A 72,089-nucleotide genomic window follows, 5' to 3' on the forward strand; every position below is an offset into this window, starting at 1 on the left:
TAGGCAATGGCTCGTAGCTCGTGACTAAATGAATGCTCAGGAAAAACCAAGGTTTGAGGTAAAATGAACTGCAAAAATGTTAGAAAAAAACATTTAAAATTCAAAAAAGAGGGTTTTAAACCTTAGTTTAAAAAATTGGGAAATGCATGTAAATTGATTCAAAGATACCTCAAAAATTTTGAATGGAAGGTTTTTTAAAAAGCCTGCAGGCTGCTACCAAATATATTATTTTGTGAAAAAAGAGGACAGAAAAATTAAAATTTAAAGCTCCGTAGAGTGATTCAGAGAACAATTGGTGGGTAAAGTTCGGATAAGTCGTCGCCACGGGTGAAATTTTTCACCGCGTGTCACAAAAGTAACATTCAGATGACCTGCGGCCGGATGGATGGATATGCCCTCCTGCAGCAGCAACATCAAATAATAATCCTGAGAGGAGACAATGGCTGCCGCCCTTCTCCCATCCGTGGCCTTCTCGCATGCAAACCTTGTGCTTCTGCCCGTCCGGTCTTCATCGGTTCTGTGTGGCTCTAGAAGAAGACCGCATCGCACAAGGCCTCGGAGAGTTCAGGCCCTTCGTCAAGCCGGATGCCGGATTGTTGCTGAGAAATCTGACATTTACCGAGGTGAGAGAGAGAGAGAGAGAGAGAGAGAGAGAGTGTGTGTGTGTGTGTGTGTGTGTGTAATGGCCTATCGCTTTATCTGACCGTTCATATAGCTGGCATGTCCTATCGCTTTATCAGTCCATTCATATAGCCGGCATCCAATTATCTGTCCATTCATAAAGCTGGCATCCAATGTTGTAAGTAGTGCTTGTGTTTAACAGAGCCTCATTACTGAGTTCTGATTTTTTGCTTCTTGCCTTTTTGGCAGCCATCGGAACTGCGGTGAAGACTGCAAGGGATGTGCTCGAGGCTGGAACAAAGCTTGTGCCTGTTAGTTTTCCTCTTTGACCTTTTCAATGAAGGAATCACACTTTTAGCTAAAGTTATAAGTACTTGCAGTATAGTGCCATATGGATATAATAAGTTCTTCCATGATTGAAGAAAGGATGGAATGTTTTCTTTATATTTTACCTCCGAGCACATCACAGGCCGTTAATACATGTGCATATGCCATGAGCAACAAATGTGTTTGGCTGCCAGTGGCCGTTATGTCATCCAGTGAAACTGCAGTTTTCAGCAGAGTCGGAAGGATAACTCATTGACTTCTATATCTTGTTAAGAACATCTAAAGCAAGGATAGTATGATTTCTAATCAGTCAAGCACAGTGAATGGTCTATGTATAATATTAATTGCCACATGTGGTTATAGCCCTAGGGACAGTATCTGCATGTTGGGTTGCAAGGTGTCAGGACTGTATCAAATTGTTGAAGTGCACAAGATAGAGATGAGAGGTAGGTCAATGATGCAAGTAAGAAGCTTTATGTTCATTTGGAGGATCTTTGGGTGGAGGTTATTCCAGGTGCAAATCCCCCCTCCAAGGTGCTCACTTGTATGATCATGAGGGACTTGAGTTTCTCAAAACCCATTTTAGAACATGTGAAATGAACCCTTGTGCAACTAAACCACCATTGCTAGATATGAGATACTTTCTCAAGTCTGTTTGGGGTGTTGTTTAAGTTGCTTAAGCCATGGTGTTACCTTTTGGGCTCTCAATCTCCATTATTCTTTCAAGAATGGCAGCATGGGCCTTATTATTGATTTGATGGATAATTGGGAACACCCATGACGAGCATGTGAAATAGTGGCAGAGTTACAAATGAAACAAATAGTAGTGTCGATTGCCCGTACTTTAAATCACAACATGCATATTCACGTGTGCGCATTAAGGATGTTTGTGGTGCTAGACTTCTTCCTATGCATGCTACCACACTATAGCAAACTTTTTTTGAAATGGGCAAATGTCAAGTTGCACTTGTCAAATGAGCCATCCTTTTTGCAGCAAACTTACATTTGCTAGACTAATCTTTATCAAATTGAGAAGAAAAATGAACATAGAATAGATAGTGGTAATCATTGTACAAGCCTTTTGTTTCCTTCAAATTAATAAAATCCAACAAGCTCAAGGGGCATTTTTTGAGTGTTGGGTCCAATGGTGTTGGTAATGACTTTTCTTTGTGCACTTTTGCTATTCTATTTCTAACATTTTCTAACTTGATCAACATTGATTACTTTGAGTTAAATAGTTCTTCAAGCATGACTTTTGGGTATTTGCCAGTAATTTGTTTTGATGTTGAGTCATAGGTTTGTCATATCGTATAAGATTTATACATGATTGTTTCAATAGGATGTAGGCAAGCTACCAGCACAAGCAACAAACAACATAGATACATGGCTAGGAAGGCAAGGGAGGGCATGCGCCACAAGTGTGTAAGGAGCAACAATAGGTGGCATGGGTGAGTAGTGTGTTATCTATTCAGCCAATAACTCAGTGACCTAAGAATTGATTGTAAGCATCTAAGTAGTAAGGGGCTTACATGGATAATTATTGGACATATGTTTGTTAATTGGGCAATCTAGCTAGATGGTTAGGAGGACAATGATTAATTTAATCATTTTTGAACACACACTTAGGCTCAAGTGGACAAAAGAATCTTGCCAATGTGACCAAGTGGATGTTGCCGATTGAGAAGGGCGATATCATGGTAGCTAAAGATGATTTGAATGAACCAAGTGCATGACGTGCTCAATTGGAAATGGTGAGATGGAAATTCCGAAGAGAGTTGTGAAGTTGAGATTTGACTATGGTTTAAAATGGTGAAATTGAAACTGAAAATTCATTTTCACTTTTAGATATTTGTATTAGAAATAACCTTGAAGGGAAATGCATCGTGCAAGCTACAAACTTTTGAAGCAATCTAGTATTGGGTAGATGCAAAAACATCCAATATAGTTTGGTCCCATTGCCAATTTGCCCCTCTTCCCAACAACACAATCAAAAATTAAAACTTGAAAAACTTGGTAAAGAATGAAAATAAAAAAAGGATTAAAAATTATGCAAAAATACATTCATTAAAAACGTTGCTTTGAGTTGTTCTTGTTGTTGTTGCTGTTGTTTTTTTAATTTGAAACTTGTGGTCTCATGCAACTTTTTTTCATTATGCACACACACTGGAACATCCACAAGGGGGCCACCTCCCACCCAAATATTAGCCATGCAACAACGTAGGCATCTCTTATGGACACCAAGGAAAATCCAAGAGCTAAGCAAATGGTGGAGCTTGATGGCTAGGATCCTCCTCCACATGCCACCACCAAGGAGGAGGGTTTACTTGCAATGCAACTAAGATCAATTGCAAATCTATTAGGGGAGAATCTAATACATTAGGTGCTCCTAGGACAGCTAGGGCAAGTAGGGCAAGGAATACCGTTGGGAAAGCCATCAACAACTTGAAAGGTGAAAAGGATCGAAGCTTGCTTCGAAGAGCTATGGCGGGAGAGTAAGAGCAAGAAAGAGAGAGAAACCAAATGGGAACTCCAATAGTCACAATGTGTGACCAGGCCTTCCTTTATTCAAACTGTCAGTACAAGAATAAAGAATAAAGAATAAAGTGACGGTGATGGGTGCCCACCACCTGCAGTGTGTAGTGGTGGGTACTATCAGTGTAGTAATACACGGGCGACTAGATAGAGGCGCCTTTATTCCCAACAATCTCCCACTTAAAGGCAAATCTGCCCCAGTGAGGAGTGAAAAAGAAAAAGAAAAGACAGTACAATGTATACATGTACAACAGGATGAGGAAAAACGTCATCTCATCCAACGCCCATCAATCTCTTGAGGAATGCAAAGCGCTTAGTAGTGAGGCTTTTTGTGAGCAGATTGACAGGATTTTTATCAGTGGAAATCTTAACAAGGTCAACAGAATTGTCCTCCACGACTCCACATATGAAGTGATACCTCACCTCAATGTGTTTTGTCTTCGCATGGAAAACCGGATTCTTGGCTAGCTGAATAGCACTCATAGAATCCGAATGCAGTGTAGGTATAGAATCAATCCCAAGGTCATGAACCAAACAACTCAACCATATGGCCTCCTTGCAAGCCTCAGTGGCTGCAACATACTCGGCCTTAGTGGTAGAGAGAGCTGTACACTTTTGAACCTTGGACATCCAAGAGATAGCACCGCCAGCATAGGTGAATACATAGCTAGAAGTGGATTTTCGACTATCTGTATGTCCTACATAATCAGAGTCTATATAGCCCACAACTCCTATATCTTGGCTACCATAGCAAATACTTATATCTGCTGCCCCCTTCAGGTATCTCATGATACCCTTCACGGCATCCCAATGTTTCTTGCGAGGTATAGCCATATAGCGTGCCACAACACCAATTGCAGAGGCAATATCTGGACGAGTGGCTATCATGGCATACATCAAACTGCCCATGGCTGATGCATAAGGGATCTTGGCCATCTCGGCCCTTTGCTCATGTGTCTGCGGACAATCGGCCTATGAAACCTTCACATAAGAAGGTAATGGATAGCCAATAGGCTTGACGTCTTGCATGCGGAAATGCTCAAGGACTTTATGAATGTACTCTCTTTGTGAGAGGCAGAGTAGTCCCTGATGCCTATCGTGCTTAATGTGCATACCAAGAATGTGTGAGATAAATCCCCATGCAAGAATGCAATCTTGATATCCATTTGATACATGTCCAAGTCAAGCTGTGCGACTAAGGCCAAAACCAAGCGAAGTGTGGTCATCTTGACCACAGGAAGAAAGACTTCATCAAAGTCAACTCCATGCTCCTGTTTAAAACCCTTAGCAACAAGTCTTGCCTTATAAGCTGGCTTTGGGGTCTCCAGGGGTACTTTTCAGCTTGTACACCCATTTGCATGGCAAAGCCTTCTTGTCGTTAGACAATGCAACCAAATCCTAAGTCATATTCTTATATAGGGAGTCCATCTCAGATTGCATATCCCTTTCTTAGGAGTGACTATCACCCCTGCACATAGTCTCATCATAGGTAAGAGGCTCTCCTGCATCTGTAACTAAGACATAATGCATTGAGAGTTCAAATCGATCAGGTGGATGCCTAGCTCTAGTAGACTGTCTCATTGCAAGCTTTGTTGCATGTTTAGTATCATGTCCAACACCTTGGCCATGTGTACCAATTGTTATTGCAAGCTGTCCAATTGGCTGTGCAGAAGTATGTGGCTTCTCTTGGAATATAGCCTTGCGTATCTCTACCACCTTCTCAAGTTGCCTATGCATCTTATCTTCATGGAAAACTACATCATGGCTGTGGATGACTTTCCATGCTTGCGGATCCCAGAGGCGGTAACCCATCTCGCCTGCATCTTCATAGCCAAGGAAAATGCATTTGACACTCTTAGGATCCAACTTAGTCCGCTTGTCCTTGGACACATGGTAGAATGCCTCACATCCAAAGACACATAGATACACATAAGACGGAGGTTTCCCAGTCCATACCTCCTCTGCAACTTCGAAATCCAAACCACTAGAAGGTGATCTATTGATGACATGCACAACTGTATTGATTGCCTCAGCCCAAAAGCTCTGTGGTAGGCTTGCATGGCTAAGCATATTGCGTACATGTTTCTGGATGGTTCTATTTATCTGCTCAGCCAAACCATTCTGGGATGGGGTGTAGGGAGCGGTCAATTGACGCTTAATACCCCTCTCGTCACATAGCTGCTCAAAGGCACGTGACACATATTCTCCCCCATTGTCAGTCCTAAGGTATTTGCCTTTGTAGGGCTTGGTAGGCCACTGGGCACTCGACGTGCAACCTTTGTCCGATACCCTATCCTCTCTGGGGTGATCACTTTGACTCTCTTAGTAAAATAACCATCACCTTTGTAGTCTTAGTAGGCCATTGGGCAGTCGACATGTACCCTTTGTCCGATGCTCTGGTTGCTTAGGGGTGGGATGCCTTGGGTTAAAAGATAAAGAAAAAGGGCTTGACTAACCTTCATTCTTGTGGTGTCGTTGTTGGGCTTGAGAGGGGGTGTTGAGCTAAAAATGCATTAGCTTTACTTAAACAGCCCCAAAACGCACGTAATTAATGAATCAAACTTGTTCTTTAAATAGAAATGCGTTCTTAGAGAGTATCTGTGTCCCATAAGCACAAACCCAATTCTGCTTTCTGTGTCTCTCTTTGTCTCTTTGTGTTTCTCTTGTGGTTGTACACTCTATGTTTCCTTAGTGGATAACCTAGCAGTTTTCTTCACAGGGGCAAATTGGTTTGGAGGTGTACTAGTCAATTTTAACAATAAGAGGTACTTGGATTAGTGGAAGAGATTAGAGAATCTCAGTTGTACTCTTTCCACTTGTAATATAAGATAAAAAAATACTGCAAAGGGTGTTTTTGGGCCAATAGGGTGTCCAATGTCCAAGATTAAAGTTGTAAAGTATGCATTTTTAATTTTCGTGAATTTTAGATTATTTACCACCCTATCTGAGGAGGACGGCTTATTTTAGCCTAGGAAGATAAGCTTCTCTGTCTTGGGGTCGAATATGCTCCCTTTTTTCCTCTTATGCACTTGGATATATGCATCACATCCAAAGATGCACAAGTGAAAAATGGAAGGCTTATTTTCAAAGAAAGCCGCATAGGGGTTATATCCTTCAATGTTGAAGTAGAGGACTTACTGTTGTGGATATGAACTGCTATAGCCACTACCTCACCCCAAAGGGAATGAGGTAAACACCTATGCTTTTGATCGGGCCATTTTGAGCATGGTTTGATTGGTACACTCCACCACACCATTTTTAGATGGTGTGTTTGGATGGGAGTACTCCACTCGAATACCATGATTCTTGCAAAATCCAAACAACTTAGAACAATGCTCGCCGCCATGGTCTGCTCGTACAATTGGAACCTTGAAAGATACTTGCGTTTCAGCAATCACCTTCCATATAGTGATCTCTATTCGTTACAACATTTAACTTTTTGTAATTGATGCATACACGGATTTTTCCATTCTTCTTGAGTATCACAACGATTAGTGACACCCAATTGGTATGCTCGATTTTATAGATGAATTCCACTTTTTGTAACTTATCGATTTTTTCTTTGATACGATGAATGTATTAAGGATTCGTAGGATAGGGTTGTTGCTTAATAGATGTGGCATCATTCTTAAGAGGGGTTGTGTGGGTGGAAACTTGAGGTGGTATGCCCTTAAGGGCAATAGTTTCAGGTATAAACATCTTGATATTCTTTCAGTAAGTTAGTTAATTGTTCCTCATCGTCTACATTAAGGTTCTCAGCAATGTACATAGTCCTAGGAAGATCAAAGATAAAATCCATGACTATGCTGTCCCACGGTCTATCAAGAATAGTCAAGGGCTGTAACAACACAGTGCCTTGTATCACTCAAACTTGACCTTTTGATATACAATTCATGTGCATATAAAGTGATTCATAACATTCCTCAAAGCTAGCCAATAAAAGGTGCTTTCACTATAGCATCAATGCCATGATGCCCATGCCTTGCATACGGAGGTGCATGATATGTGGTTACCTAGGTCAGTTGACCAGAATGCTCATAGTGCCAAAAAGGAAATGCATTGACGTACCTTCCATCTAACTTGCCTAAAATACATAAAATGATAGACAATGACTACTAGTGCTAAAGTGATGGTGTTTACCCCTCCCCCTCAACCCGCCCCCTCTTTATCTCTCACTCTCTCTGTCTGTTTGTCTCCCTCCCTCTCTTCCTTCCCCTTCTATCTCTAAACATAGGTGCGGTAAGTGAGAATTTTATGTTATTATATAGAAACATTTACCTATAGTTGGTGTCTCAAAAATGTACTGCATGAGACATAATGTAAAGGAATGCTCATCTACATAATATAAATGGAATTGTACAACAAACACACAGAGAAACCACATCATTTCGTACAAATTTTGTTCTTCAGTTTCATTTTTGGTTTCAGTTTTCAGGCCCAAAAAGGTTTTCTAGGACCTTTTGAGAGAGTTCGAGCTCCATTTGAGAGACTTCTATGGGCGAGACTCATGACTGCTCATGCATATATATTCGACATCTCCCATTCATTCTTGACTAGTACTCACCACGCTCTTTTACTTCTTTTGAGACTTTCTTCTCTCCTCTCCTCTTCCATCATCTTCTTTAGGCGCCTTGTCACTTGCAGCACTAGGTTTAGTTTGGTGCCCATCTTGCTGGTGTTGGCTTTTCCACCTTGGCGACAACTCATCTAAGCTTGGCGTGAGCATCCCTAGCTTAGTGATAGCTTCCTCCACCTAAGCGTCAGTCTCCACTCACCTGGCATCATTTACATAGCCCCTTGATTTGCCTTTGTAGCTTGTGGACAGTCCTAATCACTTGGCGTCACATCCTCTGTTGATGTCATCATCTCTAGAGGCTGGTGGACCTTGCATTTATTAGTTTTTGCCCATTCCTTCATCAAGCAACAGTGCACTTGCTCTAGGCGTCATCTAGCATTTTGCGTTTGGTTTTCTGAGAGGTCATCCTCATCAGCCTACATCACCCCCAAGTGCTTGCATCTTGCATTTGGCATCTGGTTGTCTCCTTCAACATTTGATGATCTCCACCTTTGGTTGGAGTCAGCATCAAAGGCCGCTGGATCTCACATTTGACAACATGGGTCCATCACTAATCATCATCCTTGTGTTGCGGATTTAGAGGCTTCTCTTCGATGGTAGTCTCCGTTGCATATTTGCAACCGATATCCACATCGTGCACTTGAAAGTGGCATCCCTGAAGAGGTTTGGTCTGGCAAACTTGCTTCATATGACCACTTAAGAGTCTTTGGCTACGAATGCTATGTACATGTACCTGTTGATAGTAGAACTAAACTTAACATGAAATCTCATAGAGGCATCTTCACGGGTTATGGAGATGAAGGTGAAATGGGCTATTAAGTTTGGGTTCCAAGCATAAAAAGGTGCTACACAGCCGGGATGTGGTATTCAATGAGTCAAAGCTGTTGAAAAACGTAACATCTAATGATTAAAGACAAAAAGAAAGTTAAATATCAGCATGATTAGTCACTTGAGCAGCCATCAGCCATTGAAAATTCAGCTCCTTTTGATGCTGATTATGACAATCAGCGTATCATTATTGAGCAATATGAAAATGGGCAGCAAGGGGATGCTGAACATCAACTTGAGCACCAAAATCAGCAGGCTGAAAATGAAATACAGCAACCTGAAATTGTATTACAGCAACCTGAACATGTAGTTCAGCAGCTAAACAATGAGGTCATTGACATTCCCTTAGATATGGATCCATTACCTGATAACACAGATCATTGGGTAAGAAGGTCTACATGTGTCAGAAGACCTATAGAAAGATTTGATCCTTCATCGGACTGCATTTTACTCATAGATGAAGGTGAGCCTCTTATGTATAAAGAGGCCTTATCATGTGAGTTAAAGAAAAAGTGGGAGCTAGCCATGCAAGAAGAAATGATGTCATTGTATCAAAATGATACTTGGGATTTGGTTACATTGCCCAAGGATAGAAAAACCATTTCTAACAAATGGGTCTATAAAATCAAATGTGTGGATGGCAAACCCAAATACAAAGCCAAACTTGTGGCTAAGGGTTATACACAAAAGGAGAGCATTGATTTTCAAGAAGTGTTTTCTTCTGTTGTCAAAATGACCACTCTTCAAATGTTATTTGCCATTGTAGCATCTATGGATCTTGAACTTGATCAGACGGATGTTAGAACTACATTTCTGCATGGTGATTTGGAAGAAGAGTTATACATGAAACAACTCGAAGGCCTTGTTATACATGGAAAGAAGCATTTGGTATGTAAGCTTAAGAGAAGTTTGTATGGTTTGAAACAGGCTCCTAGACAATGGTATAAAAAGTTTGATGCCTTCATACTCTCACATGGTTTTAAAAGGAGTAGTGCAAATCATTGCTTATATATTAAGAAGACTGATGATAGGAGCCTTATTATACTTGTGCTTTATGTGGATGATATGCTTATTGTTGGTAAGCATAAAAGCCAGATTAATGCATTGAAAAGGCACCTGAATTCAGCCTTTTCTATGAAGGATTTGGGTGCAGCTAAACATATTTTGGGCATGCGTGTAACATGAGATAGAGAGTAACAACTCTTATTTCTCTCACAAGAAAGTGCATAAGCAAAGTACTTGATCGTTTTTCTATGGCTGATGCTAAGCTTCTTGGTGTACCTTTTCCACCCTATCTTAAGCTTAGCAAAGTAGACTGCCCAAAAGATGATAAGGCAGCCAGTACTATGAAGGGTGTTTCTTATGCTTCAGCTTGTGGTTCACTCATGTATGCTATGGTTGCCACTAGACTTGACATCACTTATGCAGTGGGAGTTGTAAGCAGGTTCATGTCAAATCTTGGCAAAGCACATTGGGAAGCAGTGAAATGTATCTTACGGTACCTTAAGGGCACACAAAGAAAATGTATTTGCTATGGCAAGAGTACGTTGATCTGCAAGGGTATTGTGATGTAGATGTAGCAGGTGACTTGGATACTCGCAAGTCTACTAGCGGGTATATCTTTACCTTGACGGGTGGCGCGGTTTCTTGATGCTCTAGATTGCAAAAAATAGTAGCACTCTCTACCACTGAGGTTGAATATATTTCAGCCATTGAAGCTTCAAAAGTAGTTTGGCTTGGTCATTTGGTCAAGGATTTTGGGCTGCCCACCAAAACACCTGTACTTAGATGTGATAGCCAAAGTGTTGTATGTGTCAGAGTGCAGCGGTGCGGAAGCGTAGGACTGAGAGAGAGAGAACGCAGAGAGAGAAGGGAGAGAAAGAGACAGTGTACACTGAAGATCTGCTGTATAAAGAATGCTGAATACAAAGATATACACGGGCGTAGTGTGCTGGACTGCGTGTCTCCACCTCGACGATGCGACCTGCTGTCCACCTCGAAGTCTGCTGCAGTCTGCACTGTCTGCTGTCTGAAATCTGCGAACAGAGACAGAGATCTGCACGGCACCGGTCTGTAATCTGCGACAGAGAATAGTGGCCAGACTGCTGAAAACGTCAGCAATAAATAGGCGAAAATCTGCCTAGGATGGGGCGCCAAAATAAGGCGCAGCCTGATAAAAATCAGCTGCAGGCAGTCGGACTGCCACGTGGCAGTCCGACTGCACAGTCCGACTGTGCAGCTGGACTGTGCAGCTGCTGCCTGCTGCCTGCCTGCCTGAAACAGGCTATGATCTCTGACACCCCCTCACAGAGCCTGGACAGGGCAGAAGCCTGAGGGATCTGGAATGTTGCCGAAGTAGAGCCTGAGGAAGCGCCTTCGTAAACAAATCCGCAAGATTATCCTCCGTCTTGCAATACTCCACAGTGATGGTCTCATCCAAAAGCTTTTCTCGGATGAAGTGGTACTGGATCTCAATGTGCTTCGTCCGGGCATGAAAAACAGGATTCCTCGCCAAGGCAATGCAACTCTCATTGTCACATCGCAGCAATGTAGGACGAGTCTGGGGGCACCCAAGCTCCTCCAACAGTCTCCGAAGCCACACAACCTCGCATGTGGTGGAAGACGCGGCCCGATACTCCGCCTCAGTAGACGAAAGGGCTACCGTGGGCTGCTTCTTGCTACTCCAAGAAATAACACCTGCACCCAAAGTAAAGCAGTAACCTGTTGTAGACCGCCTGTGGTCCACGTCACCGGCCCAATCCGAGTCGCTCCAACCTGCAAGTACAAGATCTGACCCATCTATCCCTGCGGGGTAATGAATCCCCAAATCAGACGTCCCCCTCAGATACCGAAGTATCCTCTGAGCAGCCTGCCAATGCACCGTCTTAGGTTCACTCATGAACCCTGCCAAGAGCCCAACAGCAAAACATAGATCAACCCTGGTGTTGAGAAGCCAAATCAAAGACCCTATCAACTGTCGATAGCGGGAAGCATCCGCCAAAGGAGAAGCTGAGTGGGAAGTGGCCTTCCAGTTCGGATCCATAGGAGTAGAGAGGGCCCGACAATCTTCCATCTCAAAAGACACCAAGAGCTCCTGTACATATCTCTGTTGGGAGAGAAAGATCCCCCTCTGAGACTGAAAAATCTCATGTCCTAAAAAGAAATGGAGTAGCCCCAAATCCGTCATCTCGAACGTCCGATGTAAAGCTGACTTTGTCTCCTGGACCTGCTGTGCATCATCACCTGTGACAATCAAATCATCAACATATAATACAAACAGCACACAACCATCCTCGGAAGTGTGAACATACAGCTGCGGATCGGCCTTGGACCGCCGATATCCCAACTGAGTCTGGAGGAACGAATCAATCTTCTCGTTCCAAGCTCGCGGGGCCTGCTTGAGACCATACAGGGCCTTCTTCAACCTGTAGACTTTCCCGTCCGAAGAACCAAAGCCAGGAGGCTGCTCAACGTAGATCTCCTCCTTCAAATCACCATTCAGGAAGGCCGACTTCACATCCAGCTGATAAACAGGCCATCTCCTATGGCCAGCCAAAGCAAGAACAGCTCTAATGGTTGCCATACGAGCTGTAGGGGCAAAGGTGTCATGACAGTCAATCCCTGGGCGCTGGGCAAAACCCTTAGCAACAAGGCGAGCCTTGTGCTTATCCAAAGTACCATCACTGAGATATTTGGTCTTGAAGACCCACTTGACTCCAATCACCTTCTTCTTCGGGGGGCGTGGCACAAGTGACCAAGTGCCATTCCTCTCAATAGCCTCCAACTCAGCTTCCATAGCTTTCTTCCATGGGGCGGACTGTAAAGCCTCCTTCACGGAGGTGGGCTCTCGATCCTGCATAACTCGGGACATCAAACAATAATTGGAGCAAACAAGCTCCGAAGAATGCGCCTGGTGCCTCCGTGACCGCCGCGGACCATCCTGCGGTCCCCACTCCTCAGGAACCCCCTCGATCCCTGAATCACGGAGTGTGTCACGGGCCCAGCGAGGAGGAGGCCGAACCTCCCCTCGTCGTTCTCCATCAGTGGAAGACTCTGGAATGTCCACCGGTGGTAACTCCTCAGAAGGATCCGGTGGAACAGTAGACTCTGTGTCAGAAACAGAATCATAATCAAACGGCACAGGCTCCAGTGGAACTGTAGAAGGAGCCAAACTCTCCCCTGGATCTCCAAGAACGGGATGCTCCTCCCCCGTTGAAGAAGCCGGAACCTCCACAAACCGCACATCACGGCTAGTATAAACATCCCGCTTGACGGGATCATAGAGTCGGTAGCCTTGGGACTGGGAGCTGTAGCCAACAAATACCTGTTTGCGGGAAGCCGCTTCGAATTTGTCACGGTGACCTTTGGGAATGTGAACATAGGCATCACACCCAAAGACCCGAAAGTAAGAAACATCTGGGTTCGACCCAAAATACGCCTCAAATGGAGTCATCCCTTCCACGGCCGAAGTAGGAGATCGGTTAAGGATGTGGACTGCAGTAGCCACAGCCTCGGCCCACAGAACCTGGGGGGTCTGTCGGTGCTCCATCATGGTGCGCGCCATCTCGATCACACTGCGGTTCTTCCGTTCGAGAATACCATTTTCTTGTGGAGTATTCGTATTGGCAAACTCCTGGTGAATTCCTCTATCTGCACAAAACCGAGCAAATTCATTAGAGACAAATTCACCTCCCTTGTCGGATCGCAAGGTCTTCAACTTCCGGCCTGATCGGTTCTCCTCAAAGAGAAGCCAATCCTTGAAGTGCGAGAAAGCTTCTGATTTTAGTGCCAAAAAGTAGGCCCATGTCATCCTGCTATAGTCATCCACGATCAGCATGAAGTACGAGCTCCCACGCAGGGACTCATTCCTCATAGGGCCACATAGATCCGTAGATACTAACTCCATCGGTGAAGTAGACCGCCGCGAAGCGGTGTGGGGAATGGCATCCCTATGCTGCTTCCCCTTTATGCAGGAGACACGTGGCTGCTGGCTCACCACTATATCCGGCAACCCTCGAACAAGCTGTCCCCGTGACGCCTTCCGAAGATAGTCATAGTTCAGGTGACCAAACCTAGCATGCCATAATTCAGACTGTGACTGTGAGGTAAGAAGAAGAGTAGAGAGGGCAGTGGAAGACTTCAGTTTGTAAATGCCGTTCTCCTCATATCCACATGATAGAACCTTCCTCGACTCACGATCAAGGACTCGCACTGTAGAACTGTCAAACTCCACCAGAAGACCAAGGGAACAAATCTTATGGACTGAAAGGAGATGGTACCCCAATCCTGGTACATGCAAAACCTCTGAAGTATGGGTGCCACCTCGTCCATCCGGAATAAGCTGCATCTTACCCCGACCTGCAATAGAAACAGAAGAGCTGTCTCCAATGAGAACCTGCCCACGCGAAGGTCGCAGCTGGGCAACACCATCTGATGAAGGAGTCATGTGCCGTGAGGCACCACTATCAATGATCCACTCTCGAGATTGGGAAGCCGCCATCGCAGCATCAGAAGCATTCGAAGAAGCGTCCTCAATGACAACTAAATGTAGAAATGCAGCTGATGAGGGTGCAGCCACCGCTCCAGAATCCTTGGTTTCCTTCTTCTTGGTGTCCTTCGAGTCTTTGTCAGGGCAATCCTTCTTCCAATGGCCAGTCTTTCCACAAATATGGCATGTGGAGTCTTTGTCCTTGTCCTTCTCCTTGTCCTTCTTGGACTTGTTGTCCCCCTTCTTCTTCTTTTGGTCCTTCCCCTTCTTCTGAGAGGCTTGACCTGTCAATGCCTCCGTCTTGGAAGCATTCTGTCCCTTTAACTGTTCCTCTTGGTCCAAGACCATAGGAACCAACTCCTCCCATCGAAGAGTAGACTCGCGCCCTGAAGCAATAAGGGCAGAGTAAAATGTACCGAATCGTGGCGGCAACTGGGACAATAGTGTAATCGCCATGTCTTCGGAGGAGATCGGCTTCCCCGCATTCTGAACCTGCATCTGTAGCTGCCTTAGCTTGTTAATGTGTTCCCTTAGCGAAGAAGACTTATTGACGGACAAGGTCCGCATCTGTACCTCCAAAGAAACCCTCTTCATCAGGGTCATCCGATTGTACATTTGATCAAGCTCCAGCCATATCTCACGAGCCACCGTCAAGTGCTCGATGTGAGCGATCACGGCTGTAGTGCATGATAGAAAGAGAAAGGATCGAATCCTGGCATTCAGTTTGTCCCAATGAGACTGGGCCCTGGCCAACTCCGTACGAGCATCGGAAGAGAGTTTGGACTCATCTCTTACCGAGGGCCGGTCAATATCTTCCTGTACCAACTCCGCCAAATCATAGGACTCCAGAATGGCCAACATCATAACGCGCCAAATGCGGTAGTTGTCGCCGTCGAGCTTCTGATCTGTAGGAAGAGCCGGTAGGACAGGCACCTTCCGGTCCATAATCGCCTGGAACTCCAAGTCCATCTCTGTAGACATCTTTACCTGCAATGCCTTCTCAAACGCAAAAGCAGCCCCCTCTGACTGAGTAGACTCAGCCTGCTAAGGCTCTTCAGCGTCCCGAAGCTCCTTCACCCGCCGGAGGCGATGAAAAAGCAAAACCTGCACTTTTAGGTTGAAAACTCAAACTTTCTCCGCGACAAACAGCAGTAAACAGCAGCAAATCCACCACCTGTACTCCTTTCCTGTGCGCCCACACTCGTTTCAGCCTTGTTCCAAGGCGCAGCCCTCCTGTCTGCCCTTAAACGCAAAAAACGCAAATTTGTGTCGCGATGGAAACTCCTCTTCAGGTTGATTCTGCGCTCAGTCAGCCCTCAAACACTGCTCTGATACCATGTCAGAGTGCAGCGGTGCGGAAGCGTAGGACTGAGAGAGAGAGAACGCAGAGAGAGAAGGGAGAGAAAGAGACAGTGTACACTGAAGATCTGCTGTATAAAGAATGCTGAATACAAAGATATACACGGGCGCAGTGTGCTGGACTGCGTGTCTCCACCTCGACGATGCGACCTGCTGTCCACCTCGAAGTCTGCTGCAGTCTGCACTGTCTGCTGTCTGAAATCTGCGAACAGAGACAGAGATCTGCACGGCACCGGTCTGTAATCTGCGACAGAGAATAGTGGCCAGACTGCTGAAAACGTCAGCAATAAATAGGCGAAAATCTGCCTAGGATGGGGCGCCAAAATAAGGCGCAGCCTGATAAAAATCAGCTGCAGGCAGTCGGACTGCCACGTGGCAGTCCGACTGCACAGTCCGACTGTGCAGCTGGACTGTGCAGCTGCTGCCTGCTGCCTGCCTGCCTGAAACAGGCTATGATCTCTGACAGTATGCGTGGCTAAGAATGCCATGTTTCATGCACGTACCAAACATATTGATGTTCGGTATCATTTTATCAGACAGGTTCTGGATTATGGTCTAGTCACCATGACTAATATCAAATCACAGGATACCCCTGCAGATGTTCTGACTAAAAGTCTTGCAAAGGCTCAACATGAGCATTGCATTAGACTTGTGGGAGTTGGTTAAAGGTTCGCTTAGGACCTTTAAGTGGGAGGTTGTTGGGTGTAAAGGCCTTTTACGTGCTCTCCCGTGTATATATTACTTCACACATGTGAACCCACCCTAACGGGTGTAAGTGTACCGTACCCTAAGTATAAATACATTCTTTTATTCTTTTGTGTGTACCACAATGATACACACCTATCCGACGACTCATTCTCACACTATTACTGTCAAACACTGTTCAGCTCTGAGTCATTGAACTCCTCGATTACTGTGCCTGCTCTCAGCTCTCTTTCTCTATTTGCTTCTGCTTTGACTCTGCAGCAGTCTCTCTCTTCTCTCGTGTTGTGCAGTCTATTACAGCAGATTTACACACTTCCATCACTGCACCCACTTTTGACATGGTATCAGACGTCCATGTTCAATGTTTTGGTGCTGTTTCTTGCTATTGCAGGTTTGCTCTTACATTTCTCCATTGCTGATCAGTCCTTTTCTGTCTACTGCTGCTTTGGCGATCAGTTTCTGCTCCAAATCAGCCAATCTTCAGCCCTTTGAACCCTGTGTTTTGACATCAGCTGCCTGCATTTTGTGTTTCTGCAGTATTTCATTCTAGTCTGCCTGCATTTAATGCTTCTCCAGTTTGGGTTTTCATTAACTGCCTTTGCATTTGCTGCATTTATTGTCTCTGCAGCTGGGTGACTATGTCTTCACCCCTGTTGGCTGTAATATTCATTCTTTAGTTGTGTTTGATCATATTTATCCTTTTGCAGCAGTCATTTTGTGATCAGCTGTTTTTGAAACAGTGCGTGAACAATTGCCAAGTGCAGTTTGTGTTGTGTTTTGGCTGTACTCTCTCTATACCTATCTTCTTGTCTTCATCTTCCATTTTTATCTTCTCCAATGGTTCCTCTTTGTTGTTCTATTGTTGATAAGCTTTTTAGTCCTCATTACTTAACTTGGAGTGCTGTTATGACAGCATGGTGTATGCAGAAGCACCCGTGGTATGTGGTTTCAGGCGCTATTTGTGTTCCCCTATTCCAGACCCTCTTCTAGATGATTGAGACTGTGACAACTATGAGGAAGCAGTTATTACATGGGAGTTGGATGATGCCAGTGCTTATTTTGCACCTCTTCAATGCATCTCTAAAGACGTCCTTTCGGCAATTACCTCTGTAAGACAACTTCAAAAGTATAGGAGACAGTGAGATGTTATCCAGCTTGTAGCGCATTTATCAAGACACACGTTGGGCCTGAAGAACGTCCAAACTTTATACCGTTTCTTCTTCACATCGAATCTGCTGGAGATCAGTCATCCCTTGGACTAGTGTTTCTTAGGTTACTATTGGTGCAGTCAGTTCTCTTGGATGGCACTATTCATTATTCCCATCAGCCAGTGGGCATTTTCAGCAGGCAGTTCCTTCATGCAAGCGATGATGCCTCGTGGCAGCTGGAGGATTAGTCACTGATTGTTTTATTCATTATTGATGTAGTTGGCAGCTTTTTGATCAGGTCGGCCAGTTTTGCTAGCCGCCTGCATTATTTTATTGTATGTATTTCCTCCTCTGCCCCATTCACTTGCTTTTCAGGTGCTGATGGGAGAGAAACAGCTCGAGGAGATACGTCAACAGCCCTTGCATATCTGCCCTCTTCATTTCAGCATTCATTCTATGTTCTTCTATCTCCTTTCTCTCTCCCTTTCTCTTGTGCTCATTTTCTTTTAGTCTTGTCCATATGCTTCCGCATTTGCTGCACTATGACAGAATCCCCCTTTGCCTCTTGAACTCATGAGACCCAAAGGCCTTGTCTCTCTCTGTATCACATTGCTGCTGTGTAGCTATATCCATATAATTGTTGTCACCAACATGTAACTAGGCATGGAGAAGTTAAGACTCCCTTTTTGCCAGGCTCATGCTTCATCTGATTTGATCAATGCATGCTTATCTCAAGTTGAGGAGAAGGTTGAAGGAGGAACCTGGAGCATCACAACACACCCTATGAGCATGTTTAGAAGAGAATGACAGCTCTAGAGAAGAAGGCACACACAGAGTACACACACACAAATGTATGAATGTATGTGTGTGTATGTGTGTGTCTCTCTCTACACACACACACACACACGAAAAAGAAAAGACTGCTGCTCTAGAGTTTTCCCACCTGCTTCAGGGTTTGTCAGTCTGCTTGCCAGCAAAAGACTGATGTGCAGCAGTGTAGACAGGGAGTGTCAGAGGTGGGAGGGCCGATTTGATGCCAGGCAGGTGTGCTGAGCAGAAAATGCAAGTAGAAACAGGTCCTCTGCCTGGAAACACAGCCAACCAGGGGCTGAAAATGGATCAAGAGTGCTTGGAACTGTGATGGCCGGCTGAAAATGGCGAGTACAGGTGTGCAAATGATGATGTCAGCACCTGTAGGGTGCCAATCAGCAAGAGTTGATGCCACCTAGCTGAAGCAGCACCTCCCATATTGAAAACGCAGACAGGTGGAAGCAGAGCTGCACAAAACACAACCTGCACAGTGGCTGTTCAATGGCAGTGCAACCTACAAAGACAAAAAATCAGGCCGCCTTACACAGGAACATTGTAAATGCAAGGTCTGCAATGCCTAAAGATGACACCCTGCTGGCTGGAAAGATGGACAGCTGTTCCTTTTTGTAGATTTAGACTCCGAACCGAGTGAATGACCTATGGTTGGAATTATACTTGGAAGACAATTAAATTAAGCACTTGGGACTAGTCTCATGCTGTTACCATCAGTGGTGCCCATGCCACTGTCTCACAATCTTTTTCCTGCCTACCAAACCATGATCACATTCCAGGTCCAACCTCGGCAGTTGATATTGGTCTGTGCATACAGCTATTGGATCATCTTCTCTTGTTGCCACAGGCATTGTTCTTCAGCTCAGCAAATACATGGCAGTCTTTCTCTGTATTAATAGCATATGATTGGCTGCATCATTTTCTTTTTGTTGATTATGGACTTTTAGTGGTGTCTTATGACAGGATCATGCCCTGCTATGTTAAGTTAGTTTTTATTTCTATTTTGACAATGCCTGAACGTATTTTTTGGACATTTGGTTATCTGCACTAGTTTAGCTGAACTTGCCTTACTACTTAATGTTGGTCTTTACTTTTAAGTGGTTCTAAGAGGTAATGTTTTTTGAACAGGAATCTGTGCCAAGGCCTCTGGCACAGGCAGGGGTGGCTGTTATAGGCGTATTACTTTTTACATATGTGCTGAAGTCAATTTTCTCAGTGGCCTTATTTATTCTGGTAAATATGTTGGAAGTTTCAAACACGAGTTACCATTAAAAAGAACTAACAGTTCTACAGATTAAACATGATCTTTGGTGCTGTGTCCAAAACAAATACGTAGTCACAGATTTGTGATGGTTTGATGCAGGCGATTGGAGGTGTAAGCTACTTTATCTTCTTGTCATCAAATAAAGATGATGATCAAGGGAGTGGTGGGGGTCCCTCAAATGACAGGACACCTGATGTAACACTGGAAGAAGCAAGGAGGATCATGGAAAAATACAAATGATTGGTACATACAGCGGAGCCACAATCAAACACTGTTTGGGAGCAAGTTGAGAGTTTGCCATGGGGTTTGAGGTTACATCCAAGCTTCTTGAGCCGGGATTGTGATTGTTGCCCAAGTGCTGTATGCACTGCTCTAAGAATACCTCAAGATTCCTATGATAAATTGAAACCTAAATGGAATGCTGATGAAGCAGTAGTTTTATGTCAGCAGGCGAGTTTTATCAAGTTGTAACACTATCTGCTTCCTGATGTGATGTGTACACATTACTCAGCTTTAATGTCTCTTTACCAGTCGAGCTGCCCAGCATGAAGGATTCACCATACTTTTTCCCCAACTGTGTTTCAGTTTTGAAAAATGCAGTATGGGATGCTTGTGCATGCCCACACATTTTGATTTGTAAAACCGTGTTTTCAGGTATTGAGATAGAAAGCAGATCTAAATAATGCTGGTCTCTTTGCCCCTTTGGCTGATTACAATGGGAGAGCTGCATCCAACTGATTGCAAGTCTTTGTTGTGTGAGTTGGTGGAATACACATTATCAAGAGCACAGTAGCCACAGAATTATACTTGGAGCGAAACAACCAAATGAACAACAGAGCATAAATGGCTACGAGACCCAATGTTTAGAAGATACAGTTCATCAAGAGTACGATGCCTGTGCATAAGAGTCAAATCTAATAGCAAAGAACAGCCTATTAACAAGGACAATGGAACCCTTGTATTTGTGGAACAAAATGAACTCCCTTGACTCCTCAAATAAGGCATTTGTTTTTGTGTTTTATCCATCTTGTAATCTTCAGTAGCTCATTGAAAGACCCTCAAATACAAGGGCTCCATTGTCCTTGTTAATAGGCTGTTCTTTGCTCCACAAATACAAGGGTTCCATTGTCCTTGTATTTGAGGGTCTTTCAATGAGCTACTGAAGATTACAAGATGGATAAACACAAAAACAAATGCCTTATTTGAGATTTGAGGAGTCAAGGGAGTTTCAACTTGTTGCCCTTTTTCAAGTTCATAGATTATTCCTATTCTCTATAGTATATGCTATTAATGTAAGCTACATATTGCTTCATTTTAGCTGTTAGATCTATTACAGGCCTAAACATTCTTGCTTGTTTCCTTTTGAGATGAATGGATCTATCTCGAACCCTTCACTAGATGTTTGATGTGACTTGGTTTCTACTGTTAGGTTCATTTTGGCTTTGCACATGTGTAAGACCCAAATATGCGCTTTTTTGATGGTTTGGAACAATTATTATGCAAAATACAACAAAACAATCTACAGGTGCTTGAGAAATTTTGGGAGTTTGGACTTGTTTTTAGGAAGAACTACTACCCAGCTCAAGGGCAATGCACTTCAAATTGGAGAATTAGAAATGGCCTCTTGGGGCCCGTGTTCTGAGATAGCCAAATGAAACATGATTCATAGGCTTTCAAATAAGGAATTGCTACCATATATGACTTGTGCCAAATATCACAAAAATTAGAGATATGGGCCAATGAAGTGATGGCTCTAAAAGTAATAAGCACCTTACTCATACAAAACCATGTTAAGTTATGACACAAATTGTTGTGTATTAAGTGAACGAGCTACGTAAATTTTGTTTTTTTTTTTGGATTTTGTAAAAACTATACAATGCCTTGGATGTTGCTCTATTGGTCCCTAGTCACTCTTTTATGAGCCCTTCATCTATCACTAGGTCTACTAGATAGAAATGCCCCAATTTTTAAATTTGCGTGTAATATGATGTATGTAGTTTGACTATTAATAAAATATTGTTAAGTTGCCTAGATTATAAAAGTCCATTGGGGGACCAATAATATCACCCTATTGTTGCTCTATAAGGCAACTTATTGTACATCTCGAATGGCAACTCAACAAGATGATTGAAATGGTTGGTTAGGGTTCCAAATTATTAAGATAATTATCCCTTCTCAATATTGTTGGCCTTTTAGAACTACAATATTTACAATTTCAAGAGCTTGTCTTATAACTTGTTGTACATCTCTAAGGCAACTCAATAAGATGATTGAAATGGTTGGTTAGGCTTCCAAATTATCAAGATAATTGTCCCTTTTCAATATTGTTGAGTGTTTACAACCACAACATTTACAATTTCAAGATCTTGCCTTATTAAAAATTTGCATGCATACTAACTAACAAGATCATAAAGCAAAATAAATATGCAAGAATTGCAAGCCTTTACATTTACTCCATATATTGAGATGCCATTTATCTAATGCTCAACCATGATGCAAAGTGACCAGATCAAGTCCAAAACAATACTCATGCAATAACAAATAACTTAGTTGCATGTACCTAAAGTTAGTACTACATATTTGTCAATCTATGTGCGTATCATATCATCTAGCTACCAAGCTAATACTAGTTTCCACATTCTTGGGCTAAGACAATGTTCCATGTTATAAGGTTAAGGTATCAATCTTCAGCCACATAGGGATTAATTATAGTAGATACCATCATTTAGGGCTTAACATCTAACTACCACATTTTTCAAGGTTTAGATTTTTCTTTCAATACCAATACGTAAAATGTATTGTAGATTATTGCTAATTGTCTTGACTACATCGACTTACGAGTGACATTAAAATAGAATGCACATTACTTCCTTCAAAATTTTACATGAATATTGCACCCATTGGATAGGGTTAGAATTTACTAGACCTTTTCACAAAGTCTTATGAAATCTTTGAATGAGGGTGTTGCAATTTAGGAACTTGCAAGTATCCTTAGTTAAATTGAATTCATTTAAAGCTCGAGGATAGGAGGAAAGCCTTTTAGATTTGTGCATCGATCATGTCACAAATGAAATATTTAATGGTTGAGGTGGTTATTGGAGGATTTGAGTATGTATTTTAAGTAGCAACATTTCGTGGATATATACTAGAGTTACAACATCAAAGCTTGAGGCAAAACATTTAGATTTGAAATAAAGATGAACATAATAAAACAAAAAAGAAATGCAAGTTTCTTTTCTCACTATAGTGGCTCCACAAGCAATGGAATCAACATGGTTGGGGGATGCAACCAACACGTTGATTCCTTGCCACTTATACATTGGAAGCCATTGTCTTCTTTAACCATAGACTTGATAGTTTCATACGTATCACTTGTGACACTATGTTAGGGTTATTGCAATGTATCCTAATGTGGGAAATGTACCTTGTATGGGTAATGGGCCAAATGATGTTTGACTACCTTCATGTGCTTTCTTTGATACATAGGTTAGTTCAGAGTCATATTCTTTGAACACCTTTAATTGTTTACATGTAAGGTCTAACTAGTAATGAGAGTTGAATTTAAAGTTGAATTTAAAGCGCAAAAGTGACCCGAGAGTCGTAAAAGAGGCGGTTTTGGCGAAATGGAATGATCATAGATCATCAAGGGGTTGGAGTTTTCCTAGATGCATTTTGATGTCAGGAATCCAATGCAAGTGTCTATTCGTCAATCGGAGTTCGTTTGACCCCCCATTTAATGGCCACAAGGTTTGGCGTTATGAAGTAGCTACTAGATCTAGAAGTTGAAAAGCACTATATGGCATTGCACAATGCATCTACATTTAAACATGGTATTAAGAGAAAATCTCATGGATGCATGGCACTTGATTACTAAAACGGTTGACCAACGATGAGCATATATGAGGATTCCTAAGTTGTAGGATATCACGATTGTCTTTGGGGACTCTTAAGTGAGGAAAAAATATCTCCTGGAACGCTTTATCAAAAGAGTGGACAATGTTAAGTTTGTGTTCTATGTTTAGACGATGCATCCTGGTGCTACTCCTCGAGGTGTAAGAGAGCCATAAGAGCCACATCACTCTATTGGGAAGGAGCTCTTTGTGCATGTGATACGAGGTGCTAGCCACCTAAATGTTTAGATACTCCCTTTGTTGGAGTTTTGGATGGGCAAAACTGTTGGACTATAAATCAATACAAATGCATGATTTATTTAGTGCAATGTGTAGCCTTTAGAGGCTCTGGCTGCAGGGCTGTGAGGGTGGTTTAGTGAGCATAGTAGGCCCAGCTAGAGCCCTAGAGCTAGTTTCGGGCCCATTTTAGGTCTTGAAAGGTGGTGTATTTGTCGGGAGCCATTGATAAGTGGCAGTTTTCAAATCTTGGCTAATAGGGACTAGTTGTTCAGTATATGCCAAAGAGCATTGAAATAGATTCATTTTTTCTTGATAGACACCGTCAAGCTGAGATCCAACATCAAGAAAGAGACGAAAGGGCTAGACAATGAGTTGAGATCCTTAGGAGATATTCTCCTAAGCGTAGTAGTTCAATATCCTTGAGAAAGAGAGGTCTTGTTGACCCAATTAATATCCCAGTTAGTCCGTCATGGGGAGGAAGCTCTAGCGTTTTCCTTCCTCAAAGTCTACCTATTTTGAGTGGGAGTGTAACCCCTCTGGTAAAAATCCCTAGAGCAAACCTAGTCATCATGATGGTGCAACCCATTGCAACACCTATAGGTACGACGAATTTGCTAGCCTTAGGTTTCCCTCTATCCATCTTTAATGGATTAACAGAGGAAGATGCGAAGCTCCACATCAGCAAGTTCCAGAAATTAAGTTTAATTGTCGAATTTAGGATGAAGGACCTCTCATGATGTTGTTCAACATGACTCTAAAAGGAAGTGGTATCATGGTTTGGAAGCCATAACCATAACCATGATCAATTTATTCTTTGTAGCCTTTCGAAGGGAATTTTCCCTTGAGAGAGGTTGCTAGTATTGGCTATGTGTTCTGAATGTGACACATCAAGACCCCCATGAGAATGCTCGAGCGTACGACAAGAAACTAAAAGAGGTGTTTCTCAAATGAATGTGTGTTGCATGTGAAAGCAAAAAACTAAATAGTGTGTTGCATGTGCCAACTATTGTTTTAATGAATGTTCAATTTAAGTCCACAACTCACAAGAACTAATCACAATAAAATCGAAAAGTTTTCCTCATTCTCATGCAAGTTGTTAAGTTGTTAGGCAAGCCATAAAGGTCTAGGATATATATTAGCATGTATGAGGATTTCATTCTTGTGTATGCCTACTTTTTGAGACTACTATATCCTCCTCTTTTCCATCCATCATAGTTTTGAGAGAGTGAGAGTGTGTGATGCATGGGGCTTCAAATGAGTGAGTGTGAGAGATGGGAAGCTTCTCTCCTTATCCCCTCTTCTTCTCTCTTCTCTCTTCTCTCTTGTAGAAGTTGAAGCTTGGAGGCTATTGGAGCATTGGAGCTTGGAGTGAGAAGACATTGGAGGCTTTGAAAGGATTGACAAGCACCAAATGCAATTCCTCCTATCATTTGGACCACAATGGAGGGAGGAATGAGTTTGCTAAGTACCTAAAATTTTCTCTTGATGTTGATCTTGTTGGGTTCCTTACTTGAGAATAGGAAAAGAAAGCCACTTTCTTGAGAAAGAGTATGGAGAGAAGCACCCTAGGTGAGAAACTCTTGAAGGGATAAGAGCTCCATTCATATCCATTTTTATTAATTCATTGTTTTTCCTCAACATTTTGGTTTTGTCACAAGGACATGGATGGAGAATGCACTCTTTGGTTAGCTCTATATTCCTATCAGATTGCCAAAAAAGGATTGGTTAGGGGATGGCACACTCAAAACACAATGGCATCTAGTTTAGGTTAGCATAGGAGGAAAATAAAAAATGAATGTGCTGTCTCATGAAAATTGGAGGAAATGGAGGTTAAATTCACAATTTATTTTCCAAAAAAATTCAATTGTGGCACACTAGTAGATACATATGTGTTTGAACACAGAATAGATAGAGAGCTTTGAGATCCTCTATCAATAAAGTTTGATTTGTTGGGTAATATTGAAAATTTTTGGATTACAACACACTAACAAGTTGCAAGTAACATATGTGTTTGGACATTGAGAATAGTATAGATCTTCAAGATCCTCTCTCAAGTTTGATTTCTTGGGTGATACTATGACATATCAAATAACCTCTTTGGTCCAACAACCTAGTGATCTTAATTTCAATTAAGGCATATCTTGGCATTAGCTTGGTAAGATTCTATAATGAAGGCTACCAAGGTGCACACTAGGGTATCACTTATGAAAAAGGGCCGACATGTAGTGATATTCATTGTGCCTAAGGCATAATCCCTAGCACTTGGGAAACTTTAGTAACAAAGGCCACCAAGGTGCACACCTAGGTATCACTTGTGAAAGGGGGCTAGAAGCTAGAGGTTTATGAATCTTGAAGTCCATCCATTGTGGAATTTAAACTCAACACCTCCACTATAACACTCCCAAACTTTAACTGCTAACAAAAAGAAAAGTAGAGAATGAGGTGCTAGGATTGATAGAGAACTTAAATACATCCCTCAAGAGTAAGAAAAGCACAAAACACAACATATAAGTTGCAACCATGAACCAAAGTAAGATGTGAGCAAAACTAGTACGTCCCATTTAGACGAGCTTACCTCCAATGATCAATCCTTAGTTTCACTATCCTACCTCTATGCAAGGCTAGTTTCCAATGAGTTCACGATGGCACTTATAAGTGATACAAGCTATAACATGCTACCTTATGAATTCAGAATGAAAATACAAAAATTGAACCTCATGCCTACAATCTACATCGACGATGGTTGGTTGTAAGTATTATGTAACATTTATTGATGATCATACAATGAAGGTATGGGTGTATTTCATGAAGGAGAAAAGTAAGGTGTTCTCTCACTTTTAGGATTTTATAAATCAAGTTGAGAAATAAATGGGTCTCTAGATTAAGTACTTGAGTAAGATTGAGGTGGATAGTAGTTGTAATATTCCCTATCCTCCACATATGAACAAAGGCTAGTGGAGGAGGGGAATACTAATTAATGTAAAATAAAAAACACTTAGGAGTGATTGAGCCACTGTTTGCTAAAGTAGAGATCATCTTCATTGAGAGAGAGAGAGAGAGAGAGAGAGAGAGAGAGAGAGAGAGAGAGAGAGAGAGAGAGAGAGAGAGAGAGAGAGAGAGAGAGAGAGAGAGAGAGAGAGAGAGAGAGAGAGAGAGAGAGAGAGAGAGAGAGAGAGAGAGAGAGAGAGAGAGAGGGGAGGACTTCTTTAATTCTCTAACAATTACCCCATAATCAAGCTCAAGTCAATTATCAAAGATCTACTAAGTGAAGAACGAGAAGGGGATTCCATACATGAAGTTTGACCTTTGAACAAGAGGTCAACATGGCACCCAAGAAAAGCACTTTGGATTCCTAGGTGCAAGCTTTCGAGGTGCTATCTAATTGAGCAAATATGTTGCCACACTAACAAATTGGTTGGATCATAAATATTATTAGACTCAGGCTCCATTGGGGTTAATAATTGGTGGTATCATAGAATGACTCAACCAAAATCAATTGACAAACCTTATCATAGCTATCATATACAAATCCTATGACTTTGATATGGAAAAAATTACATTAGGATCAAGAAACCCAAGAAGGGTAAACCTCAACATAAGTTTCTAAGGTGAGTAAGTACGTAATCTTTAGATAGTCACTAGGGGGCTTATATGTAAAACTCAATCTTGGAAGGTAAACTAGCACTAGCATAATCACTAGGGGGAAGTTAGAGTCAAAAACCCTAAGAAAACATCTATAAGTTGGTAGAATTCTTATCTTAAGTAAACTTAGGACATTACTCTAACTTGATAACTAAGCATAAACCCCTTGTTTATGGCTAATATAAATTTTGTTTTGATTATTACTAATGTTTATGAAGTTGTGTTGTTGTGCAAATATTGGAACTATGAGAGGGTGAGAGGGATACCTTGAAAGAACTACACATGAAAAGAGAACTAAGAATGGCTCCTACACATGTGCTCTATTTGTTGAATGTTCTTATGATGTTGTACCCTACATATTTCCTTTCAAGGTATGGAATGGACAAATAAAGCTAAGTAGATTCAGGAGTAAAAATTGTGGTTGGTTAATATTCATGCACCAATGAGCTATGTACTGATTCCTAACATAAATGCATGTCTTGTTAGGAAAAAGTTGTGGAGTATATCATTCATTGTGAAGCATTCAAAGGATTTTTTTCGGTTTTTATCAAAATATTTTAACATATACCTTGTTGCTTAGGGAAATAAACGATTTCCTAGTTAAAGATAGGTAGTTTTACATTGTTCTTGTTTGAGCCTTGGAAATCCTTGAAGGGGGAGAGTTTTACTCATTCTGAAATATTGTTGGATGAGGGTTTGATGAAAGGGTAGATAATCTCCATGATTGCACAACAAAAAAAGATGTCGATAAAGCCAAGAGGCCCAAATGGGCATGCTCAAAGGTCAAGTGGTGAGAAGGCCACTGAGAAGGGGGAGAGTTTTACTCATTCTGAAAGATCGTTGGACGAGGGTTTGATGCAAAGGTGGATGATCTCCATGATTGCATTGCAAAAAAAGATGCTGATAAAGGCAAGAGACCCAAATGGGCATGCTCGACATACTGGATGAATGTCAAGTGGTGAGAAGGCCACTATGAAACATTGGTTTACTCCTATAGTGCTTGAGGATTAGGAAGGCTTTGGACACCCTATGTTGGGAGATGAGAAAACCTTAATGCCCCAATGTCTAGAGACATTGAAAGTCCATATTCTAAATAAAGGGAGGTACTTGGACATGGGTATACAAGTTTTTAGATATGTATCTTGGTGTAAGGGATGGAATGCTAGATTGGCATTGTACCTTGGATAAGGTATGGATAAATACATTATTATTGTTTTCTGAAGACTTTTTTATCTTGTCTTTGTGCTCATGCACATAAATTATGTGAACAAATCTCATGCTAATGGGATTAATTAAGAAAGTTGATTTGTGTGCTACGTGTTAGGTACTTGAATAATTAAGATACTCCATCAAGGGAAGTGGGAGAGTGGAACCCCTGATGGGTGTGTTCTATGGTTGGGTGGTCTCAGTGAGCCGATATTTTCCTTTTAAAACGTTAGAATTAGGAAGTTTTAGGGAAGAGCTGGATGATGACTATCTTAGGAAATACTATAGAGCTTGGCCTCGTGTCATTTTAGGGGAATGGGGTGAGAATTTGCCTCATGGGTAGAGAGGTATATAATGGGTGAAAATGAACAAAGGGCTCATTCTTGTGTGTGCTAGGTTACATATTTCATTGAATATCTCTTTTAGAGGTAATTCCATAGCTCTTATCAAGATAAAAACATCTCAATTTCTTTTAGGGGGAGAGGATGTAACATCCTTACACTTTTTCCCTCTTGTGCTTGTGTGACACTCTCCCCCTCCCCCTTGCACAAGACCTCCCCCTTTCTCCCCTAGTTTATTTTTTTCCTTTTAAGAAAAAGAGAAATAGTACCGCTACCCCTCTCCTTTGGGTTCTACCCTCCCCTCTTGTCATTGATCCAACCACCCCTCCCCTCTTGTCATTGACCCAACCACCCATCCAACTCAGTAATCAACCCCCCATCTCCTCGCATCCCCCCTAACCACCTCATTGCTTGTTCCTTCCCCTCTCCCTTACCCCTCGTGCTATCTACCCCCTCCCCTCCTTGTGGCTCCCCTCTGACCCTACCAACTTGTTCATTCAGCCCCCCCCCCCCCCCCCCCCCCCCCTCCCCCCTCTCGATTTCACATTTCTAGCTTATCCTAGGATGCTTGCAAAGTGTTGTTTCCTTCTACTACTTGTATCACTTCATCCCCAAACCGTTGTGCTCATCCCATCCCTTGTCATCACTAATTTTTGCCATCCTTCACACCCTGATAAAATATAGCTTTAGCATTATTACTCTCCTTAGAAACCTTAGCATTGTCATTCTCATTATTTATTTATCCATCCTTATTAAGTCGCAATCACTTACTTACAACTTCATAGTCAATATCTTGGTATAGCACTCTTCTTCTTCTTGATAAGTCTATTGATTAGTTAGTCAATTCTACACTATCGTATCACCACAGATAGGTGATGAGAAACCTTTTGCGTTTGAGAAGGTGGGATGGTGCAAGTTGACAAGGATGGTAAGCCAAGCTCATCACGTTCAAATTGTCTTGAGGATATATAATAAAGAAGGTTGCTATGAGGATTGGAAAACCAAAAGAAAATGTTGGGAGAGATTGAGGGAAACAAGTGTACTAAAACTAGCCCTAGTAACCCTAGCAAGGAAAATCTTAGATCCTTAACTAAACTAATATCTAATGATTTTAAACACTCTCTAGAACCCGGTATAAGGGTCCAATCACCACATTTTCTAATAAAGAATCAAAATAATGTATAATGATATAGTCCCTCCCTAATAGGAGAATGAAGAGACTTGAAATGTATAATGAGAGGATTAGAAGTTGCAATATTTAAGCAATGAGTATTTTGGAATCTTGATTTGATACATCTATAAGGATCTTAGGTGATAGTTAGTCCTCCTTAAATAGGCTTCTCTAAGGCCAAGCCTAGGATTACCCAAAACAATGACTTGAAATAAAAAGGAAACGGATTAGGGACCAAGGATTGTGGAGCTGAGGAACTCTTGAGTAGCTTAAGACTTGATGGACAATACTTGTTGTTGACAAGAAAGGAAAGTCAATAAGGCTCCATCATATGATTGCATCAAATAGTATTTTAAAGGCTATCTTTAAACTCCTATGAAAAGGAGAGACAAGATTAAGAATATATAGGATATATATGTTGCTTGGTCATGAATAGTACTACCTAGTGATTGTATGGATACATTATTATGTCATGATTAGAAAGAATGACATTTTATTATCTTGAAATGAATTAGAAGGTTTCCTTTTTATATTACCATGGCTATTTTGAGTTGAAAGGTGGAGCAAGAGGTGCTAGTATAAGTGGAAGCAAGAGGATGCAAGAGGTATAGAGGTTCAAACAAGAGAGAGCAAGACAATGTCTGGGAACTCCAACAATCACAATGTGTGACATGCCTTCCCTTATTCTATTGTCATAGAAAGAATAAAGAATAAAGTGACAATGATGAGCGAGGCGAATGTACCTAGCTATGGAGAAAACAAGAAAAAATTGACAAAGTACAAGATGTACATATAAGTACAACTAAATGAGGGATAGATGTCGCCTCATCCTACACCCACCATCATCTTCCTAAGGAAAGCATAATGTTCCATTGGGAGACTTTTAGTGAGAAAACCTGCAAGATTCTCATTATTAGTCAAGCTCTATTTAGTTTCCCTCAACCGCCTATCTGATAAAGTGGTAGTGGACCTCAATATGCTTAGTCTTTGCATGAAAGACTAGATTACATGCTGGCACTCATAGTGTATGGATAATGTAGCTGCCTTGTAAACCTCAATGGCTGCAATGTACTCAGCCTTGGTTGTAGACAAGGCCATGCATTCCTACACCCTAGACATCTATAAAACAACATGTCTAGTAAAGGTGAAGACATAGCTAGAGGTGGATTCCTATTATCTGCATGCTATGCATAATCAAAGTTTGTGTAGGCCACCACTCCAGTATCTTGGTCACCATAAAAAATGCACATATTTGTAGTGTTCTTAAGGTATCTCATGATACCCTTCATGGTGTCCCAATGTCACTTGCCATGTGTTGCCCTATAATGAGCCGCAACTATTAGTTGTGGTCAAAAGGTTGATATGAAGTCCATGCACTTTAGGAATGATTGAATGTTGCTCTGAAGTTCATGCACTCAATCAAATAGAAATGATTCCATGCTACTATGAAGTCCATGCACTTTAATTATATAGGAATGACGGAATGTTGCATCTCCCTAAGGTCTTTACTAAGGTTCCATCTCCATGAGCCAAAAGCATAGTTGCCTCAAGTATTACAACCTTCACCTAAGGTAAGAGGTCATCCATGGGAGGAATCTTTCCTCCTATTACAACATGGGAATCAATGAGCTGCTTATCATGTTAGTAATTCCTTGGTTGATTCTAAGATGGATAAGAATGCTTAATTAGCCTTGTGTAAATAGCTAATTAAGGATGGTATTTTTATATAGGCTCACAGCATTGGTAGGATACTCAATTAGAAAACTAAAGGTGTTAGATGCATGAGTGGATATGGTGTCCTTGATGACCCTATCCTAAGGATGCATCGACCCAATAAGTCATGTGGCTTTCTACATGATTATTTAGGGCTAGAGTTGATCAATTGTGACTACTTAATTTCTAGGGTTAAACGCAAGTTGACGCTATTTTAGGTTCGAGATGTGTGACTATGTTGGACTAGAAGGGTTGATGCTCATCTCCCCTTAGTTTCATACTCTCTTTGAAGCAAGTGCAATGTTAGCTACTCTCATCTTTGATTGATCGCAAAGTGACCCTTATTAGATGGGTCTTAAAGTGTTGTTAGGATGATTGTAGAATTATAGCATTCCTCAATTCAATCCTTTCAGATTGAGGCATTGACATTTTGTTGTGAAATAAAAATTAGACCCACATCACAAGCTAAGTCTATGAACCCTATGGGTCCAAACAATGCTACGCAAGAAAGGTATTTAAGTGACTACTAAATGTTACCTCCTCTGGCCTATCTAAGGGTAGGTACATTGAATACCACTAGATTCATAGAGGCCTTTTGGACACGTTGCAAAGGAGTAATTGATCAACTTGTTCAATGACACCCAACAACCATACATGCAAAGAGGGTCAACCTGAAAGATAGGACACGAATATCATAGTTTGCCTTTCTGTCAAAAAAGGTCATGAAGTTTTGGGGGCTGATTTGTAATCATTTACAACATCCCATTCTCTCGGATTTTGCATTGGTATACTATCATTATGGTTGGTTCTTTGAATGATAGTGTCATTTTCAATATTGAAAAGCTTGATGGCACAAATTTCACTTATTGAAAGATGTAGGTATGGTAGGTACTAGCTCAAAAGAAGTAGGTTGGGTTATTGAAAACCAAGAGTGTAAAGCTCAAAGCAGGGCTCAAGATAATTGGGATTAGCTATGTAAATCCACCCTTATATTGTCTTTGTCAAAACAAGTTTAGTTCAATGTTGTTGCACCTGCTGAGGATAATGCTTGGCAAAGTCCTACATTACAAATGTATTGGTTGAAATAGCTTATGGACCTTCACATGAAGGAAGGGACTAGTGTATCCTTACATTTGAATTAATTTCATTAAATTTTCAGCCAATTAACTTTGTAGGGAATTAAGTTCAATAATAACCTACCTCCCTTGTTTTTGCTTGTCACACTTCTAGAGTCATGGGACGCTTTTCGTATAGCCATTTGTGCTAATATGCCTAAGGATGGCTTGAAACTCAAGGATATTGAGGATGCTTTATTCATTGAGGAAATAAATAGAAAGAATGTGGATGTAACCCATACTTCTCATGCATTGACTATTATGAGGAGACATGATGGTAAGAGCAATAATGACCACCATGGTAGAGACTCACAGTGATCTCAATCTCACGGGAAGTCTTACAATAAGTCCCATGGTTGTAAATCCTTCTCCAATATGTCATTACTATGAGAAGTAGGGTCATATTTGGCCGCACTACCATAAGATACACAATGATAAGCACAAAGAGAAAGGCAAGGGAAAAGTGCAAAAATTTCTAATGATCATAGCATTGTCCCTACTAAGTCCAGTGTAAAGACCGAAGAAATAAATGTAGTGTAGCCTAAATTAGAAAATGAGTACATCTTAGCACTTTCCTCTCTTGATGCTTCTTAGTTTATTGATGTTTCATCTATATAGTCTCTGTGTTTTGGCTGCTTGATTTAGGGGCTTCTTTTCATATTACTCCACATAGGGATTGGTTTCAATCCTATCGCACCATGAGAGGCTCTGTGAGACTAGGAAATGACTTGGCATTGGATATTGTTGACATTAGTTGTATGGCTGCAATTTCCCTTAGGTAGCTCTATAGGGCTCAGATTACACCTTCACCTTAGTCCTTTTACCTTAGTACTTAGCATGCATATAGGTGATTGGATCAGCATATGTGAAGTAACCTTTGAATGTCATGGAATATCATGTGAAAGGTGGTGGCTATCTTGATGTACCTAATTCATACTACCTTTGGAATACATGATTTTTAGGATGGCTACCATAAAGGGTTGCTAATGTTTGATTGTATCATTCTATCTCTGTCTCTTGAATTTCTGATGTTGTTTACTATGAGTTCTTTGTTCAAAAATAATTTGTTTAGTAATTTTCAGGATAGCATGCTGCTATAAATTATGTTGTCTACTATGTGTCTATATAGCATTCCTAAAAAATAAATGTTACCTATGATTGCAAATCAATTTTAAGAAGTTGTATGTTGTAATAGGATTGTTTCAGGTAGATTGTTCTATATATTGATCATGATATGCCATTACACTTTGGTGATCTTGCCTAGTTCATGTGGATAATGCTCATGATTAAGGAATCGGGCTTGAAGGAGATCAAGCAAAGAAATTGGCTATAAAAGCGCAAGATTGCAATGGCAATTATCATGTTCAAAGTGCTTTGAATGGATATCATATATGTCAAGACAATTCCCTCAAAGTGAAAGAGTAAGAGAATTGAGGGAGTAAGGAAAGCCCAACACATTCTGCTTGAGGCCCAAGTTGAAGTGAAACTGGATAGAGAAGTGCAAGTTGTAGGAGAAGTGCATGCCAAAAGAGAAGAGGAGATTGATGAAGACCTATGCAGGGAGGAACCCGAACCCAAGGATATCGTTCCAGAAGATATTCCATCCATAAGTGCAATAGGAGGAGATGGACATGATGATATTGAATTAGAAGCAAAAAATCCTCTTGATGACTTGAGGAGAAATATACAAGATGTTTGTTGATAGGAATTGCTCTGTGTGGGCCACATGCACAACGAAAGCTAGTGTTTGATCCACTAGGTCTTAGTAATAGGAGCAAAAAAAATCCTAAGGTACCAATTGCTAAATTTTTAGGGGGAAAGACAAAAGATCCTAATTGTCATATGGCTTAGTTTGAAACAAGGTGAAAAGCAAGTGGGTTTAACCAACTATATGGAGACCAAGTTAAAATATAGTAGTTTATAGCACTCTTCAAGAGAAGGATATGGATTGGTTTAGCAGCTATGGTATGGGTTCCTTCCCTACATATGACGCTTTGAGGACTTCTGTAGCATTTCAAGGAAGACAAAACTCTTGTAGATATTTTGAAGAAGATCAAGAATATAGATCAAAAAGATATGTTGGTGGAGGATTATGTTGAGAAGTTCAAATATTTGCTGAATAGGCTAAATGTTGCTAATAGACCATCTCAAAAAATGCAAATCTCTTGCCTTATTAAGGGCCAAAAGAGTAAGATTCTAGGCTCTATAGCAAATGTGAAACTAGCACCAAATGATACTTTAGATCGTTTGGTTAGAGAAGGCGAGAAGAACAACAAAATATAATAGTTGGATCAGGGAACTTGTTAGAATATCAAGCTCCTGTTACTCTTCAGTCAATCTATCCTTATGTGTGTGACCGACATTAGCTGGATACAGCTATACACGTATGTGACATTCAATAAGTCGGTGTAGTCAGTGACTTAATCACAATTAGTCTTGGTTAGTCATACCTATGTGTGTAAGTCTCTTTCAGTTAGTATGATGGAAGAATAATGGAAGAAGAACAACAATGAGTTGAGGCTCATCTTCTGCTCCACTCTGTCTCTCTCCCTCTCTTCCAACATGGTATCAGAGCTTGAACGCCTAAAGCTTGAAGGCTTGGCAGTGGCCATTTGACATCAAGACATCAGATCTGAAGAAACGTCATCAAAGGAGATTGTGCCTATAGCCATTTTTTGCAAAAGCTATATCTTGCTATACAGAAATAGTTTTTGGAGAAACGAGCCACCATCCCTGACCGTTTCGACGTGGTCTACAACTTTGCAAAAGAAAATTTTTCAAATTCCTTACAAATTTTGAGATATTTAGCACAGACCTGTGCATTGGCTGTTTATTGCAGTAAACAGCGGGTGATTCAAGGGCACTGGTGGCTTTCCTCCTAACAATGTATATGCCCTTATTATCATGCATTTGAGCATGATATTGGAGTGTTAAATGCTCAAATTTGGAGCTTATTTGTAGGCTGGAAATAGTGAACTAGTTGCTATCCTGAATTTGGAAACAATATACCAACAGGGTTGAAGTATTTGTGATGCTTATTTGCTACTGACAAATGCTTGGATCATACCACTTGAGTGGTAGATGCTTTTTGGCATATTGTGAGTGTTGAAAGTCTAAAATTTGGACCAATTTGTTGCTGGTTATACCAGGGTATTGACCGGTTATTGTCTGCATGAAGGATACCTATCATATTCACTTGACATACATGCAATATATTCTGATCGGTTGGACATGTATCAACTCCTGTAGAGAGTGGCAACTGAATAGATATTTTGGGGTTGTTTTGAGATCTGGATACTCTTGTTTTAACAGAGAAAATATTGCTGGTTATAGCAGTGGGCTGGCTGTATTTGGTACTGCTACTTGCATACAGTACAAACACTGATACTTGTATGGACATAGTTTGTTGTTGGGATGTTTTGCCACTACCATAGATTGTTTTGAACTGATTTGAGCTTGGTTTATGCTCAGTTGACTGTGTTTTTTTATTGTTGGAATACCGTTTATAGCAAGCAGTTTGTCGGGAAAATTGTCCTGAATTGTAGGAAACTGGTCTTGAACTGTAGGAAAAGGAGTCAAATACTTACAGATTGTACTCATCACTGAATACCTAAGCTGCAACTATAGCAAATGCTCAAGGCACTGAAAATATCACTCGAATTGTGGGAGAAAAGCTGGACAACAAAAAATTTTCTTTATGGAAGTTCCATATGAAGAATTTTTTGGTTGGCAGAGATTATTAGGACTTATGTACAGGTTATGAAACTGAACCTGAAATGCATGAAAGGAATCTGACAAATGATCAAAAAAGGGCTCATAAGATATGGACTGAGAGAGCATGCAAGGTTACATTGGTTTTCCTTATGTATATCAAATGCTATGGTTATACAAATTACTAGATGCAATTCTCCAAAGGATGCATGGGACATACTCATAAAGAATTATGGAAATGTAACACATGCAAGAAAGATTCAGCTAAAGCAACAATTCAATAACATGTCTAGGAATGGCAGAAGCATTCATGCCTACACTACAGAGATCAAGAACATAGTGGATCAGCTTGCCACCATTGGATATTGAGTGTCTAAGGATGATATGATTGCAATGACATTGAATGGACTTGGCAAAGAGTATAAAGCATTTGATAAGTCTATTTCTATGAGAGCTGAATCCCCTGATTGGGATGAGCTAATTGATTTGCTGCTACATGAGGAAGTTAAGCTTGGTTTGAATACAGGTTCCAGTACGTCTCAAAGCAAAGACAATGTTCTTTACTCTAGCCAGCGTGGCAAAGGCAGCAGAGGCCGTAGCTCTTTTCAAGGTCGAGGAGACACTCAAAACACTTATGGACAACATCAGCAAAATTCTAGGCATGGCACAAATACACATGGCCAGCAACTTTAGAGGCAGGGGGAGATCACCCCATGGTAGAGGTGGTGGATCTAGTTCATGGCAGTCAAATGATTAGTCAAACAAAGATAAGGACTGTCATTACTACGGCAGATATGGACACATTGCAAAGGATTGTTACAATAAGCATGGAGATATGAAGGCAAAGGGCAAACAACATGGACACTATGCATCTTCTAGCGGTGCTCATGATGAGCATGTTAACAGATTGTTTGCCATGCAACATGTGTGTAAGAATGCATCTAGGCAGAACAGAGATGAGAGATGGTATATTGATTTAGGGGCTTCAAATCATATGACACCCCATGGAGAATGGTTTGATGAGATGGTTGTAGGTTCACATGGTTATGTCTTTGCTGGGGATGATACCCAACATGACATTCAGCACACAGGAATTGTTCTGTTGTTGATGCCTGATGGTAAGAAAAAGAGCCAGCATGATGTACTACATGTACCTATAATAACCAATAATCTTTTTTCAGTTGGACAGATGGCAAAACAGAATCTGCAAGTGAGATTTAATAGAGATGGATGCTTTGTTGAAGAATATGGTAATGGCTGCAAATTGATTGCTAGAGGCCAAAGAGATGGCAAAATGTTAACTCTTGATGCATCAATTCCAGAATTGAAAGCAGCAATGTTTGCACATGATGATGGTGCTATACGGGATGTTGAGATATGGCATAAGCGGATTGGCCATGTGAATGTACAAAAGCAGCGATGTTTGCACATGATGATGGTGCTATATGGGATGTTGAGATATGACATAAGCAGATTGGCCATGTGAAAATGAGACATGGGAATTGGTTGAGTTGCCTGAAGGCAAAGTCCTCATTCACTGCAAATGGGTGTACAAGGTGAAGTACAAGTTAGATGGTTTGTTAGAACACTATAAGGCCAGGCTGGTTGCAAAAGGGTGTGCATAGCAATACGGCCTTAACTATGAGGAGACTTTCAGTCCGGTGGCTAAAATGACAACAGTCAGAACCATCATTGCTTTAGCAGCATGCAAAGGTTGGAAATTATGGCAAATGGACATCAAGAATGCTTTCTTGAACGGTGATTTGGTTGAGGAAGTATATATAGAGCAGCCTTAAGGCTATGTTCATCGGGACTTTCTACACATGTATGTAAGCTGAAAAAGGTGTTATATGGACTGAAATAGGCACCTAGAGCATGGAATGCTTGGATCAACAGTTATTTACAACTATATGGATTTAGATTGGGTGATGCAGATCATAGTTTGTTCACAAAGAAGAAAGATCATGGATATGTGTTTCTAGTGGTTTATGTAGATAATCTTATCATCACTGGAGATGATGAAGAGGGCATTGCTGAAATTAAATCATGTTTACAGGCTGAATTCAGAGTCAAAGACCTTGGTGAGTTGAAGTATTTTCTTGGGATTGAGGCAGTCTCTAGGCCTCAAGGTATATGGCTGCCACAGAAGCAGTATGCTCATGACATGTTACAGAAGTATGGTATGGTTGAATGCAAGCCTATGGAGACACCTCTTGATCAGGATGTCAAGCTGCAGATTGATGTTGGGAATGACATAGAGAATGTGACCATGTATTGACAGATGGTGGGCAACTTGATATACTTGACTATTACTCGCCCTAACTTATGTTATGTAGTGGGGCTGATTAGTCAGTTCATGCAAAAGCCTCACAAATCACATTTAAATACAGTCAGGAGGATCATGAGATATGTAAAGGGTACTACAGATTATGGCCTATTTTATGCATATGTAAAATCTCTTGACTTGACAGGGTTTACTGATGCTGGTTGGGCTGGTTGTGCCTATGACAGGAGGTCAACCAGTGGTTATGCATTTGGATTGGGCAGTAGTACGATCAGTTGGCAGAGTAAGAAAGAGCCTACTATTGCATTGTCTCATACAGAAACTGACTACAGAGGAGCTGCCTTAGCGGCGAAGCAGTTTGGTTGATGAAACTGCTAAAAGACTTGGAAATACAGTTGGAAAGCAAAGTGAGATTGCATTGTGATAACCTTAGCAGTGTTATCTTGGCTAGCAATCATGTCTATCATGCTAGGTCCACACATATTGAGGTTCGCTACCATTTCATCAGAGAAATGGTTCTTACAGGGCAGATTGACTTGATTCATATGAATACTGAAGACCAGGTAGCAGATATATTTACCAAGTCTCTTGGTAAAGAAAAGTTCATATATTTTAGACAGCTACTTGGAGTTTATCAGATGGTTTGAGCTTGAAAGGAAGTGTTAGAATATCAAGCTCCCATTACTGTTCAGTCAGTCTATCTTTATGTGTGTGATCGACATTAGCTGGATACAATTGTACACGTGTGTGACATTCAATAAGTCGGTGTAGTCAGTGACTTAACCATAGTTAGTCTTGGTTAGTCATACCTATGTGTGTAAGTCTCTTTCAGTTAGTATGATGGAAGAATAATGGAAGAAGAACAACAATGAGCTAAGGCTCATCTTCTGCTCCACTCTGTCTCTCTCCCTCTCTTCCAACAGAACTCAATGTGTTGTAGTATAGATGATTGTTGTGAGCTCCAAAGCTCCAAAGCTCCAATGAATCTGTCACGATATCCACACTCAGACCCCGCACTTCTTGATTGGTTGTCCCTCATGTGCGAGTAGTCGATCCCCTTTGCTTATTCATCCAAGTCGAGATGAATTTTCCTTTGATATATATATATATATATCACACACACACACACACACACACACACACACACACACACACACACACACACACACACACACACACACAAGCCCTCTCAAACCCTCTACTCCTAAAGCAACAACTCAATCTCTCTACCTCTCAATTTGGGAAGAATCCCAAGAAGGTGAGGAGAAAAGATGGAGTAGTAGACAACAAAGCAAAGAACCAACACACAAACCCTCACAATACTTCTCTCTCCTTGCCTCACAAAGAGCTTGCATGCACAGGTTGCTTAGAGAAGAAGAAACATAGTAGTGGTAGAGAAGTAGATAACCTTTTGTTGCATTAGTCATGGAATGGGTTACAAATAAAGTTTCTCACATTATATATGAGGTTTTTTTTTTTGAACTTTAGGCAGGGCCCAATTCTCTATTAGTGCCCATTGCCCATTCACTTGAGACTTGCCTTTAGGGTCATACGACCCTCAAGTTACCTATTTTTCTTTTCAGAAGAGATTGACTCACACACCCACGCGCCACTATTTGTGCTTTTTGATTTTACAACTTACATGGGAGCAAGCCCAACACTCAAGAAAGTTTAATTTTGCAATTATTGCCCTTAGGTGGCATGACATTTAATGTTGGCACATCTTGCATCATAGGATCGTTTGTCTTTTCTTTTTCAACGCCCATTCTCTCTTTAACTCTTTTCAAGATCTTTTACCTACTTTTCTCTCTTTTTTACTTTTTTTTTGCTTCTTGGCCTTTAGCTTCAACTCTACTCCTTCAACTTTGCTTCTTTATCTCTGCTTCAGGGCTTGTGATGACTAGTTAACATTACTCCCCTCACTAATTGAGTGCCAGTCCCTTAGCACTAGTGAAGGTGCTTGGGACCTACATGGAATGGTAGAAGGGAAGGTAAGAGGTCATGTTGTGATGAGGGAAGGGATGGATGTTGGTGGGTTCTCTTAGCTCTTCAAGGTACATGCATGGAAAAGTTATGTGTGGTGTGAGTAGTGTAAGTGGGTGGATGGATGATTGGGAGATGGGTCTGTGCTAGGTGAACCAAGGTTCCCTAGGTCTATCCCACACTAGAGGACCCATTCAGTGAGAGGTTCAGGTGTGGTGAGGTGATGTTCAGGGTGATAGGTCTACCAATTTCTTGGGGTGTCCTACCCTTGAGGGCCCTAAATGGTTGTGAGGGGAGTGGGGAAAAAATTGGGTCTAGATGATTAAACATGGAGCTAGCCGATCGAGATCACTGGGCACCTCCAACTTGAGGAACCCTATGTGCTTTTTTTTTTGGTGGGTTGATTTCAACTATTCCCTATCTTTCTTTTTGTCTTGAGATGGTGGGAGTAGAGGCCTCAGGGATTGCTCAAGAAAAGCCTTACTCATCAAGTATCCCTTTATTGACAAGCGAGCATTCATTGTTGTGGAGGGCAAGAAGGGATGACTACACTTTGGTGAACTGACTTTCATTCAGATAGTAGGTAGGTGGCATGGTAGCTCGAAGTATGAGCATGATGGCCATGGCATACCCATCTATACCTATATTTAGGGTGGAGTCCCTCTCCTTCTGTTGCTCTCTTTTGATTTACTAACACCATCAACAACTTACGATAGTTGCATGAAGTTATAAAGGTTGGATCTGAGCTATTTTGGAAAGTCTCTACAAATTTCTTAAAGAAGATGCCAGGTCTTGCTCTTGCATGAGGCTATCCTCAGGTTTGGTTACCTTCACATTGAATATTAGGGGAAAATTGTACCCTTGTGGTGTCTGGGTTGTAGTTGACACCATGCCTTCATGGGTAGGGTAGGTGTACATGGTCTCCTCTTTTCTCAAGAAGGGCTCCATAGAAGGTCATCCATACTTTATCACTTTCCTCCAAAATGGACTATCTCCAAGTTGGTTGTGCCTCGAAGCCATGCACCTCCTTGGGCTTTTCAAGCACCTTATTTTACCAATATTGTGCCTCTTCTCCTCGACATGAGTTGAGATCCTATAGCCTTTGGTCTAGCCATCTCTTCCCTAGTGTTTCCCCAATCTCAATCGCATGATTCATTACACTTATTGGAAGTATCTACTTAAGCTTTGATGTTCTGCTGAAGATAAAGGTTCGGAGCGTCGAGTGGTTCTCTTCTTTCTAGTGCTCTAATTTCTTCCTCCAAGTGTATGATGGCTTCCTATGGTTCTCTTAGGAAGGAGATAATTGGCACTTGTCATGGCTCCACTCTAAATTTTAGTTTCACTTCATCCAATTGTCTTTGCCTTTGATATCTTGAGTGAGCAAAATATTATGAGTCTTTGCTAGATAAGCATAGACTGTGTAGATGTCAACTAGAGAATCCCAACCTATGTGTGATCTAATAATCTGACCTGCGTTTAGACAACTTTGACTGAGGTATATTACCCTTCCCTATATTGTGTAAGGCAAAGGTCTGAAGCTCTTTCTTATTTCCCTCTGTCTTCTTCTCAATCTATAAACCATGACATGCAACATCTATGGTGGCATAGGGAGTTTGCATAGCCATATCCTCAAGGATCTTCTTCATGCCTCCTTTCCCAAAGATTGTGGCTATAAGTTATTTTGTTTCAGTAGAGAAAATCTTCCCATCTAGCTAGAAAACCAAACTCTACCTATAAGCCTCTTTAAAGGCCTTGCAATCCATGCGGTCATGTTCAATGCTATTGCACCATATGCATATGTGCAGAAAGGTTTCTCTTCTGAACTCTTGGGTGCTATAGATGGCTTCAATCTTCACTTGTTCTTTCTTCCTTGTGATATCTTCAGCTTTATCTCCTTCATACTTTTGATTATCTCATCCATGCTCTCATCCTTGGCACAAGGAGCCAAACAAGCAAGTGGTTTAACCATAGAAATTAGTAAACACATAGGGGTAGCTATTGGAGAATATACAAGAGTAGATACATGCAAAGGTATAGAAGAAGAGACTAGAGTAATAGAGCTAATCTACAATCTAGTGTACCACATTTGTCTCTGATTCGGTGTAGTAAAAACATCCTTAGCATCTTGCCAATCTGTCTTTAGACCCATCACTTTGCTTCCATCTTTCAAGTAAGTTCATTAGTTCCATTTGCGTGACAACAAAGGGTCTGCTACTTGTAGAAATAGTTCAACCTTCCCAAACTCCAAAGCCATCCGCTCAGTAGTGTCTAACTAATTGAATTTAACTGTAGAAGCTTAAATGTAAGGAGCTCTTTGTCGGGCTTATAAACCCACTCTCAAAAAGATTGACAAGTGAGCACCCCTAAGTCTTTAATGAAGTACTCTTCCATCAAGATTTTCTTGAATTTTGACCATCCAAAACCTTGTACATAAATCTCATTGATGTGTGATTTCAATACAAAAGTCACAAGTTGTACAAAGTACTGACTCATTATGTGAATAGAGACCTCGAAAATTTCTATCTTTGCTTCATATAGCTTTAGATAATTGGAAATATTCCAACCATCAAATAACTTGATCCAATTCTCTACAACCTCCATTGCTTTGGTCGCTCTAGCTTCATATTGTACATAAGAGTGCCATTTAATTTTTTGCTATAGTTGTTGTTGATGTTGTAATTGATGTTACTATATTGTTGATGATGTTGTTTTTGGTGTTGTTGTATGTATGTATTGAAAGGTTGTAACATCTATTTTATGTTATCGAAAGCATCTCCCAATCCTTTAGGTCATGTAGATCTTGAAGGTATTATTGAATCTCCATATCCTTTAGGTCAGGTTTGTGCCAAATGTCGAGGGGGGTATGTGTTTATTAATCGTAGGATAGAAGGCAACAGGACGGCAAAGCAAACTGACAAAGATGTGCAAAGGCAAAAAAAATCAAAGAGAAGTGTAAATCAAGTGAAGGGCACAAGGCATATAATTTTTTGTCAAAGCCCACTGTCATAAAATTAATTGTAAAATTATATTACAAGCCAAGCATAGTGCCCATGCAAGTTGTAGTATTTTCTACCAAGAAGAAACACCCATAGCTTGACAAGGGCACATGTACCAACTTTCATTCACTTTCTTGACGGTCTTTGTAATCTAATATGTATGTATAAATTAGGAAAGGCCATCCAAGAGCCAAATAGGATAGACAAGTGTCAACTTAAGTGTGAAGCCCAAACTCCAAACCCTATATATAAAACCGACAAAGTGGATAAGCTCATTCTTGTGGTGCAAACTTGAGTATTTTATTCTCCTAATTCTATCCTATCTTGTATTGTATCACATTGAGAGTGAGAGAGAGTGAGATGTGAGACTAAGGGATTGAGTGAGAGAATGAGAGAGTGAAGCTTCTTTGTCATATCACATTTTTCTCTACTTCCACAAGTTGAAGGATGAGAAGTAGAGCTAAAGTGAGGTTGGGATATCTCTTCTTCTCCTCTGCATCTCCTCTTTTCATTGGAGCACTCGAGGAGTGTATTGGTAACTGTAACGTGCCCACCTATTGGCTATCCAAGCATGTTTTTAGTGGTCCATCGAGAGACAAATCTAAGCAATGCCACCTGGCACTCCCATGGAATGTCACGGGGTTTGTCGCCTAGGGTTTCTCGAGTCCGCCTTGCAACAGAATGTTTGTGGCCGAACCCACTAGGATCGACCTGAAACTTGAGTCTCTAGTGGTCAAGCTCTCCTGACAGCATTCTAACATCAGGTTTTGGACATCCTACTTTACAGAGAGATACGCAACCGAAGCAGATCCATGCCGCACTTGGTTCAAAGAGAATGGGAAATAAGAGGGATGCGGCGCTCCACCTCTCTGCCCATAGGGCATAGTCCCATTTCGGTCCCCTAAAATGGCATGAGTCACGGTTCTAACCTAATGATTTCTAAGTGTCAGTCATTAATAAAACCTTGTGAGAAGCCTCCCAGTTCTCTGGGACCACCCTGCCATAAGACAGACCCGTGGGGGGTTCCGCCCTGCTGCTTCCCTCACTTGGCGTACTTTATTTGTCTAATTAGTCCTATCACTCTTAAGTGTGGCATGTAAAAACAGCTTCCTTAATTAAACCTTTTTAGGGGACAAGGTTCATTCACGTAATCTTATGGCATTGACATGAAAAAAAAATTGAACAATTTCGCTAGAAGTACTTAATATTAACAAATTATCAGAATTACAAGTCTTTTTCAAAAGGGACAATATTCGCAATCCGTAAGGATGCACTTTAATTCCACCAAGTTTTCGCCCTACACTAGTAACAAGGGCCCCTCAAAAATCTATTCCAAGTCACGCCGATTGCTTGAGCAGGGCCCGGAGGCAAGGAATTTATAGCCACAGCCCCCCTGGCATCCAAGTGTCCTCCTACGTTTCAAACCAATCCGCGGAGAGACCTCTCGTGGTGGGTTCGGTCCATATTCCCTTCACGACTATTTAAAACCCCCTTGGCTAGGGTTGGCAGCCAGCTGGGGGTGGTTTGGTACACCCTCCATAAGTTTCACCTGATTCACTATACTTATTTATGAGTTTGGAGTTACACAATCTTTAAATTTAGAAATAGTGTTCCTAAATTCACAAGCACAAACCAAGGTGCAGGTGAGAGCTTGAGACATCTGCTAGGGTGGGGTCTATCTCTTGACCCAAGCGTTGTAGCCTTAGCGGTAATTTCCAATATCCTCCGAAGGGTAGGGAATCTCTTCCGTCCGTCCCCCTATGAAGTAACCCCAGATTGGCTTAGTTTCTTCGAAACCCTAAATAAGTTGGGTTCAACCCTATCCTTGCATGTATAGGGTTCATCTATATTGAATGGATTTTGACCAATTTTTTGTATTTCATAAGTGCAGTTGATAGTTATCTTCAAGATGAATCCCTAGTAGAGCAACTAGACTGATCATGATGCCACACAATTTAGAGGTGTAGTTTTCCTAGACAATACAATGTTGCAAAGCAGGCTTTTGCTTTTGGGAATTCATTTTGATGCACTTATGCCAAACACAAATAGAGACTTGTGTACACACACACACACACACGCACACACACACACACACACACACACACACACACACATATACATATATATATTCCTGGGGTGGAGGACGTGAAGTTATCAGTCCTAAGGAAAAAAAACGAACACTCCTTCTGAAAGTTTATAGGAGTCGGATACCTGTTTTTGTCTTGCAATGGTCTAGATATACCTAAACATTATTGTTGCAATTCAGGAATTTCATGTACTTGGTTCAAACCCTCACTCCTACCTTTCCAATTTCACAAGTTTGTGATGCAAAGAAAAAAGTATGATTTCTGCTTAATTGACGAATATGCATAAGTGTTTCAACAACCCTTTTTTTTTAAAGCATGCTAACATTAGTGCATAATCAATAAGGTCCTCGCTTCTTCTTTTGCGTGCATGAATACACAATTTTCAATATGATAAAATGATGTAAAATAAGCGGTGGTTAGTTATGATAGATTTTTGCCGAATAGTTTTCCATTCCCAATGAAGCCGGCTTACGTCCTTAAGACTCCCCATCAGGGTAGGGTGAATAGAACGCACCTGATTACCAAGTGACGCGGTTCCTCGCTCCATGGCTCCATCAGTTGAGGTGGGATTCATGTTTGGTTGGACCTTACTTTGTTTGGGAGGCATCCTAGGATTTGGCTTTTGCTTCGCGACTACACACCCAGATTGCGAAAGAGACAGCTCCTTGCGGAAGGGACTAGGCTGCGAGGCTTTTCCTCCGGGGGGGGAAAGGTAAGAGGAACAGTGAGCTCTGATTTCTTTAACGAGGGAAGAGAGAAAAAAAAAATCGTTTCTCTCTCTCTATCTCTCTTCTCTTACCCTCCTTCTTTTTCTTCTCTTCTTCTTCTCCTCTCTCTCCCCCTTTCTTCTTATTCTTCTCTTCTTCTCTACTTCCTCTCTCCCTCTCCTTCTTATTCCCCTCTTCTCCTCTACTCACTCTCTCCCTCTTCTTCTTATTCCTCTCTTCTTCTTGGCCACCTCCTTTGCCATGCGGTAGCAGTAGTCCCCCCTCCTGCCGCTTCCTTCGCCACGTGGCAGCAACAATCCCCCCTCCTGCCATGTGCATCGACACGACAGCCTCCACTCCCCTCACGCCATCTGCCAATGGCGTAACCAGGGGGTTAGGGAGAGGGGAGTCCTATAGCGGGAGCATGACTATTACAGTAGCAATGGAGTGACATAGCAGATCGAGGGAGCCACACTTGGATTGTTAGGCCACTATCAAGCCTTTGAATGCATTCAAACTACAATGAACGAGAGCGAGAAAGTGAGTCTACTACAAACTCTATGTTGCCTACTTTCTTACTTGCTTGAGATAGGGAGGAGAGAGAAGATGGCTATGAGATGGGAAACTGCGTGAGAGGCAGTTGAGTCCAAGAGCATTGAAGCTTATGAAACAATAAAAGTTCCACCCAACTCTTGCTTGTTGTGTGTGAAGCTCAAGATTTTGGTTTCATTGCTAGGACCTAGATGGAATCAATTGCTCCAAGATACTTGCATTCCCATCATGCTAGGACCTAGATGGAATCAATTACTCCAAGATACTTGCGTTCCCATCATGCAATGGAATAGGAGGTAGAAGCACTAGAGATTGAGATGGAGAGATTAGGTGTCTCTCTCCTAATTTTGTGCCATGCTTAATCCAAAACCTACACATCTAGAGTAGGTCAAAGTAGGAGATTGGAGTAGAGGGTGAGTGATTGAGATTGTGATTTGATTGACAAAGTAGATTAGAGTAGATAGGATCAACAATTCAAAAAAAGGGGGGAAAAAACAAAAAATTTCTAATAATCTATAGCAGAGATTTGAATTGCTTTAACTAATGATTCCTATGGAAGATTAGTTGTGTCTAAATGTTTAATTAATTGTTGAGACAATACCAATTGCATTGGGGAAGAGAATAGAGAAAGATATTAGGGTTAGGACACTAGATTTTCACATTGGTGTTCATATTCAGAAGTAGAAAACTTGGATTCACACTTGAACTTGCATCCAAATGGTGATACTCGGATGACCCATTCAGATTCAAAGGAGCCCTCGAAGCTAAGTGTCCCAATTGAAGTCAAAGTAACCCTTCAGATTCGAGCAATCCATTCAAATCTGAGCCCAAGTGCACTCGAGACAAATTGAAAAAGGGGGTAGAAAGGGAGGTTACCTCTAGCATTCGAGAGAGAAAGAGGCAGATGCAAAATGATAAGATCTAAGAGCAAATGGAGAGGTAAAAAGAAGAAGACTAACACAAGCATAGAGTGATGAACTCATACTTGTGAGGAGTCACCATTATAAAACATTCAAAGTACTTTTGGATTACTCCTTTTTTGGTTGTAAGAAGCAAGCATCAGACTTGCTCTTTCCCAGTCGACTTCTTGTTAATTTTTGCATATCGAAGGCAACAATTCAAGTGGGAATTTGTGATTTGAGTGAACAACCAAAGGGTTTTCAAGTGAACTACCACAATTGGATATTGATCTAATCACAAAGTACTTCAAGGATTGAATACCGAAGTACTGCATCAATGACATGGGCCCCCACACTACCGCAATTGGATATTGATCTAATCTCATGTGTAGCAGACCTTCAAACTGATGACACTGCAATTATATGCAAAGCAAGCAGTGTAGTAGCCTCTAACGACCTCTGCCAACTTTCTTCTAACGTTTTTGATAATCTGCATGCAACCCTCCTTTGCAGCTCTCTAATCATGGGCCACTATTGGTGGACCTTCTAGTCCTCCTCCTCATCTTCCAAATCACAGCCAATTCAGATGATGATCGACCATTTGATTGTCAATCACCAAGCCTATCATCGACCTTATTATGATTTACGTATTCGACTCTGCAAGCATGAGGGATGATGGAACCCATCATTGCATACTAGCTCTCCCTAGCTGATGTTCTTTCCAATGAGATTTTGGACATTTTTCATAGTTTTCCACAAGTTTTGTAAGTCCATCTTCTATCCTTGGCATTGATCTCTACATTTTTCGTTTGAAGAATGATCATGTTGATAGGCTTTCTCTCTTCATCGTGTGCTTGAAGCAACTCCTCAAGTGTTCCCCTACTTCTCTCACTAGATGGTATCTCTTTTGAGTCACTGACTTGCTTCCTGCCTTTCTATGGAGGACTTGAAAGATCACCCTTACTCAAAATTGTGATCATTCTCACATTTGGGAGCATCAAATGTATCCATTACAATACGTAATTGACTTGGAATTTTGTTGATTGCTTGAAAACTCTATCAAGAAGTATTTCCTTTCCCATATTCTCATACTTTGGGAGTACATGGAGTAAGATGGCAAGTCTTTCAATCTCAATAATTGTGAGGATTTTAGATTTTTCGAAGAGAGAATATGGTTTTTCCCCATAGAGATTGAGGATTGCATTGGTTGGTGTAAGTTCTAGTGGGCCTTTTTCAATCCATGCTTTGTAGGTCAGAATATTGAAGTCCACACCCTCATTGATAAGAGTGTCAACAACATGCTCTCTTTTTACAATAAGTTTTACCCTAAGCTCATCATATTTTGGGTTCGATTCTATAATCTCAAACTTTTCAAATGTAGATCCTTGAACTCTTGACTGCACTATCAGATGCAAATTGCATACGGCTTTTTGGTGCAATGCTACTCTTATTGCATTTAAGGTCAACGTCATTGGATTGATTGTGAGACTAAGGGACTGAGTGAGAGACTAAGAGAGTGAAGCTAAGGTGAGGTTACCCTTCTTCTTCCACAAGTTGAAGGATGAGCGTTGGAGCTAAGGTGAGGTTGGGACATCTCTTCTTCTCCTCTGCATCTCCTCTTTTTGTTGGATCACTCAAGGAGTGGATTGGTAGCAATGGAGTGACAAAGAGGATCAAGGGAGCCATGCTTTGGATTGTGAGGCCACTGTCAAGCCTTTGAATGCATTCAGACTACAATGCACGAGGGCGAGAAGGTGAGTCTACTACAAACTCTATGTTATCTTCTTTATTGCTTGCTTGAGATATTGAGGAGACAGAAGATGACTATGAGATTGGATTGTGAGAAAATTGTGTGAGAGACAGTTGAGTCCAAGAGCATTGAAGCTTTTGAAACAATATGAGTTATGTCCACATCCCACTTATTGTGTGTGAAGCTCGACAATTTCAAGCCACAAACCTCAAGGGTTCAATGAAGGAAACAAGACAAGAAATAGAATCAAGATTACCAAAAGAAACCTACAAATTACTCGATAAATCACTTTGTACACTACAAATATACTCTTAGATTACACGCACACTATCCCAAGTCAGAAGCTTGGACTTAACACTTGTCATGACTAAGCCTAACCACTCTTTGAAAACCAAATATCTTCTTACAATAAGACAATGTAAATTACTATTTTTGAAAATATAAGAATAATCTTTGGATGCTTCCCAGTGATCTAGAGTATTCCAACCCCAAAACCTATCAAAACTATCTATCTTAGCTCAACAACATCAATAAAACTTCCTCTAGCCAACACCTACAATAGTAGGTAAACTCTGATACAAATTTGTCTCAAAATAAGCTTCTACAGGTATGCCTTCCCAAGCCAATGGCTCCCCAAGAAATGGTAGTTTACTTGATCTCTTGCTTTGACTTTCAAGAACCCTGAATAAGATCCTCTATGAGATTTCCTAGACCTTCATTAATCACTTCTCCCTTTGTTTATAGTTGAGAATTCCAAATCTATCCCTGCTTCATGTTTTTCAAGAAACACAAGCTTACCTTTCAAAAAGCTCAAGGCTTAAGCTTTCTTGGTGATCTCTTGCTTTCCCTTGCATCAATCATAGTAGTACATGAGTGCATTTTTGTCACATTCAAATCTTGATGCCGACATCCTAAGACGTGAGATAATCGATTAGGTGTCACTTTTCATTTCATTTCTTCCTACTTTTATTCACTAATTAGAATCTTAGTAAGATACACTGCTCCTCCACTGCTCTCTACATATCATCTGGTCTTGTCTCAACATGTTGTATGTGAAGAGCCAAGAGCTCCTCTCTAGACATTTCATCCTACCTAGGCAAGCGATTGCCAGTTGTACTTTTTTGTGTGACATAAGGGTGAGCTACATGTGACCTACCCACTATGTATGCACTATAAATGGATGATTGATCTAGTCACTATGATAATTGGTCTTTGGTAGATGAGATACATTATTCTAGCTAGAGAAGACCTAACCAACTAGGTTGAGGGTAGAGCATTGAGGACTAAAGCTACTTTTGTCATATGCAAGTTTCTACTTGAGGATATCTTTTGTAGGTATGGGTATGCTAGGAAGATCACTACAAATCAAGGTGATATGGATGTTGATGAGGCTAGGGAATTCTCCTCTAGGCTTGGTATTAAGTTGGCCTTAACATCTATATATTATTGGGAGGGTGATGGGAAGAGTGAAAGGGGTTATTCACCTATAGTGAAGGCCTTAGCCAAAGCTTGTGGTGGAAGGATTAGGGAGTGGTGGTAGTTGTTTTCTTCTACTTTATGGGTAGATTGTACCACACATAGTATGACCATATGATTTATGCTTGTGGAGTTGATGTATGTGCAAAAGCCAGCGATGCTCACATAGACTTGTGCCCTTACTTGGATTGAGTCTACAAAGTGAGATGTGTCCTTGTACATCCCTTATGTCTCACAACAAGAACTTCATTCACACCAAAAATAGACTTCTGTCGTCCTGACAAAGTTTGACTCGCCTCCTCTAACCTAGATAAGTTCCTCTCACAAATGTGCAATGTGTGTTGCAACAAAGTACCCACAACCTCGATCATCCACAACATCTCATCTTTTTCTTCTTCTATAGCACAGCCCTCAATTAGCATAGCATCCCCACGAATGGCATAGTAAGTTGAGGGATGAAATCTCTAAGGGCATTATTCACATCCATTATATGAGCTACACAATTCATAGCCCCTTAGGCAAAGTGCTCATCCTAAAAATGCCCAAAGGAGTCTTCATCATCATCAAATCTCTGCTCTCTCATCCTACAAAAGCCTTAGCAAACTCTCGTCCACGATTGGCCCTACTCCAACATTCACAATGGTTACTCTATTTACTAGCTATATGTCATGTATGAATTTGAGTGCTCCATTCTTCTTAGGTACAATAAACCATCAATTCGAATAAGGTGTAGAAGATGGCTCAAGAATTTCCATATCAATCTTCGCATACAACAACTCAAACAACTTTGATAGGTGGGCTCTAGGGATTGGCTCAAGAATTCACATTCTAATCTACTCATTCAATTGCTCAATCAACTTTGACAGGTGGGATCTAGGCACTCGAATAGGATGTAGATTCCAAGGTATGTGAGGAATTGTTAAGATCACCATAGACACCACAATCCTAGGATCTTCACACCCAATCTTGAGCAAAGAGAAGGCAAAATCCTATCCATGTCTCATCAACATTTCTTCAAACCTCTTTCTTTCTACAAGAAGTAAGAAATCCCCATTCCCAATCTTTAGTTCTATTAATGTCTCTGCAATAGATTTATGCCCAACATGCTCTAGATGCTTGAGATTTGGCTGCCTCACAGCCCTCTTCATCTGCTCATCATTGTTAGAAGGTAGTGCTCCAGCAATCAGCTTCAGTTTCTTGTCAACAATCTTGTATTTTGTGTACACTCTAGCTTCATTCTCTTTCTTTGGCAAAAACAATTCCTATTATAAATGAATAGAACATAACTCTATTTGTTGAAATAAATCAGCACTTTGCACTATAGACTACATAACAACAACCCTCTTTTCTTTTGGCTAAAGTAAATCAGTTCCATGCACTATTGGCTACATAGAAACAACCTTCTTTTGCATAGATTGAGTAGGTGTTGACTGGAGAATCCCAACATGTCTATGATCTAATCATCTAACCTATGCTAGACAACTCTAACTGAGGTATCTTACCCTTCCCTACAATCTATAAGGCAAAGGTCCAAAGATTTCTCATTTTTCCCTCTAGCTTCTTCTCAATCTGTAAACTATAAGATGCAGCATCTACAACGGTATAAGCAATCCACATAGCCATCTCCTCAAGGATCTCCTTCATGGCTCCTTTTTTTAAGTTCATCGTTGTAGGTTGTCTCATTTCAATAGAGAAAATTTTCCCATCATGCTAGAAGACCAAATTGTGCATGTAAGCCTCTTTAAATGCCTCCAGTTCCTATAGTCATGTTCAGTGCTATCACACCATATGTATCTACACACAAAGGCTTCTCTTCTCAAACTCATGGACACTATAGACCAATTTGCAATCTTCACTTATTTTTCCATCCTTGACATCTTCAACTCTAGCTCCCTCATACTTTTGATTATCTCATCCATGCCATCATCCTTGGTAGAGGAGCCAAACAAACATGTGGTTTAACCATAGAAATTAGTAAATGCATAGGAGTAGCTATTAGAGAATATACAAGAGTAGATACAGGTGAAGGTATAGAAGAAGAGATTGGAGTAGCATAGCCAATCTACAATCTAGTGTGCCAAATCTATCTCTTATTCCAACATAGAAACAACATCCTTGGCATCTTGCCAATCTATTTTTAGACCCATCAATTTGGTTCCATATTTAAGTAACTTCATTAATTCCATCTACAATAGAGGGTTTGTTGCCTATAGAAATAGCTCAACCTTCTCAAGCTCCAAAGCCATCTACTCCATAGCATTTAAGTGACTAAATTTATGCTTAAACTCCCATAGAATCTCAAATTTGGAACCCACTCTCAAAAAGACGACGAGTGACCACTCCTAAGTCTTCAAGGAAGTACTCTTTCTTCAAGGCTTTCTCTAATTCTAACCATCCAAAATCTGCCACGTAAATCTCATTAATGCATGACTTCAATATAGAGGTCACAAGTTGTACAAAGTACTGACTCAGTCATGTGAGTAGGGACCCTTAAAATTTATATCTTTGCTTCATACAACTTCAAATAACTGGAAATATTCTAGCCATCAAATAGCTTAATTTGGTTCTCTACAGCCTCCATTGCTTTGGTCACTCCAACTTCATGTTGTGCATAAGACTATAATTGAATGTGTTGTTGTATTTGTTATTGTTGTTGTTGTTGTTCTTTTTTTTTTTCCTTATTCTTCTTCTTCTTCTTAATGCTATTGTTGTATGTACACAATGAAAGCTTGTAGCATATGTTTTACTTGAAAGGTGAGAAGGATCAAAGCTTGCACGCGAGAGCTATGGCGGGAGAGCAAGAGCAAGAGAGAGAGAGACAAGAAATGGGAACTCCAACAACCACAATGTGTTGCCGGGCCTTCCTTTATTCAAACTATCACTAAAAGAATAAAGAATAAGTGAATGTGACGGGCGCCCGCCACCTGCAATGTGCAATGGCGGGTACTGTCAGTGTAGTAATACACGGGTGGCTAGGCAAAGTCGCCTTTACCCCCAACAACCTCCCACTTAAAGGCAAATCTGCCCTAGTGAGAGAGAGAAAAAAGAAAAGACAATACAACATGTACACATGTACAACAGGATGAGGAAAAAGACCGCATCTAATCCAATGCCCATCAATCTCCTGAGGAAGGAAAAGCGCTCAGTAGTGAGACTTTTCGTGAGCAAGTCTGCAGGATTCTGCTCAATCAGAATCTTGACAAGGTCAACAGACCTGTCCTCAATGACCTCGCGAATGAAGTGATACCTCACCTCAATATGTTTTGTCTTCACATGGAAGATTGGATTCTTGGCCAATCCGAATGCAGTGTAGGCATAGCATCTGTCATACCAAGGTCCGCAATCAAACGGCCTAACCAGATAGCCTCTTTGCAAGCCTCTGTGGTTGCAATATACTCGGCCTCTGTAGTAGAAAGGGCCATACACTTCTATGCCCTGGACGTCTAAGAGATAGCCCCTCTAGCATAAGTGAACATATAGCCAAAAGTGGACTTCCTACTATCTGCTTGTCCTATATAATCAAAGTCAGTGTACCCCACGACTCCTGTATCCTGGCTACCATAAAAAAGACACATATCTGTTGTGCCCTTTAGGTACCTCATGATACCCTTCACGGCATCCCAATGTTTCTTGCCAAGTGTAGCCATATAACGTGCCACAACCCCAACTGCAAAAGCAATATCTGGATGGGTGGCTATCATGGCATACATAAGACTGCCCACGGCTGATGCATAGGGAATCTTGGCCATCTCGGCCCTCTGCTCATCTGTCTGCGGACAATTGGCTTGTGAAACCTTCACATGAGAAGGTAATGGACAACCAATAGGCTTAACATCATGCATGTGGAAGCGCTCAAGGACTTTACGTAGGTACTCCCTCTGTGACATATAGAGGATTCCTTGAGATCTATCGCGCGTGATGCGCATACCGAGTATATGAGAGGCATGTCCCAGATCCTTCATCTCAAACCTCTTCTTGAGCTGAGCCTTAAGAGTATCTCCTCATGAGCTGTCCCTGCTAAAAGCATACCATCCACATAGAGTACCAAAATCAGTAAAGAACCATCACAGACTTTCTTCATGTATAAGCACGGATCCATAGTACTGCAGCTATAGCCCTATGACTGCATGAATGCATCAAACTTATGGTACCATTCCCTAGGTGCCTACTTTTAAGCCATACAGACTCTTCTTTAGCTTGCACACTAGGTGTTCCCTCCCAAGGTCTACAAAGCCCTTAGGCTGCTCCATGTAAATCTCATCATGCAAGTCCCCATGTAGAAAAGTCATCCATCTAGTATAAGTCTAGGTCCAACTATGCAACCAAGGCCAAGACTAAGCGTAGGGTGGTCATCTTGACCACATGAGAAAAGACTTCATAAAAATCAACACCATGCTCCTGCTTAAAACCCTTAGCAACCAATCGAGCCTTGTATGTCGACTTGGGGTGTCCAGGGGTACTTTTTAGCTTGTACACCCACTTGCATGAAAAAGCCTTCTTACCTTGAGGCAAGAAAACCAAATCCCAATTCTGATTCTTATGCAATGAGTCAAGCTCAGACTACATAGCCCTCTCCCAAGGGTGACAATCACCTCGATGCATAGCCTCATCATAAGTGAGAGGCTCTCCTGCATCTGTAACCAGTACATAATCCATAGAGGGCGCAAAACGGTCAAGAGGTCATCTATCTCTAGTAGAACGCCCCAATCCAAGCTGTGTTGCCTGACCAACATCATGTCTAACATCTAAGCCATGAGCATTAGGTGATGCTGCACACTATCTAGCTTGCCGTGGAGTAGGCTGAACAGGAGCAGCTGGCTCCTCCTGAAAGATAACTCTGCGTACCTCAACCACTTTTTCAGGCTACATATGCATTTTGTCCTCATGAAAGATGACATCATGGCTGCGGATCACTTTTCGCACCTGCGGATCCCATAAATGGTACCCATCTCTCCTGCATCTCCATAGCCAATGAAAATGCATTTGAAACTCTTAGGATCCAGCTTATTGCGTTTGTCCTTGGGCACATAGCAGAATGCCTCATAGCCAAAGACACGCAAATGATCATAAGAGGGGGGTTTGCCTGCCCATACCTCCTCTACAACCTGAAAGTCAATGCCACTGCTAGGCGACCTATTAATGAGATGCACTGCAGTAGTAACTGCCTCAGCCCAAAAGTGATGTGGTAAGCTAGCCTGGCTAAGCATGCTATGGACCCTTTCCTGAATGGTCCTATTCATGCGTTCATCCCATACCATTCTGGGGTGGGGTGTAAGGGGTGGTCAACTGACGCTTAATACCCCGCCCATCACAAAACTGCTCAAAAGCACGTGATACATACTCACCCCCATTATCTGACCTTAGGCATTTTAGCCTTTTTCTAGACTGGTTTTCTGCCAATGCAAGCCAACACTGAAATGTTTCTAAGACATCAACCCAAACCTTATGCGAGTAATCATCTATGAAAGTAACAAAGTACTTTGCCCCACCAAGTGACTGACAGGGCATGGACCCACATACATCTGAGTGCACAAGAGCCAAGGGCTCACCCATGCATTTCTTACCAGACTTTTTATGAGCATTTCTAGTCCGCTTGCCATACAAACAATGATCACAATAATCGAAATGCGAAGAGTCAAAAGGCGGAAGATATTGCAAAGCACGGAGCATTTTCATTCCTTTAAGAGACATATGCCCCAAACAAGCATGCCAAAGGGATACATGGGGAATAGAACCCATATACAAAACATGATCCAATGTAGCTCTTGATACAAGTAAGGGATAGAGGCTGCCAGACTTGGCACCTCTTGCAAGTACAAGCCTGCCACCAGTAATCTTCCATGCAGAGTCTGCAAAAGACACAAAATACCGTGCATTATCAAGCTGTCCAGCTGACATAAGGCTACAAGTCAACGCAGGTACATGGCGTACATCATGCAAAACAAAAGAGCTTCCAAAAGGAAACTACAACCTAACATCTCCAATGCCCACAATGTCAAGAGACCTGTCATCACCGAGGCGCACAGAACCAGACATAGTATGATAGGTATGAAACCAATCTCTACAGGGTGTCACATGAAATGACGCACCAAAATCCAAGAGCCAGCACTAGCATACAGAGAGCATATCTCAGAAGTCTGTGAGGCATCGCATGAAGAAGCTGCAAGTATGTAATCGTCATCTGAATCAATGGCCTATGTGACATTAACCTCTTCTATCTTCACACTAGACTTTGCAGATACTATGCTGTGCTCAGAGGACTTTTCCTACATTTTATATTTTCCCTTTTCCTTGCACTTATCATCGCGTATTCTATGGTACTGCGGCTGAATATGTCCTACTTTCCCACAATAATGACAGGTAAGATCAAACTTCCATCCATGGGACTTACTGCAACTACGTGATTTGGACCTGGACTTCTAAGAATCCATGCCCTTGTGATCATTATCATGCCTGCCATGTCTACCACCTCTAATGGTCAATGCATGTGAAGAGCAGGGAGCATCATTGTTTCTCCTCCTGATTTCCTCAGTCAATAAAGCACTCTCAACATCTTTGATTTTCAACCCATCAAGCTTGTTCGTGAATATGGCAATACGGAAGACATCCCATGATTTAGGCAAGGTGCCAAGCAGAAACAACGGGTGCAAGTTGTCTTTGAACTCAATACCCTATGACAACAGACTCTTCATGATATCATGAAACTGACTGGAATGAGATGAAAGGGAGGTCCCCTCCTTCATGCGAAGGTCCATTAACTGCTTCAGCCAATACATTTGTAACATAGGACTCTGCTGCGCATGGAGCTCCTGAATCTTCTCCCATAAATCCCATGCACTCTGATTCTCATCTTCAACAACATTATGATGGACCTCTTCTGAGAGTGACAAAATAATGGTAGACTTGCATAGTTCATCAACTTCCAACCAAACATCATCATCCATATCCTCAGGTTTGACACATTTTAAATGCAAGGGTTTAATATGCAACTTCTGCACCAAAACCTACCATATTTGGGACTTCCGATACCCATAGTTGGTACCATCCAACTTGGCAATGTTAAAGAGAGATGTGTCTTTCAGATGACCAACCATACTGCCCCAAATGAATGCAAAAAGGCAAAATTGCAGGTTGCTATAATTAGTAGAAAATGCACTAAAACCACTGCTAAAACTGGCTGAAAGAGTGGATTTTACCAAGAGAAGCATTGTCCACAAAATATGACCAAGATAACATCAAATAGTAAGCATTACCCTCATAGAAGTGCTCAAAATCTGCAGATTTCAACTTGTTCTAGTAAATGACACATTTCAGCAATTGAGAGCTAACTGTGCTAGAAGCAAATCCCAAGTCAATCATATATTGCCAAGACTATAACCAGCATTATGTGGGGATAACATAGCCATATGACAGTCGATATGCATGAATCCAACACCCAAACATGTCATGAAATATCTGCCAGTGAGTAGGCACACCTCCCATTCAATGGAGAAAAGTGTACCTACCACTACCAAGACTTGACACAAGTAGGTGTCAGCTCATAGGAAAGGGACCCAAGTAAAAGAGTCAACTCATAAGCATCGGAAGGAACCAAGACATATGAACCATGAATCATCCCAAAGGGTAAGAAATCCCAAATAGTCTCAAAAGCTCAAATAGCATAGACCACCTACTCAATGTTTATTAAGCATCCAAAGATGCTCCCACTAGCACAAAATCCATAAATATCAAGCAACAAAGCTCGAACAAAGCATGTACAAGCACCAGTGACAAGTGTCCAAGATCAATACATCCCGAACATTAGGCAGTAGAGCATCCATAGACATCATGTACATCCCAAATGTAACTCTGGCAAGCCAATAAATAGCCTAAGTAATCTCTGGGAATCCAAAGTCAAGCCAAGACAAAGCTCCAGTAGCAAAAGGCTCCAAACAATGTAACTAGCATGCATAGATGACATAACCCGTAATGGCGGTCAAGGCGGTTAAGCATAGACCAAAGCATGCCATAAGTGCATCAAAGACAGAGCATCCAAATGCTTTCCAAAGTCAAGCTCAAGCTCAATCAATGATCCGGAGTGTAAGCCAAGCTCAAAGTCGGTCCCTAGATGTCAATACATCACTATGTATGCCCGAAACATAGCCCGAATAGCATAGGCATAACCAAGCATGAGTTAAATAGCTTCAGCCCATTGTATTACAGCAATGATTCATTGTGCAAAACTGAATATTTCAGCATCAAAATCAGCTCCAAAATGGTGGCAAATCAATCGGCATGCATCCCTGAATCAATAGGCATCAACCGGGACCAACCGGGCATCAAATAGCAATGTTGAGAAAGCATAAACATCAAATGTCACTATAGCACTGTTATAAACTGCATGTGGATTGTTATGATAGTCCCAAAACACTGCCAAATCAGACCCAAGTCAATGTCAGTGCTCAAGGCTTCAATACCAAGCTCCAAGCATGTGTATTGGCATCAAATGAGATCCTTTTGAAGTGCCCAATGGCCTGGGAAAGAAACTGGAGATGAAAAGTGTGGGGCTATTGTCAAGAACATGCTGAAAATTAGTGCATTTTCTCGTGTAGATGTTTTTGAACCATGTGGGCTTAATGAGGTGGAAGGGGGGCTCAAATGGGTGCCAAGGGTGGCCTACAATAGGCCTTAACACACAAGCCTCAGCAAACCAAGTGGAGAGAGAGAGCTTCAAACCTCCATGGGGAAGCTCAACAATGGCTATCATGTTTCCTACAACCTATGAACTAAATTAAACCCTCAAAAGAATGCTTGAATACCTTTGAATGAAGGGCCTGAGGGTGTCTCAATAGGCCTGGAGGAAGCTCGGGAAGCCAGGGAGTGACGGGAGCTCAAGGGAGTCGGCTATCGCTGCCGGGATGGAGATGCAATGCGAGTAGGGAGTCAATGATGAGAATGCCACAAGCCAAGCTCAAAAGTCGGGAAGCCAAGCTCTGATACTAGTTGAAAGTGAGAAGGATCGAAGCTTACACGCAAGAGCTATGGCGAGAGAGCAATAGCAAGAAAGAGAGAGACAAAAAATGGGACATCTAGCAACCACAATGTGTGGCCGGGCCTTCCTTTATTCAAACTGTCACTAAAAGAATAAAGAATAAGTGACTGTGACGGGCGCCCGCCACCTGCAGTGTGCAGTGGTGGGTACTGTTAGTGTAGTAATACACGGGCGGCTAGGTAGAGGCGCCTTTACCCCAACATTACTTCATTAAAAGTATCTCCCAATCCTCTAGATCCTATAGATCCTAAAGGTACTACTAAATCTTCCATATTCTTGGAGCTTAGATGTGGCTTTTCACGTCAGGTTCACCAAATGTTGAGGGGGTATGTGTCAAGCCACAAACCACTAGGGTTCGAGAAAGGAAACAAGACAGGAGATAGAATCAAGAATATCAAAAGAAACCTGTAAATTACTCAATGAATCACTCTATACACTATAAATACACTCTTGGATTATACACATACTATCCCAACTCAAAAGCTTAGACTTAACATAGTCAGGACTAAACCTCTTCTTAAATTAATGCAAGGTAAAATACTATCTTTGACAATACAAGAACAATCATGGGATGCTTCACTAGTGAACACAAGTACTCTAGACCTAAAACCTATCAAAAATGTCTATCTCAAGCTCAACAATTAGCACATAGAGTCCATGAGGGCAAAAAATGCAAAGAAGCTAGAATTGGAGCACCAAAAGGAGGAAAGATGAAATGAGAGGCTAGAAATCAGGAAAACTAATATGGCTATTATTAAAGCTAGGAAGAGGCAACAAGAAGAGGAAAGAAACAAGTGAGGAGAGAAAGAAGTGAGAGGCACAACTTATGGAGGTTGAGAAGTATATGAGAGTAGTTATTTGGGAGGGGCAAGCAGTGGAGAATGCTTGTTTGCTAGCCCTACATCTTCCTAGTGAAGTGTCCCAATTGAAGAGAGCAATGCAACTTCATGCCACAAGGGAGAAGAAGTGTGGGCTATGAATAGTTTCGTTGTATATGCACAACCTTGGTAGCTATATTTTACAACCTCCATTCCCATACTATCCTCCTATTTGCAAAAATGTTTTGTACCTACTTTAGTCCACTTTTGGGAACTTGTTGTTCCTATTGGAAGGGCCTCTTTGCATGCTAGCTAAAGTAAATATGTTGTCTCGATACAATTTGTAGCCATTTCCCACATATATTAAATCAGGTTTAAGCTAGAATTGAAGCTGTTGCTTTACCTACTTTAATCCACTCTTTGGAGAGTCATTTTGCCTATTGGAAGGGCCTCTTTGCATGTCAACTAAAGTAAATATATTGTCTTAATAGAGTAACTAGCATGGACATTTGTAATTCAAGGTAGTAAACTAAGGTTAGAGAGTATGATTCTTGAGTGAGTGCAGAGACTCACCTCTTATCTCATATTGGGGGTTAAAGGTGCCTATACCTAGCTACTCGCATTTACTCTACCCACACACTTGTACATTGTAGGTGAGCACCCATCACTATCACTTTATTCTTTATTATTTTAGGGAAAATAGAATAAAGGAAGGCATGTCACACATTGTGACTATTGGATTTTCCACACACCAGTCTCTCTCTTCTTTGCTTGAACCTCTATAGCTCTTTGGTTCTCTCTTACTTTTGCTTGTGCTTCCATTGTTGCTCCACATCTCAATTGATATCAAAATAAACATTCAAGGAGTTTCAGTGATATTGATTCAGCCCAAGAAGAGAGCTTAATTTACAAGTTTCATGGCAGTCCCATTTTAGTCCATTTGAGGTATGCAGAAGCTTTCCTACCTTCAATTCTTGTTCTATACCAATTAAGGAGCTTCCTAGGGCTTAATTAACTGAGCCTTGTTAAGTGCTTATTCAGTTAAGAAGTAGTCATTCTATCCATCCCAAGAAGAGAGCTTAACTTATAACTTTCATGGTAGTCCCATTTTAGTCCATTTGAGGTATGCGTTAGCTTTCCTACCTTCAATTCTTGTTCTAGGCCAATTAAGGAGCTTCCTAGGGCTTAGTTAACTTAGCCTTGTTAAATGCTTATTGAGTTGAGAAGCAGTCATTCTATCCATTTTGATTGGATACAAAGCATGCTATAGAAGTTGTGGGACAACTATGGCAACTTGATAGCACTTTTGTATTTTGGTCATAGCTTTTGGATATGATACTAGATTGAGGTGTTCTATAGCTAGAAACGAAGAGCACAACAAGTACTACAAATTTGAGTACTCACAGAGTTGATTCTATGCAATTTTTAGTTCTTTACTTTACACAAAATAAAACAATTTTGTTTAGGATAGCAAGCTTACATGTTACAAAGTTTTATTTATTACATGCCTACATGCTATTCAAGTCTTTCATATGCTTATGTTGATGCTTGACATTGATATTTATGCCTGGATATGTTTATGATAATCTTTGAAGCTTGTTTTTGAGCTTCATTGGATGTATTCGGATGCTACCCATTTGCTTCAGTGATTCTTCACATATGAGTTGAAGACATATTGAATGTATATACTCTCGGATGTATTATTGATCCACTTGGCCATCCGAGATGTTATGTGCTTGATGTATTGAGCTTTGTTGTGCTCTTGGGAATTGCAGATTTGCTTCCAGTGGGAGTCATTTGTATTTATATTGCACAGCTTGGTTCTTTGAGTTAGTGGGAGACTCTTTATGCTCTTTTGGTTTATGTTGCATTGTTCATTACAAAGCTTCATGATTGTGGGGAATAATTTGCTTTTGAGCACTTGAATACCTTGTATATATCACTCTCAATCGGTTATTATCAGTGAATATATGATTGGCACATGTTGTTGTATGCATCTATGTATTTGACACCTTGGATATTTTGACAATTCTTGATACTTGGTTGCTACACTACTAGTTGATTTTACATCTTGGTTGCTAGTTGAATCTCCCTAGCTATGTGAGCTCATTATTTTTTGTCATTTGCCTATAGATGTATGGTTTATTTATTATATTTTTATAAAAAACCATGATTTTTTTGAGTAATTTATTTGAGAGAAGATGCTTTGTTTGAGCACTCTAGCTCTTCCTACTTGTGGACAATAGCATACTAGCTCAATCTCTTTCCTATTGTACTCTCTTTGGCTAAATTTTGGGGTGATTTCAGTTATTACAATAGCCTATACTCTATTTGATTTGCAAACATAATGGTAGATGCTTTAAATGCATCCAATGACAATGCTATTTTTCAACATAGAGAAATTGAATAGCAACAACTTCCAATATTGAAAGATGCAAATATGGCAAGTACTGGTGCAAAAGAAGTAGATTAGGCCATTGAACGCCAAGGGCATAAAGCTAGAAAATTGGGATAAAGATTACTCGAAAGAGCTTGATGAGTTATGTAAGTCTACTATCATACTATCTTTGTCTAGCATATGTACTTCAATGTTATTTCAATTGATAGTGATGCATATGATTTATGGAAGAATATATGTGATTTATGACAAGTAGAGCCCTATAGCTATATTGGTTAAAGAAGCTTGTAGATCTTGACATGAAGGAGGGCACCCCTATGTCTGGTCACTTTAATGAGTTTCACTCTATTTTCAACTAGCTTATCTCACAAGAAGGCATTCAATTTGAGGATAACAAAGAGTCTTTGTTTTTGCTTGTCACACTACCAGAGTCATGGGATACATTTTGTATTGCTACAAGTGCTAATCCTCCTCAATATGGTTTTAAATGCAATGATGGAGAGCATGCTTTATTTATAGAAGAATTTTGATGAAACCTACATTTCTCGTGCACTTATAGTTAGAGGCTAAAATGGTGGAAATGGGAATAATAACAATGGTAAAAACTCACATCCCAACAAGGGTAAAGCTCGGTTTGGTGGGCACTCGCATAGTAAGTCCCACAACTGTATGTCCTCTTTGACATATCATTATTGAGAGGTGGTAGAGGACAAGTACATTGAGCTTTGTCAAGATTCCTATGGATACAAATCTTGCAAATCTACTCACTATAAGTCTCCAAGTGGAATGATATGCCTTCCTTAAGAAGATGGTGGGCATGGGATGAGATGACATTTTTCCTCATTCAATTGTCCTTATGTACATGTCATACTTTTCTTTTTCTTTCTTTTCTCTCCTCACTCAAGGCACATTTTCCTTTTAATAGGAGGTTGTTGGGGGGTTAAAGATACATATGCCTAGCACCCCATATTTACTTTGTATACTATACCCACACACCTATATGCTATAGGTGATGGGCACCCATCACTATCACTTTATTCTTTATTGTTTCAGTGGTAGTAGAATAAGGGAAGGTAGGCCACACATTGTGACTGTTGGAGTTCCCACACACTAATCTCTCTTTTCTTTGCTTGAACCTCCATAGCTCTTTGCTTCTCTCCTACTTCCACTTGTGGTTCAACTCTTGCTCCACCTTTTGTTTCGATTGCCAATTCTAATCCGGTTCCTAGTTTGGAGTCTTTTACTTTGATGACTATTTGTGATTGATTGTACTAACAAAAGAACATTATCTTGGTCAACTTGGGAAGCATAATCTAAAGGGTAAAACAAAGTGAAAAGAAATTGTGCTAATATATTTCAAATGCATGTTTACTCTTATTTGTGAGCCCTATCATAATATATGCATAGGATTCTCCACCCAACATGGCTATCAGTGGCACCACAAAAAGTATATTTAAACTAAGATGCCAAACAAAAGAGAAGCCAATTGCAAAGTGATCAAAGAATCTTGCCATGTAGTGGATATAGTTCCCTATCTATACATACATAGTAGTTAACATGTTCCCTTTCTAAATCTTATAGCAAAAATTATGCATGTAGCTAGCCTATTTATGTTTGTTAGGCAAGCAATTGTCTTGTAAATAAAAGAAGTCATTCACTAACCTTCTCCCCGATAGCCTCTAACATGAGAATGGTGTCACTTGAAATTCCAATCACAATTTCTCCAGTGCATGTGTTTATGTCGAAAAAGCCTATAGATTGTTCAAGCATTGGCTAGAGATAATTGAGTTTGATCCTTGCAAATTGCCTCTTTCAGGTGTACATCTAACAATAAATCTTTATAGCACAACAATATTCCCACAAACTATTGAATCAATATAATGAACTTACTTAAGAGGAAAAAAGTTAAATGATCCATAAAGCAAACTCACCAAGCCAACTAGAGATTAGCGCCACAAAGTTCAAGTAAATGAAGTCCAAAGAGTGCTAAAAGAGAAAACAATAGTGTTGTGTTAATTGAGGGATGACATTGACATTCTCAACCAAATCTAACTACCTTCTACTACTAAAATTGGTCATTTTTATGTCAACAACAAATGTTAGTGCCTTGGGTGAGAAGGATAATCAAAGAGAGACAAATCAATAGATAGAGAGCACATAGAAAGCAACCATAATATAGCTATCAATGAAGAGGCAAGGAGGCACATTATTAGAAATCCGAATGGAATGGAAGGATGGATAAGAATACACTCACCTTGGCAACTTCATGAGAAACTTGTGATTGATTCCTAAACCCATTCCCCATAGCATCAATCAGCTTTCCAAAGAAAATGAACAAGACATGAACAACAACTCCATGAGTAGCTACCCTAAGGCCATCAATCAGAGAGACGAGCAAAAAACCAATGCCATTTGCATACAAGAATAGGAGGAATGCCACATCTCGATCATTCGTCATCCTTTGCCAATCCAATAGATAGGGGGAATGCATGGTCATGTTTTTTAAATACATGTGTGAAAGACAATTATAAGTACAATTAATTGAGTAACAATTTCATAATGTCTCACTAATGCTAGTTTAAAATATCAATACAATTTGTTTGATCTCTACTTATCTCAAAGTGTCTTAATTAGAATTGCTCATTCATGCATATACCTTTATAATGGTATGGGGGCATGATGAATCTTCATTCAAGAAGTAGTTGTAATTTTATTGAGTTATTAGGTTATTTAATTGAGCTTAAGATTACCTTTTCACTTAAACTCTCTTTTTCTTTTTAAAGCAAAATATTGGGAAAAAGAAGTGGCCTTTACTTTTTGGAATTAAAAATAGGAATGGGAGCTCTTATTGGAAAAAAAAAGGGCAATGCTTTGGTGGGAGCTTTTCTTTGGAACACAAAGAGCAATGCTTAGTGCATGTTCGATGTGTGCCCTTCTTTAAGTATATGAATCTTTTGGTGCAACTTACTAAAATCTTTCATAGTACTTACATGTGGATGTTTGCCTTGACCTATATTCCATCCTCATAGTATTGTCCTAGTGGTGAAACTTAAAAGTATATTTCCCTTATGATCCATATGCTCATTAAAAAACCAAGGTATAATGTTAATTGATTTTCAAAATAAATCTTTGGGTGGATCTAGTTCTGGATCTAGTTCTAATGCGACAAAAACTACAACACATAGAATAAAACTTGTAAAATGTTGAAGTCAATGGTTCTTATATTAACTATTTGCGAACATGATTTGTAAGAGAGAGGAACCTTATAACATCTTAAGTCATCCTCACAATGAGCCAAGAGAAGTCCTTTTAGATGAAAAAATTGAACACGACATTTACTTTTCTTAATGTACATGACACCCCTATCATTGGAGGCTATTCTAGTCCAAATATGAGGCCATATCCATGTCATATCTTAGATAAGATCGTATTGGGTTCATTAAAGAATTTGATCTTGCATTGAATCTAGGGAGAAAGGAGTTACACATGGTAAAATGTCTCATATTTTTTCTTCCCTTAATACACTATTTGTGTTATATGTTAGCATTTTTATATTTATATTTATCTTTACTATTTATTATTTATAGGTTTGCTTGGGTGACTCTTGAGCCAAGGAAAAAACCCAAATGTACTATGTGTGTTATAGGTTTGCTTGGGTGACTCTTGAGCCAAGGAAAAAACCCACAAGTCTATGTGGCACAAGGAGGAGAGGTTTGATATTCAAAAAATAAATAGAGTTTTCTTTGAAGGGTGATTTCATAATGAAAAGGAGGAAGATGAGTCTTTGGAAAGTTGAGAGAGAGAGAGAGAGAGAGAGAGAGAGAGAGAGAGAGAGAGAGAGAGAGAGAGAGAGAGAGAGAGAGAGAGAGAGAGAGAGATGAGTTGGGTATAAAATAAATAAATGAGTTGGGTATACAATAAATAAAGAGGGGTTTGCTTTTGAAGGGTCATACGATCATTAAAAGAGGAAATGTGAGCCTTTGAAAAGTTATTCATGGCTCTAAAATAAATAAATGAGTTGGATATACAATAAATAAAGAGGGGTTTGCTTTTGAAGGGTCATATGATCATTAAAAGAGGAAATGTGAGCCTTTGAAAAGTTATTCGTGGCTCTCTCTCTCTCTCTCTCTCTCTCTCTCTCTCTCTCTCTCTCTCTCTCTCTCTCTCTCTCTCTCTCTCTCTCTCTCTCTCTCTCTCTCTCTCTCTCTCTCTCTCTCTCTCTCATAGAGATGAATTTCTTTGCTAATTGAAGGTATAAGATGAAATGATTCTTTAATAGTTGAACATGTGCATACTCTAAAGGACCCACAAATGCACATATCCTATGAAAAGAGAGATGAACCTTCTTGATGAAATGATATTTTAATGGTTGAACATGCGAATCTAATGTTTGCATATTCTAAAAATACATGCAAACACACACACACACACACACACACACACACACACACACACACACACACACACACACACACACACACACACACAACATATATACACACCCACAAATGCAAATCTAATGTGTGCATATTCTAAAAATACTCGTGCACGCACACACACACACACACACACACACACAACATATATACACACCCATAGATGTGCACATGCACACATGTATGCAAACACATACACTGATGTAGGCACATATGTACACATGCCAATACACATGTAAACATATGAGCGATAGGAAAAATGAAGAGAGAAGGGGGAGGCAGGGAGACTAGAAAAATCAACGAGCAAGAGAGAGGAGATGAAATAAAGGAAGGACAGGAGAGCAAAAAAGAAAGGAGAGACAAGAGACTGATAAAAGGAGAGGAAAGAGAAAAATGATGAGCTTACAATACCAGACAAATGGACACACATATGAATTAGACACATACATACATACATACATACACACATACATGGTTGGCTTCTTTGTGACTCAACCACCCATGAATATTCTTGCCACATGAAATGTGCATTAAGATGCAAAGTCCCTAACTATTATTGATAGTGGTTCTTTGAACCCCAATGCAAAGCGTCGAAAGAACACTCGCATGATGCTTGAAAGAATATGGGTACACAAAGCACTTAGTGCTACATTAAGGCTACATTATGCACACATATCCACAATCAATGGTAAATAGTTACATGAGTGCACATAGTACTCCAACACCTTAGATGGTTAACAATGGGATCAAAAGATATGGCAAGCAATAGAAGCATGCAAAAACTAAGGTTGTGAGCAAGGCAAACAAAAGTGAGAGATGGTTCTTGCTATTGTCTGCATATGTGATGGTCTTATGTCTGCCATTAGTCTTCACCCTAATGATCTATACCTTGCTTGCTTCCTACAAGAATCTGAGAGTTTCTTTGAATAGCAAGAGGAGTCTCAAGTGTAAGGTTCTCAACTTCAATCTCGAATTCAATTGCTGAATGTAAGGGATTGTCATTCATTTGTTTTCTTCAAAGTAGTCAAGAAAAATAGGGCTCATGGTTTTATTTCAGAAGTAATTGATGAAAAGGGGATGGTTCATCGAGGACATGCCAAGATCTAGTTCTCTTCTGAGGAATATTGATCTACTAATTCAAAGAAAGACTATCAAGGGTCTCCCCCTCCTTGATGGCTTGGTATTTTCCACTCAAATGTTCATGGATGATAATGCAAATATCACCTTGATGGCTCTATGAGGAATTCTACTATGTGCCAAACTTGGTTTGTCAATCGGTAAGCTAAGGTGTTACAGCTCCATTATGAGGAGACCAATCCAATCTTATCTAAGTTTCATCTTGTTGACATAGGGGCTTGGAAGATTATTAGGTATTTAGGGTGTCCTTTGGAGCTTAGCATTTCACAAAAACAAAAATTCTTGTGTCTATTTGACAAGATTGATGGAAAATTGCAAGACTAGATGAATCTTCCCCTTTCTACTAATGGTAAGCTTCTGGTGGTTAAACACACCTTTCACTCCATGACAATGTTTGTGGCTCTGATCTTTCCCTTCAACAAAGCAACATGGGGACTGCTAGAGAATATGTTTCAAGACTTTGTTTGGACATCTAATTTAGGGAGAGACTGGCATTCCATCTCTTTGGAGCAACTGACTTCAATGCATTAGTCTTGCAGGCTTGGAGTCCCTTACCTTTTCAATAGGTTAATAATTTTTGCTAGTAAGTGATTGCAAATGATCAAATCTACTCAACCTTGGGCATCATTCCTTAGGTTATGGATTGTTGTTGCCTCCATCCTTGGCCTAAAATGAATGAAGGCACAATGGTATGATAGGTCGCTATATAAGCGCTTGAAGTTTAAGATTGTTGGGGGAAAAGGTGCACACTTACAGTACCCACACACCTACACACTACAAGTGGCATACCCTCATACTTATACACTACTATAGGTTGCAAGTGCCCATCACTATCACTTTATTCTTTATTCTTTCAGAGACCAATGAATATGGGAAGATTAGTCACACATTGTGACTATTGGAGTTCCCACACCTTGAGTCTCTCTTGCTCTCTTGCTCCATCTGTCATAGCTTGCACCTCCTTTGCTTTCACTTGCTTGGGTTCCCACTTGGGCTTCTCCCTTCAAAGATCAAGTAGTTGGATACCGTGAACTCCATTGTCAATTCGTGGGCATTGTTTCTTCAAAGAATTTCTTGGATTGGATACCCTATCATAGGTGATGCAAGTCTTAGTCTTTCTACCTAGATCAATTCTTTACCAATCGAAGCAAGTTCCTCTATGGCCTTTGAGAATCCTAAGCTCTCTCTTGCATTGTACGAGAAGGGGGTTCATCAATGGTGTGACCTTTGGAATCCTCAATGTGTGGATTGAATACCCCTGTTAGATGTTGCCTCTAGGTTTGGCTTGTCTTATGAGGAGATGGATTGCCAAGATTGGGCCAGGAGTAACCTCTCCCAAAATTATTCGACTTTCCCTAAGATGTTGCGGCCCTTCAATTTAAGGTACATTGGCCTACATGGTTTCCCTCTTCCTAGAGCTAAACTCAAGTTGGTTGAGTCCAAGTGTAATTGGTTGCTCCAGGCCTAGAAATTCTAGAACAAAAGGAACAAGCATTGGTCTCTAGAATCTATGCAGCTTATTATCTCCGAAGTTTGGAATGCCACCTTTTCTACCAAAGTTCAATTTCTTTCTTTGGAAGGTCAATTTGGTATAAGATCCAAAACTGGTTTTTCAAAGGTGGTTTGGATGACAAGATCGCGTGGAAGCAAGCCCTATTGGGAATGAAAGGGAGGATAAACCCTGTAGTGGTGCCTTCTTGGAATGTCATAAGGGCTCTTGCCCTACTATCCCTATAGGAATTTCAAAATGCGGTGGTTTTGAAGCATGTCGCTTGGGTTATTGTGTTCCATGAACACCGTTTTTGTAAGGTCTCTGCTTGGATTTTGAGGGTGTTCTCCTTATGTGAGGGTGTTTAGGTGGGAGTTGAGAGTTGCACGTAGGTTTCCACGTGGCAGTCGGGAAAGAACTGGAATAAACACGTGTCCCTCCCCCAAGCTTCTAATCTAATAATAATAATCTATCTAATAATAATGATAGTAATAGATGATCTCTGCGTTACCTTTTTTTAAAAAGAAATGATGAAGAGGCCAAAAACACAAGAAAACGAATATGCCAGTTGGGTGGGCAACAAGAATCAATAAATAAACCAAAATGGCGGGTGAAAAGAAGCCTTTAAAAAGGGAGAGAAGATAGCGGGTTAAAAGGCCAAAGTTATAAAGCGCGAGAAAATGGCGGTCGTTTCCGTGTGGGGATTGGTCGCCTCAAAAGGCGCGCCTGCAGGCCTGCGTGTCGGCTTCTGATTGGGCCCATAGATCCCGACCGCTCACAGAGAGATTCCAGGTGGCACCACTTTAGAAATAGCCTCCCGAGAGCATATAACATCGTGTGACGCACCCCCTCCCAACCCAATAAAATGCTTGCAAAAAATAGCGAGAGGATTCGCGACCTCTTCGCTCTCATCACTCATCATACATCATAACCCATTTTTAAAAATATAAATATCTTTTTTTAAAAGAAAGCAGCAATTTTAAAATTACCAAAATACTATACATTGCACCACACACACACACACACACATACTCACATACACATACAAAACACATGCATATATATATATATATGGGGATCAAATTCAATGAATCCTAACATATTCGGGTCCGATTCGATGAATCCAAAACCTCTGTTATTACAGTGACTTCGCATGGGAATCATGCAACCGACAAATGTCAATTGCTTCTAAACTACTTACAATGCAAGGTGTTGTGAGGCTCATTTCTAGGTCCATTGAGTCCAAGTGAATTACTCTCTAATATAGTGCACACATGAGTGGGAAATAGTGCACAAGTAAGCATATCCATGGTACATTCTAAGTTTTCAGGAACTTTCTCGTACTGT

The 72,089-nt window shown here is 40.8% G+C and overlaps 1 protein-coding gene across 1 annotated transcript; it reads left to right on the forward strand.

Moving 5' to 3' along the window:
• The first annotated feature begins 330 nt into the window (after positions 1–330).
• Positions 331–20,393, forward strand: LOC148019993 (uncharacterized). The gene is made up of 4 exons (XM_087700238.1): positions 331–623; positions 871–932; positions 19,535–19,639; positions 19,770–20,393. Exons 1-4 carry the CDS (start codon positions 440–442, stop codon positions 19,908–19,910), a joined length of 492 nt encoding a protein of 163 aa, XP_087556364.1. The 5' UTR covers positions 331–439; the 3' UTR covers positions 19,911–20,393.
• Positions 20,394–72,089: the final 51,696 nt, after the last annotated feature.

This window comes from Lygodium microphyllum, chromosome 19, assembly GCF_053477565.2.
Source record: "Lygodium microphyllum isolate KBCC chromosome 19, Lygodium_microphyllum_v1.1.10, whole genome shotgun sequence".
NCBI lineage: Eukaryota > Viridiplantae > Streptophyta > Polypodiopsida > Schizaeales > Lygodiaceae > Lygodium > Lygodium microphyllum.

Coding starts and splice junctions, on each gene's coding strand:
- LOC148019993 (XM_087700238.1), top strand. CDS start 440: ATGGCTGCCGCCCTTCTCCCATCCGTGGCCTTCTCGCATGCAAACCTT. Junction 933..19,534: donor CTGGAACAAAGCTTGTGCCT/GTTAGTTTTCCT, acceptor TTTTTTGAACAG/GAATCTGTGCCAAGGCCTCT. Junction 19,640..19,769: donor CAGTGGCCTTATTTATTCTG/GTAAATATGTTG, acceptor GGTTTGATGCAG/GCGATTGGAGGTGTAAGCTA.